Here is a 72,089-nt window from a genome sequence, read left to right on the forward strand (position 1 = left end):
TTAGGTCATGCTGCCATAGTCTTCAAATGAGCCCAGACTGCGAAGGCAAGAGACACACACACACACACACACACACACACACGCACTAGCACCCTGACACAATATTCCCTCATTCTTTGCCAATAATCTCTAACTCAGCAGTGAATGATATGTGGTTCAATAGCTCAATATCTCAATAGCAGCACGATTGTGTGTGTGTTGTAGTGCTGGGGTGCTTGGAACAAACATTTGCAGCGAATTTAGGAACTGAATTTACTAGACGGAGACGGTAGTGAAAACAGAGAGATATCCGAGAGGCTGTGAAGTGAAATTCTTGCGCCCGCTCTCGCACTATGCCTCCGTGCGTCTCTCAGTCGTTCTCCTCAAGAGACCTTTGTTAGCAGGGCTGCACCGAGGAGCCGCCTTTTCCTCCGCTATTGTGCGTGGGCTCGTGTTTTTATATCTTGCCGGGGACCGAATGTCCCACAACGACAGGAATATCTGACAGTTAGATCTTGTAGGGATGTTTGGATGGTCCCCAAGAGAAAAACTCCTTTAATAATAATAATAATAATAATAATAATAATTAATTGAAGTATTATTCATTTAGATCAGGATTAGGGTTCGATTCAGGTTTCGGCGTAATGTTAATTAGCTGCATTAGTAACTGTGTTAGTGGAAGGTTCTTACAAGAATATTAATGCTAACTATATTATGCGTAATGTACAGTTAATGTACAAAAAATGTCTTTCATTCTGATGTGCAGGTTTTTTTTTAAAGATCAAATTAATACTGTATATGATAAAAACTACTAGACGTATCACTTTTTTTTCCCTTTCTGAGACTGATACCGAAACCTTGAGTGTCAATAATCCGATACTGATACCATCTGATCGTTGTCCTTTAAAAACGACTCAATATTAAGCATTTAAGAATTACAGGGGGGATTATCCTTAGTGGAAAAACACAATATCGAGACCAAGCAAAACAAAAACAAAAACGATACAATGTCTTTATACAGTATGTAAACATTCCCAGCTCCGAATAAAGCTTTTTCCAAATCCAATTCCACTCTCACGCATTTGTTACAGGACTATTTTTTTCTTTTTCTTTCTTTGTTTTGTTTTTTTTATTTTACTGGTATTGGCTCTAAACCGACGCTGGGTATTGGATCTGAGCCATCTCTGTTAAAGACAAAACACAGAACGATGACACACACACACACACACGAAAGGACAGTATGTATATGCTCAGACATATGGACTAGGAATGTCGAAAGCACTAAAAGGCCATCAGAATGCTAAAGTCAGTGGCAGATGTGCAGGGCATCGTGTCTCTGCTGGACGTGAAGCGTGTTGCCTGAGCCAAGCATGACCACCACTCCCTGCTTCTCTCCTCAGCACGCACGGGTGAGAAACGGTCCCTCTCGTCTCTTCTGCTCTCCTCTCCTCCATCAGCAGCGCTCCAGCAGGCCATCTGTCAGTGCTAATGGATGCACGCTCATTTGCATGGCTGATGAGCGCTCCTCGTTTGGCAAGACTCGAGCGGAAGGTCGCATTCTGACGTACCGTAGAAGGAGAGTGTTGGCAGGGAGAGGAGAGAGAGTGAGAGAGAGAGAGAGAGAGAGAGAGGCAAGGACCTGTAGAGAGACTGTCGAAGGAGAGGATGTTTTTACAGATCAATTTGAGACACATTTAGCCATTTTTATAAAATATTTTAGTGTTTGAATAGATGTATGTATCTGTACAAATACCTCAGTGATAGAAAAAAATATATTGCTGGGGGAACATCATGCATCTTGCCCATAAACCCGGAGATAGAATTCAGCTTGTGCTTTTGTAAAAAAAAAAACCACCAACGTTTGATTACTAAATGATGTAAAGTGGGTGGTGGGGTGCAAAAAGATGTTGTACCACGCACGCCATATGATAGACGCCGAAGTCTGAGGAACCTTTCGAGCCGTTTATTTGGATCCGCTGCTTTACCACGTCATGCCTCATTTGCGTACAGTCGAGAAATTCTCACCTCACGTCATATGTTGCACTGTCGCTTCGTTGCTCGTCGTTATCCCCGGAACAGAGCACGCCGAAAACGAGCCATCGTCTGTTCGCTAGTCTGACCGCAGGCTTGCGGACGATCGGGAGATCCGTCGGGTCCACGCTCACATCCCTCGTATCCGTGACGATTTCCGTGTCCTGTTAGTTTAACGGTAGTTGTTGAATAATTCATGCGTTCAAATATGCTATGGAGTGATTAAATAAATATAATAGTCTTGGAGTTTAAAGCAGTGGATTCATATTCTTGTAGAGGAAAAAAGGTTTCTGAGATTGGAAGCCTATCAGAAAAGGAAAGCTTCTGTTATAGGGTTCTGCATAGAACCGTTAAGGGTCTATCGCTTAGATTAAGCTGTTTTTGTAGCTGTGTTTTGTTTTGTTTTTGTGTTGTTGTTTTTTTTTGGCCCGTTAATCTGCTTTGGTCATACAGACCTGACAACCCTGACAGAGATAAATAAGAAATCCTGTAAGGTTAGTAATACAAGTATGTGTGTGTGCGTGTGTGTGTCTATGTGTGGATGCACCTTTTGTGGAAGTAAATCAGGTCCTATGAGGCTCCTCCAACCTATCATTCTGCATTTGTCTTCTCTGCCTGGGAAAGCATGTCTGCCCCCACCACATCCACACACACATCCACACACCACTGCCTCAGCTCTTTCCCCATGCCTGTGTACGTCTGTGTCTCTTCTCTTCTGAAGCTCCCCAGCCTATCTCCTTTAATTACTGCTTATGGCTCCCTACACCCCCCCCCCCCCACACACACACCCCATCCACCACCACCACCACCACCCCTTCCCCCCGCTCCCCAAATCCCCACCTTCCGTAGCTGCTTCCAGCCACTCTGCTTCTTTGTGCCTGTCGCCTCTATCGCTGCCGTTTTCACCCCCGGCTTCTGATCTGAGATCAGTCCGCTGTTCCCGTTCGGAATCTCGAGGAAATAAAGAGTCGGGTTGATCTCGAACCGGTATTTACAGGTGCTTTCACAACCCCTGCAGCCTTTACAGAATAAAACCGAGAGCGGCTGAGATCACGGAAGCACCACACAGGCTTGCAGGCTTCTTCAAATGGCAGGCTTTGATGCTAGGGCTGTGAAAGAGCCTTGAGAGGGGTGTGATTGCTCTGTGTGTGTTAGTGTGTGTGTAATTGTGTAGTGTGGTGTCTATCGATCGCTCTGTTTTCCAGGCTGTGACAAGAAGGCTGTGCATCGAACACACACACACACACAAAGAATCGCATGTATGTACAATCTTGGAAGAATTTGTTTATACAGACCTTTCTTATTCCAGACTATAGTTATCCCTCAGAAGTAGTTAACCCTACTATGTAAATCCATCCCTGGTTTTTTTTGAGCTGGGACGATGAGGTAGAGTACCCTTCACGAGTGTCCTCGGTGTCAGGTGGCTTTTTTAGCCAGTCTCCCGTCCATTAATTAGCCTCTCTATTTTCTGCTAGCCACTGTGACATTTCCTCGCTGCTAATTCACTGATTAAGCCTATTATTGTGATTACAGAGGCATTTCTAAGACAGCTGCCATTATATACAGTACGGGGAAGACGGGCAGCCCGGTTGCTCTGTTCATCTGTTTGCTCAAACAGAATAGATATAGAGGAGAGATGGAGCAAAAATAAATAAAGTGTTTGTCTCCCAAACTGCCTTGTTTGGCTGCCGCGGTCTCGTGCTAAATCCGCACGTGGACACTCCGGAGTTTCAGCGCACATGCACGTCTTTTTTCGTTTTTGTCTCTGGATTGTACCCAGATCGATTAAATACTGGCAGTGGTGCCCAGACTTGTTATGAGAAAGGAAGAGTTTCTGATTCCAATAATAATACTGATTACTAGATCTGATCGGATGCTGATTCTTGAGATATTTGCTAGTAACGCTAATTCTTCCGAGACCGATTTGAAATTCTAATACTGATATCAGTTCTGATTACGATTCAGAACTGAATATTCACTTCGGTTCAATTCAATTTTTATCCGTATAGCGCTTTTAATAACCGACATCGTCGCGAAGCAGCTTTACAGAACCGTATCTATTCCGGATATCAGTTTGAAATGTATAAGTTGATCCCTAATGAGCAAGGCAGAGGCGACGGTGGCAGGGAAAGACTCCCTTTGAAAACACGAGGAAGAGGAACCGGGCTCAAAAAGGAACCCGTCCTCGTCTGGGTGACACCAGATAGTGCGATTATAAATAATTCCCTTCTATAACTGTGTGCCGTATGGTCAAAAAAACAAAAAGTGCAATTATGTAACCAGGGAATTCATTATAGCTTTAGAATAAAGTCTATTTTGTTGACGTCATGAACTATTCACTGACGGAGTACAAAACCGATCAGGGCAATTGCAGTTCTAAAGCTATCATCGTAAGTCCTACGCCGTCGTAGCAAAACTGTTCATATCAACTGCAATCTAAAGCCATCTTCATGGGTTCTAAATGTATCTTTAGGCTGTCCAGGTGGGGCCATCCTCAGCAGTAGCGAGTGGTTTCGAAGTGATGAGAACTCCAACCCGAAGTAGGACATCGGGAAGGATCAGGCAGATCCGGAGGTCAGAAGGGGTCAGGATCAACGATTCTTAAAAAACCGATTCCAGTTCTAATCCTGATTTTCTCTCTGATTCACATCGCGATTCCTGCTCTGATTCCGATTTCTAGACGTTCAGAGCTGCCCACTGTATTGGGGATGCAGCATTAGAGGATGCTGTCCATGCAGATCACAGTTCGCGATTGCAGACTTCTGAATAATAGGCATTATCGATAAACATAATGCATGACTCGCCAAGACCAATGTACACTGTACGGCCAAAAGGGACACCTGACCGTCACACCCGTATACTGTTGCCACAAAGTCTGAAGCACACAATTGTCTAGAATGTATCTGTATGTTGTAGCATTAAGAATTCTCCTTTACTGGAATTAAGCGGCCCAAACTGGTTCCAGCATGTCGGTGCAACTGCGCACAAAATGAGCTCCATGAAGATAAGGACATGGTTTGCCAAGGTTGGAATGGAAGAAGTCGAGTGGCAGATGAACTGGAATGCTGACGGTGTGCCAGGCCTCCTTACCCAACCTTATTAACCTCTTGTGGCTGAATGGATAAATCCTCACAGCCACACTCCGAATTCTAGTAGAAAGCCTTCCCAGAAGCGTGGAGGTTATTATAACAGCAAAGGGGGCCAAGATTTATAATGGAACGTAAAAAAAAACACACGGGTGTGATTAGTCGGGTGTCCACATACTTTTGGCCATATAGTGTGTGTGTGTATGCCTGTATATTCCATACCACTGATAGACAGTAAGTAGTTTCAGAATATGAGTCTGAGTCTGGTACTCATTTGTAAACAGTACCGAATCAGAACTAGTACCAAACCATTACCGGGTTATTTTCCCCAGCAGTGGTTTCTAATCTCAAGAAGGCATCTATGACAAAGAAGCCGTACTGCTCTCTTACCATACAGTGTTGAAAGTGGTCTTAGTATTTGGATTGTATTTGTTGTGTTTACTGTACCGCATTGAATGTCTGCACTGTTATAGATCTGTACGTCCGTCTGCCGCACATTACTTCGTATGTCCTTGCGCTGATTCCTGTGTATAAAGTGGCTTTGAATCTGATTCTGACTCTGACTCTGACTCTGATTCAGATTCAGCAGGCACTCTTCAGTGTTTTCCTCAGACAGGGCTGTCCACCCGGGTTGGGATTTCAGCACCGGGAGCTGTCCAATCGCCAACTCCACGCATACACTTTATAAAGAGAACGTTTGATTCCAGGAGTGGTTTGGATAGAAATTCTAAATCAAAATAAACTTAATCTATAGATAGTTTAACATATTATAATGCTATACAATCTTTATTATTATTATTATTATTTTAAATAAAATCTAACTAAACAGTCCGACTAGGACAATGTGTAATCAGAGTGGACACTGTCTCTATAGAGTATGCTCTAATATATGATATATAATAGCAAACTCTATGGCGATGAATTAAGAAAAAAACGACCTGTTTGGAACGAATTCAGGCAAACCAACGTCCCACCCCCTCCGCCTCCCACCCCCCACCTCACCTCTCTCTCTCTCTCTCTCTCTCTCTCTATGTCTTTCTCTCATGCTGTGGTCTAAAAACAACTCTACAGTTCTACAGCAGAAAGAGAGAGAGAGCGAGAGACTGAGAAACTGATCGACGTCTTCATCCTGCCCTCAAGAGAAGAGGAGAGAAGAGAAGAGGTAGGCTAGGTCTAGCTTTGCATGCTCCATCCGTCCTCCACACTCTCACTCTTCTGCTGCTGCTGCAGAGTAGCGTCGCTTCTGGAGGCTTCACTCGCGCTAACGCTCTCTCCCTCCTGCCTCGTACATTCTGCTTCCAGCTCCCTCCCCTCCATCTCTCGCTCCCCTCCTTCCTGTCTGTCTGTCTCTTTCTCGCTCTTCCTCCCACCCTCTCTCTCTCTCTCTCTATCTCTCTCTCTCCTCTAGAGCGGCTGCAGCTCCCCCGCTCCTCCACTCCCTCTCCCTCCATCTCTCCAAGTGCTGGCGGAATACAGTGAGCTCAAACAAAGAAAGATTGATAGAACAAGGGAAGAGAGGAGCTTACGAGTGAACAATAAGGGAGAATAGAGAGAGAGAGAGAGAGAGAGAGAGAGAGAGAGAGACGATCGCAGCATTTGAGGCTTCAGGAGAGAGGAGGCAGACAGACAGAGTGTGTGAGAGAGTCGCCATTCCAGTAGGTTTCGTTTTGTTCACTTCTTCTCTTGTTTGGACCGAACGTTCTTACGATCCAGACGAAACGACCGAGTGTGTACGTGTGTCTAGATGTTACGGTCGAAACGCTTGCATGTGTGTGTGTGCGTGTGTGTGTGTGTGTATGCGTGCGTGTTTGTGTGTAAGCAAGGGACTCGTTAGATTCACCAAGAACTCACTTGTGCATTCCAGCACACTGAGCCGCAGACTACTCGTCTAACAAAGTGATCACGACCGTTCCGACGCGTGTGTGAGACCGATGCTGGCTTGTTGACACCATGCTTTATTTGTAACTCTTGTGACTTTTTTTTCTTTCTCCCCCCCCCCCACCGTCAGCATTTTCTCCGCCCGACGGTCGGTTTACGGAAACTAATCTCGACCGTGCACGCGTTCACGCGATCGTTTCATAACGGAGCGACCGGGCTCGCGTCGCGTTCCGAAGATAAAAGTATCTGTTAAAGAACTTTACTTTTAAAGTTGACTCGCCTGAAGTTGCGAACAAACGGGCGACTACGAACACGATCTACTCGCGTAAGTAAAGGTAGGACATGCCATGTGAACTACACATCACACCGGCTGCGTATTTTATCGCTTTTGCTTAAGGTATTTTTATTACACGTGCGGGTTTATTTAGCTGTGCGTAAACAGGAGCAGATTTCTCAACCTTAAGTTTTACGTTTCAGATGGAGTCACAGGTGATGCGTCTTTGTGCCGACGTTTACGTAGCGGAGACTTGTCCTGCATTATTCACGCGGAAATGCCTCGAATCGTTTGTTCGTGCGTGGTCGTATAAGCGAGAAAAGTTTTTGTGATTCCCAGAGCTGAATTTTAAGAGTGCGTCCTTGTATCGGTGTCGTTCTCCATCCAGCCGTACGCAGCCTTAAAAATGAACAGGATGTTGATTTATACCGTGCAGAAACGTGTACAAACGACAATATCTGACTTCCCCAGGACTCTCTCTGTATCGTCCGTGCTCTTTCGCGAATCACAGTCTGAAAACTAACATGAAATATTCCAGTTTGGACTTTTACACAGTGTTTGAGAAAGCTCAAAATGTACGTACGTATGTATGTATTTGTTTGTTTGTTTTTTTGCCTGTGTAGAAAGTAGTTTGCACGCGTTGAGCGCCATCCGGAGATCTCGTCCGAAGGACGGAGTCAATCTCTTAAGGTCCTAGCTCATGATGTCAGTTATAAAGTAAACTACTACTCTTCAGTAAGCATTATGAATCTCTTCTGGTTTAGTCGTGTATGAGGAATGAAGTCACGAGCGTAGGGAATGTACTGCACGTCTTGAAGTTTTAAAAATAAATAAATAAATAAATCAAATCTTGACTTCGGTGTCCGGAATCGATCTCTGTATTCGTTTGTTTGTGTGTTTGTTGAAGCATATGAAGCGAGTTACACGGTTACGCTACACGCTCGCTATTGAGGCTTGCTGAGTGCAGAGTTTTGGGATTTCATGGTAGGGTCTGCAACTTTGAAGAGTTTGATTGTGCGTTTGACGGTCGATTTTCGAGGTAGATGCTTTAAAATAAGACTAATTACGGTATGAGCCAATTTGAATGATCTGTCTGTGAGCTGTATGACCCCAGAGGGTTTTCCTGCCTCAGTGAGCCAGACTCAGTGAGTCATTAATAAGATAGCTGGCTGAGAGAGAGAGAGAGAGAGAGAGAGAGAGAGAGAGAGACGCCCTGCCTGTTTCACAATGTTACAAGCTTAATGAACACCCCCACCCCAACATTCACACCCCACACACACCCCCACACACACACACACACAGTCTGATGTGTGCTGATAAAAATAATCCGGCGAACGCGGCTTGGAGACGGGCCGTATGAAGCGGTTATGCTTTCACCACACGTGTGACATCATTCCGACATTGATTTTCTGACCTGTCGTATCCACGCACGGTCCCGGGAAATTCCTCATTCCTCGTGTTTTCGTCGGTTTTTCCTCCGGGCGTACGGAGCTACAGCGGTCCCACTTAGTGCTATGAGTGACACACTAGCTGCAGTGTTTCCACAGCTATTTAGTTCTGCATAAACACGCAGAAAGAGAACGCCGCCTTAGTCTCTGAATGCCAGTATATTATACCGATTCGTTAAAACTACTCAGAAAGCTCATAAAAACCCCCATAATGCCGCATTCCAGAGAAATGTACTCTACACGTACAGGTGTGTTTACATTTAGTGAGCATTCGGGCGAGGCGAATTTAGCAGCTTAAGAATTCAGTGTGACAGACAGTTGTACACGTTTAAAATACACAGAGCATGGGGCTCATGAGGACGGTTTTATTTTGAGACTATTTTATTTTACTACTGATTATGTAGCATCAGGCTAACGCATTAGAGGATCCGTTGTCTTCGCCGGTCCTTGATTGTGATTGTGGTTCTGCACAGGTCAGAGTCTCGGCTCTGAACGAACCTCGTGCGTAATATAAGCAGGTCCGAGCCAGACGGCGGGAGGAAGAAATTTCGCTGACTAGAAGAGGGTCGGAAGGAGACTCGTACGTCCTTCTCGACCTGTCACACTTTCCGAAGCTGTATCGTCTGAGAGCGTCGTACCTGTGCCGTCAGGACCACATTTATAACGACGATCAAATCAGCGCAGCACATCTGACCGTCCATTTAATGGAATAAGATGCGTTCTCGCTGGTCCGTCAGACATCTGATCAAGGCCGTAGCGGGAGGAATCGGATTACCATATGGCGGACCGGGAGGAGTTATATCTGAAGGACGTAAGAAAGAAACGAACGTAGAGCTAGCTAGAAGTTTCCGTCAGTCGAGCGCGGAATCTAATAGCGGGTGATAAGACGCTCTCGTCGGGTTTTCAGAGGGAGCTCTCGTCGGTGTATATGACACGCCGCTGTGACCCGGTCGATGAGCCGACGAGAAAGAGAGGTGATGTTGAAAAGACAGGGGTGACGCCGCTTCTATTCCAGACACGTACGCGAATGTAAACAAATTCAGTCTCGCCGTTCAGTCTCGGTAAAGACGTACGGCTTCGCGCTGACCTCGGCGACAACAGTGTGCGACATTAATTGATCAGTCGTCGATAAAAGCTCGATCTTTTTTATTTTATTTATTTTTTTTGAGTTTTGGATATTAAACCCTACGTCAGATTAAGGAATAACTCACGGCGGCCTGCGCTCGTACGGGGAAATGATCCGTCCCGGGTGTTGTGTAATTACGTTTGCGTAACAGCACAGCCTGAAGTATGTTATTCCAGCAACACTCTAGCATAACACCACCTGAATAATCATGCACTGATACCCGGATTAATACGTCCTTAAATATGAACTGATGATGAGTTAAGCCGTGTACTAATCACGGACTAATGAAGCGCTAACCTTAATAACGACGCGAGTCTTACGAATCCGTGCGCGAATAACGACCACCTTAAGCACGTCGGTACGTTTGTTAGTTAATGTATTAATTAACACCTAGGTGTAAACTAAATCAGGCATGCTCTATGAGAACGAATAGGAATATTAAACGCGCATCATTTCAAGTCGTCTATATAATTTGCCATATGCGGCTGTGCACAGAAACATCACTGGGTGGTGCTGGATTACTTGCAGAATTTACACCGATCCTCCTTATCGAACTAATAATAAACGCACTAACGATAAACACCAATCGTTCGATCTCGACGCCGTCCCGTGACGTCTATGTACGCAGCTGTACATGGCAAAATATGTCGACGATTTGAAGCGGCGCGCGTTTAATATTCATGTTCTTTCTTACAGAGCGTGTGGGATTTTTTTAATTAACACATCAGCTAACGAATATGTATTAACGTACTTAAGGCGGTCGTCATCGACGGACGGATTCATAAGCCTCGCGTCGTAGTTAAGGTTAGCGCTATGCTAGTTCGCGATTAGGACACGAACTTAACTCATCGTAAGTGAGTATTAGCGCGTTGTTATTCGTGTCCTGTCATTATTCCTATCTGTCCTGAAGTCCGTCACGTAATGGAAACGTACCGAATGTTACCGAGCGCCGACACCCGAGACTCCTCCCCTAAACGTCACGTAAACGTCTTCTTGAAATCTACAGTTATACGTTGTTTCCCTGCTGCGTAACGACCCGTTTATTGTTTAGGTTGAGATGGCGTGCGGTTACACCGCGTATAAATCGGAATTACCGCGCTAACTCTTCGCCCCGTTCTTACTCTTTCCGTCCGTTATCGAAACTCGATCTAGCTGGCGGTTTGCGCACGCCATTTTAGAGCGGCCGCGAACGCGTGGCCGTGGTGAGTGGTTCTAATAACGAACCGCGATCTTCAATAGTCTCCACGATGGCTCCACCCAGTGTGGCGGTATAATTAATTAGCCCGGACCAACCACGGTGCCATCCGTGCGAACAGCGGGCGGTCCTATTTGAACGCAATTAAGTGCTAACTATGACACCGTGTACCACGTTAACCGAGTGGCTCAACAGCGTCAGTCAAGCGCACAGAAAGTTTCCCCATGAACAAAGTTTCCCCACTCGTGCGGTGTTGCACCACTTCCGAAGTCAAAACCGCGACGTGATTCTCTTTCGTGGTGCGACCGCGCCCGTGGATGTCACCGCGGAAGCCACCGGTGTCGTTTTAGCCGTCCGATGGATGTTTACTTTGTTTGTATAAAAGAGTTAAACCATTAGCCTCCGTCAGTAGCTACCGTATGCTCGGTGTCAATATTTCCCAGTTGCTTAGCAACCGTATTTCCATGACTTTCAACCACTTGAAAGTGTTCAGTGTTTGCTGTCCCACACGGAATGCACAACCGATTAAACACAACATTTACTATAACCGACGCTTGATATTCCAGAACTTCCAGAATTCATCTGTCTTGCTGGTTGCTTTTAATTATTTATTTATTTATTTATTTATTTATTCTGCAGTCTGATAGAACAAACAATCAGAGGAACAACACTGGAAGATTAGAAGCCGGGGTGGGTGGGGGGGAAGAAGCGAAAAAGCAATAGCATAGCGCTTCTCATGCATATGGACCCCTGCAAGTTCACATTCAATTCACATCACTTTAACTGGATCCGTACCGGATCTCCGGTTGTTACAACGCACGTACAGTGCGTTGCCAGGCAGCACACACCCCTCGCTCGCGCTGACGATCCTATCTGAGCAGGCAACGTGTGTGCAGTAAGCCGGACAGATATCGCAGCGGGTGCATTAAAAGCGAACTTCTCTGATGATGATTCAGACGTGTCTCGGAGAGGCTCTTCTCTACCTGAGCCTGAGTAGCGTGATGAGGCCACTATCCCGCTAGTGAAGCTGAAAATGGGTGGGTGAAGGGTGGGGGGCAGAGGGAAAGCCGTCATCATCACCGTGCTCTTTGAAGGCAAAAAGGACTCTTTGTGTGTGGGTTTGCAAGATGGGGCATTTTTCCTAATTACACATCTCAGGTGATTGTATGAGTCCTGTCTGGTTTCTATCGCCACTCTGCACTCCTCCAAAGAAAAAAGGATATAGAGTACATTAGAAAGCCTAAATTGGGACAAGTGGCTACTTTGCAATAACACACACGGAGACAGGTTACAGGGTTTTTGTCATAGTGTACCGCCAGGAAAAAAGAGGGGTAGTGGAACAAGACGAGTTTTTTTTTTTTTTTTCTTCTTTTTCTTTCCATACCCTGTAGCAAACGAGAGCTAGCTAGAAGTAGATGGCTTTCATTTTATGCCACGTCGTGATAACTAGCTATACGGTCTACTGCAGCATGAGTTGGCTGTACAAACGATATACGTCGTGTATTATCGCTGCACGCGATGTACGTCGGAAGTGAGACGTCGGCGCTCTGAATGACGTTATTTTCGATCTCGCGTTACAAAGTGGGGGAATAAAAACAAATGCCGAATGCCTCCGTGTCCGTCTTTTAACTGGCCAGCAAACTATAATGAGTGATATTACTAGAAACTTAATTACAATATACTTAAGTGGCAGTTGTAATAAGACTTCTGAGACGCGTGTGGTACGATCGTTTTTATTCAATTCGAAAGAATGAGTAGATTTACAGTATGCGGGGTTATAATCATGTATCTGTATATGTACATGTGTGGAAGCTCCTGCTGGTTCCGGAAGCTATCCTGAGAACAGCGAGCGTGATGCAGGAATGAATACACCCTGCATGGGACAACAGTGTATCCGAGAACACCAAAGTTACACACTCCGAATATTATTGGTCTCATTTCTAAATCTACTTTTTAAATCGCTTCATCCATCCATTTTCCTAACCGCGTATCCTACGCAGGGTCGTGGGGAAGCCTGGAGTCTATCCCAGGGGACGCCGGGGACAAGGCGCAATCACTCACAGGGCGCAATCACATATTACAAACAATCTGGAAATGCCAATCAGCCTACAGAACGTGTCTTTTCGACTGAGGGTAATTCCAGTAATCCCAATTCAGCCTAAAGGATTCAGTCCTGCCTGAATCGAGTTTCTTCTGCTATCGTCACGTGCGCAGGAAAAACCTCTGCTGTTACATAATCACTGCGTTTAACGGGGCGTCCGTGAAGGGTTGATAAAGAACCACGTTCACATTCAACTCTCCCGTCAAAGAAGCCAGATAGATTGATATATTGTCAGCACGGCACTCATGCACACACACACACACACACACAGATACACACGTATGCAGATTAATGAACGATCAGCCTGTAAATCAAGGAGTTGGCTGCAGGGTTTTTTTCCAGACGTTGTTTGGGAGAGTCGGACAAGCGGGCCCACAGAATGAGTCACGAAGTGGGAGAGTGGTTATTTTTACCACATGCACACGCACACACATACACATGCAGAAAGGAAAAAAAAGAAAAGAAGAAGAAGAAGAAGCCACGCTTCACCCAAGCCGCCGTGCAACTGGCTCGCTGGAGACGGATTTGTAATGGCCGTTACGAGGCAACATCTCCATTAGAGTCCAGTGCGGGCCCTCGAGCATGATGACTCAGCAAAAACACACTGCTAATTATTCATTAAAGCCAAATGTCTCTACAGAACACGACCGCGCAAGCCTCCGAACACGTTCTAGAACATATTCCACCCATAGCGCAAGTAGGTACGGTGCTGCAAATGGAATTTTAACAAGATGAGTAGTTTTGGTTATTCTTGCGTAAATGGGAGAAGTTGGACAAAAATGACAAATTATTACGTATAATTATGCCAAAGCCTCTAGCCTTCTCTCTGAGCATGAGGAGAGAACGTGAGATAGATAGATAGATAGATAGGTGGAGAGAGTGAGAGAGAGAGAGAGAGAGAGAGAGAGAGAGAAATCCTGTCTTAGCTGGTGGTAATTAAAGCATGTTCTTCTCGGTGGGATGCAGTGGAGGTCTAGCTGATTGCTCCATGCCATCGCCATTTCTAAATGTGCTGTGAACGAGACAGACAGGAGCGCGAGAGAGAGAGAGAGAGAGAGAGAGAGAGAGAGAGAGCGCAGGGAGCAGCACGCTGATTAAAATCATATTTCCGCTCCGTCTTGGCCCAATCTGCCCTGATTTGCCTTGCTGATTAGCACTCACTCACGGCAAACCAGGAGATCTAATCAAGAGCAGGAAACTGGCCACTACTGTACATTCCAGCGGAAGGGTTTATTCAAACAAATTGTTTAATATGTTTTTAATGTTCAAGATTACAATGGCTTAAGAATCAGTCCGTACAGGATTTCAGGAGGTTTTTTTTTTTTTTGCGATCGTTGCAGCTAAAAATATCCGATCTTGCTGCGGCTTTTTTCAAAATTTGCGATGCGACTCGCGGGGTTTTTTTTTTCTCTTTTCGGTGGAAAACTACTCGAATTCGCATGAAATCGCTTCGCACAGCGATGTCTGGCGGTCAATGAGACCTTTTAGCCGTACTCACGTTCGACGCACGCGACCGAATACTCGTCGCGATGGCGTCACGGGCCTCGTTCTAACGATGTCACGTGACATGTCATGGCTCAAATCCGTGGAAGATCTGCGGAGATCTCGTAAACTCGCGAGCTCCCGATATCGCGGAGATTCCTCGATCTAGCGTTCGTTTCCGCCACCGCAAAACCCAAGAACACGTACGTCTACACTTTTCTCACGTGACGAACGACGCCCGAGTCTGTGAATATACGTGATGTCCGACCCGAAAACGGCCATAAAGCCTTCGTAACTCTTCCGAATTATTTTCGAAACCTTAATTTTTATTATTATTATTATTATTATTATTATTTTCAACATCTAATAAACAATGTCCCGACACGCGTCGACCCTTCCCAGGCAGCGATATCACGATGTACAAAGTTTACTCACGAGTACGTCTGATCGAAAGTAACTGGATTTATTTATTTATTTATTTATTTATTTATTTATTTAAATGTGTAGCTATAGTGGAACGGGTCCGTTCCAAAATGTTGTTTTTTTTATTAAGCGCAATGGGTTTTGTTTCATGTTTTACGGTTACATTTACATGTACTGAAACGCGCAGAGAACTTGTTAGCGCCTAAAACGTCGTTTAAGTTTACACGCGCGTGTTTGTAACTGTAATGTCGACGGAACGCAAATGACACCTCAGTCGTTGAATCAGCCAGATTAGCTCACCACGAGCCAGCCGTAAATGGAAATAAATAAATAAATCAACCTTAACGCTCTGGTACACCAGTGTACATGAACAGAATTAGCCTTCGGAGCATTTTTTGAAACGATTTGTTTGTGTTACGCGTTGAAGAGGAGAAACCCGCTGTATCTGTATCTGTGCTTCTGTACTTTTGCGTTTGTACTAAAAATAGAGAAAATAGTTGCTTGTTCAAGGTATACACAGCATGTCAATCATTTACAGACACACACATGCGTGCACACACACACACACACACAGGATGTGGAGAGCAGGCTTGGTGAGCCCCCGAGGCTGCTATGGTGCAGCGAATGTGCTGTAATTGGCAGGTGTGGTGTGAAAGAAGGCAGACGGGCAGAGCTGCAAGGAGGCCTGCGCTGTGAATATGCTACGATCTTCAGACGAGGTTCATCGTGATATTTTCACCGCTGTCATCACATGGTCATTTTTCAAGTTCATTTAGAGTGTGTTTCATCATTTAAAAAAAATATATATATATATATATATATATATATATATATATATATATATATATATATATATATATATATATATATATATATATATATATATGTTTCTCCCCCTCAAACATTCATTTATGTTTAGTCTGCTTAATTGCTTGTTGACAGGGTCGGTCATGGCCTGGCGTCTCCCAACAACAGGGATCGCTGGGCTAGAAGCTTTTCTTTGTCCGTGAAATGACGTCCCTCTGCCTCCCTTGGAGGACACAACGTCTCGGGGAGGTTTTTGCCTCTTCAGTCTTTGTCAGAGAGGACTTCTAGCACCTCGGTTGCCATTGACAACGTGTTGGTCAGATCTCCTGCCGTTGCCAGGCATCATTAAGACTTGCTGGCATGAGCTTCTCTGTCTCCACGAGTAGGCCTTGTACAAGGAAATGGCAATTAAAGATCCTCTCAGCCCGATGGAGGAGAATGATGCCTGGATATGGGGGGAGTCGAAAGGAGAGAGGGATGGAATGGAAGGAGAAGGAGGTGGCGAGAATGTGACTTTGTATAGAACGTGACTTTTTTTTTAGGGTGGATGAAGTGCTTGTCTGTTTAATGGAGGGTGACTGATTCATGCTGTGGATGAAGACATCATCATGGATAATGTTCATGCCATGTGCAGTGTCTCGTTAGCTCTAATAGTCCTACGGATACATTATAAACATTTTTTATTTGGATCATATTTCAGGACTGTTCTCGTCCCCGAATCTCGTTGAATTAACTCAAAGCGTTATATTAGAACGATGCACTTGGACATCATGCAAGCTGAAATTGGGTTCTGGACCACAAGCAAAACATTCAGATCTCATTATTGTCAAATTGCTAATCTTACCTACAGCCTAATTTCAGACAGGGCTGTTTTTCATGCTCTCTGTCTCTCCAGGAGGCTCAGGGTAAAGTCACTGGAGCCTGTGTTCTTGTTGCAAGACGCGGTTACATGGCCAGTCATGCGGCTAATCACGAAGAGCTCTGGTGTTTGTGCTCAGAGAGCAGATGAAAGTGAGAAAACACCATTAGCTTCAACTCACAGCTCTCAAGGCTGATTGGAATTCTTCCTGATGATTCTGCAAGCATCTCCGTATTACTGCAGGCACACAACCGCACAAACACATCCATTCCGCAGTCACCGAGAGTGAGTCAGGCCATTTGACGTAGGCAGTGATAAAGTCTGAAGCCCTTGTCAAGCTTCTAATTGAGCCATGTTCCAGACATCAGTCGCCACCAATCAGATGCCGTCTTTATTATTCGTTCGTCCTGATGCGCTAAGGACGCTAGAACACCGACTTCATAAGAAAGCGTATGTTTATCAATCTGACACGAGGAAAAGAAAGAAAAAAAAAACACGAAACGAGTAATGTCTCATGACACATGACGGATGTTTAAGGGCTCTAGACAAGGAACAACCATCAAAACAAATCAAATGAGTCACATCACATTAGTGTTAACTAGTTTGACGAACAGTCATGTGAGTGGAGGTTTGAATACATGTTGTAAGTTTTGAAATTTCTACTGCGATTACTGATCAAAGGGTTGGGGGTTCAAGCCCCGGCACCGCCCTTGAGCAAGACCATTAACCCTATCTGTTCCAGGAGTGCTGTATCATGGCTGACCCTGAGAAGAAAAAAAAAGAAAGGGTAACCCTAAACCCTATTATTACACTCTTGGAATAAAGGTAAAATAAATAAATAAATAAATAAATAAATGACCGTCTTCAGTTTGTCCGTGAAGACGGACGCAAGGAACCCTTAACTCTCGAAAGAACCCTTTTTTGCAACGACAGTACCATCGATCTTTTATCATTTAGAGCGTTTCACACGAGTTGGCTTGTGTAGACTCTTTTGACTTGTGGAGAAACCAGCACGTGATGCTTGGAAGAATTCGTACAACCAGTGGCGGCGCTATAAGGAGACAAGGCGTGGCATTCGTGGTGACTGCCATGCACATTGCCACCCTATGTATGCAGCTTCTAAGATGCATCATGATGCGATTAACAGTCCGATGTGACCGTACTGACAAACTCCCGCGATGGATCCATGCCTCGTAGACATGCACAAGTGCTAAAAAAGGAAGGATTTGTATCGGCTGTACAGAAGCCCCGGCAGAGAAATCTGTCGAAATATAAGAATATAAAATTTTTAAAAAATGATGACTGGGATATAACAGTAAATTCTACTCCGTGTATAATCAATTCATGTGAAAAGTTATGAAGGGTGAGCTTGGCATTAGGGATGCGGTTAGTGGTCTTTTCACGCTTGCATTGGTATGAAATCAACCAAACTCCAATCACATCACCCTCACTTGTTTTGAATCCTTATGAATTGTGCATGAGACGGACAGGGCGTATCCGTGTTTGGGTATCACCGGGCATAAAATAATAGATAAATAAATAAATAAATAAAACCACACAATCGCCGATGATCAGCATTTGTCTCAGAGTCAGACTGACTCACGACGGGAATCCGACGTCTGGTGGAGCGAGACGTGTCGTGCGACGGGGCTGAAGGTGCACTCGTGGCAAGACTGTCTTTCGAGACAGCAGGCATAAAGGTTTAAAACTGCAGTCACTGTCTCGACCATCCGCCAAATAATGAGCGAGAGAGAGAGAGGGAATGAGCAAGGGGGAAGAGCAGAAAGCCTGCACAGGCTGCTTTGGGACTGTGAAGCTGCATGGCCCACTTTATGCAGGGGAGCACTGTATCATATTATATGAGACAGATGGGAGCTTGGCAAGAATACTAAGCAGTGTTTTCCCCATTTATGGCCAGACTGAGTTCGCTAGCAGTGGCTGGGGCAAAACTTTGGCTCGGGTGCATTGATCCGACCGACCGAAGAAAGGACGGGCACTTTCTACCTCGTGCAACGTCCTAGAATGAGTGATGTGTCAGTGGAAAGAGGCTGAGCGTGTACGTGTTAGGAGGTGACATGGCATTTATGAAGGACTGTCTTTTCTATAGAAATAAATTTTGTCGTTGTTGTTGTTGTTGTTTTTCTTTCTGGACATGTCCTCTGGCCTTGCAGCACACACGCAACACACACAAATCGATACGGACATCAGACACACACAGACAGCAGTTATTTCGATAACTAGATTTGTTGTGAAACACACGATATGTCTTCGCTTGCACATTGGGGGAAGTGAGACGGTGTGCATTGCTGGATATATATACATATATGGATATATATATGCATGCTTTATCCTATAAACAGATTTCATATGTGAAAAAACAAACTATTCGCAGTGATATATGGTCTTTGTTTATTTATTTATTTATTTATTTATTTATTTATTTATTTTTCAGAACATGGTTTTTGAGGGAGATCACTATCACTGAAAACAACATAAGGGACATTTCAGCCGAAACCCAGGAACGCAGGAGGAGAGAGAGCTTCAGACACCGCTAACCCCACCCTCACTCAGCTAATCTCAGGTAGCACCGCTTGAAATGCACAGGCTTCACTATTTGCTTAAATTTAGTGCTTGGGCAAGTCAAAATATTACTTTGTAGAAGTTCTTCCTTCATCCCGAGATATACACATACTCCTAACGGCAGCCGTAATGAGAAATAGTGAGAAAGCAAGAGTGCATGATCCAGTCTGGTCTAGACTGCTGCATGCTGATGGTTCGCTCTGTTCTGCAGATGGAGGTGGATGCAGCTGAGAAGCGCCATCGAACACGTTCCAAAGGTGTGAGAGGTATAATGCTGGAACCGGACTCACTCACTCACTCACTCACTCACTCAGTCGACTACTTCGCACCCATAGCTGATTTCTATTCGGCCTTTTATAAAGATAACTCCGCATTCCGCAGCGCTGCAGCTCCGCCATTGACACTGATACGACTGGACAAAATATTATTACTATGATGGATTCGGTATTGACGTTTGTTTCCTCTAATTGTCTTTTTCTTTCTCTTTTAGTTGCCGTGGAGACTGCAGCACAGGAGCTGTTCAGGTTAGTTTGGATGCCGCGAAAGATGCGTTAGAATTTCTTAAAGGCAAAATATACACCGACTGTATCCAAGCCCCTGGATATCCCAAGTGGACCTTGTATTTCCTAGCTTCGGTAAAAATACAGACAGCTGAGTACTTTTAATACCGTTCGACGTGATTCACTCAATATGGCGAGTACAATAGGTGCAGCCTATAAATAATCCGTCTACATTTATAGCCTTTCGTGAGAACATATGAATCTCCCAATTAGTATTGGTAAATATCCCCGCACTCTTAATGAAATCAGGCGTAATAACAAGAACGAATGGATTAGTTTTCCTCAAGGGTGGGAAGGAGATTTTATCAGGCCTGTGCTCTCCTCACTTCAGAAGCTATAATGCCACTCTTGGCACGCTTTACAAGCCTTTGTAATGGCAGCATCTCCATCATTAAGAAGTGTTTAACACCTATGGACCTGTAAAAGGAGCTGTAAAAAAGGTTTATTTTTATATCGTCTGGTTACTCTAAGACGTGTTCGGTTAAAATGACAACAGCGAGGACGGCATGGTGTATAGCATACGGTGGAAGAGGACACCGAGTGGCCGTCCTCTCGTCCTCTTTGTCACGCCTCTTTCTGTTTATTTGGTATACGAGAGTGCGAATGAATAATCCATGCTTTCTCGGTAATGCCACTGATATGACCTGCCTGAGCAGGTTGGTTCAGCGTAATGCCCACGTGGGTCACCGGTCTGGATCCGACACAGATACGAGGCAAGGATCATCTTGCGGGTGAGAGATAAAATGCTAGGACGGACATATTATTATTATCGATGACCAGCTGCCATACCAATGAGCGCATTGTGTGCTCTTGAGGCATTCGATATTTTCATACGTACAGTAAGACCAAGAACTTGATCTTCAATTGGTACATTGCCAATCAGAGGGAGAGATATATTAGTTTGGCTAAAAATAGAAAGTGGAGCATTTGCTGAAGGCTCTGAAGGTGCTGCGTGGTGGTGGTGCGCTCTATGCAGTGTGCGGTGGTAGAACGAGGAGGATTAGGGTAACATTTCTGAGTGACCGCACATTCGAGCAGGTCAGAGAATCCAAATCTGGCAGCGTTTCAGTGTTGCTTTTAGTTGGCTGGTGGTCTAAATAGAGCAGCCAGAGAGTGAAGTATGAAATATGAAATATGCAGCCTAGTGAGTCACCAACCGGGAGGTCACTGACAGCTCCGTAAATTTGCAATGAAGGCTGATGTGCCTTGGCTGAAGTGCTGAGTGTGTGAGTGGGTATGCTCATGTGTGTCTGAGTGAGAGAGTGGAAGTGTGTGCCAGCTTTTAAAATGAATTCCTTCCTCCTCTTGTCTACAGCTGTCCCACACCGGGGTGTGACGGGAGCGGACACGTGAGGGGCAAATATGCCAGGCACAGGAGGTAAGAGTCGTAGCATCACAAGAAACACTGTGAAAGAGTGAAAGGATCGCCGATTTCTGGTAGAAAGACTTCGTGTCTCTGTCAACATGTCACAACATTCACGATAAACCGCTGACTCGGGAAAACGTTGATACTATGAACTCACGAAATAGACTTTGCAGCATGGAAACAGTCTAGAGTGGTGCTGGAAAGTTTGTGAACCCTTTAGAATTTTCCAGATTTCGGAATAAATATGACCGAAAACATCATCAGGTCTTCACACAAGTCCTAAAAGTAGATAAAGAGAACCCACGTAAACAAATGTGACAAAAATATTACACTCTGTCATTTATTTATTGAGGGAAATGATCCGATATTACACATCTGTGAGAGGCAAAAGTATGTGAACCTTTGTTTTCAGTATCTGGTGTGACCCCCTTGTGCAGCAATAACTGCAACTAAACGTTTGGGGTAAGTGTCGATCGGTCCTGCGCATCGGCTCGGAGGAATTTTAACCCGTTCCTCAGTACAGAACGGCTTCAACTCTGAGATGTTGGTGTGTTTCATCACATGACCTGCTCGCTTCAGGTCCTTCCATAACATTTCTATTGGATTACGGTCAGGGCTTTTGACTTGTCCGTTCCAAAACATTACCTCTATTCTTCTTTCACCGTTCTTTGGTAGAACGACTCGTGTGCTTAGGATCGTCGTCTCGCTGCATGACTCACTTTCTCTTGAGATTCAGTTTACGGACAGATGTCCTGATATTTTCCTTTACAAATCGCTGGTATACTTCAGAATTCATTGTTCTATCAATGATGGCGAGTCGTCCTGGTCCAGATGCAGCAAAACAGCCCCAAACCACGATACTACCACCACCGTGTGTTACCGATGGGATAAGGTTCTTATGCTGGAATGCCGTGTTTTCCTTTCTCCAGACATAACGCTTCTCGTTTAAACCAAAACATTCTATTTTGATCTCATCTATAAACAAAACATTTTGGCTATAAACCAAAAGCCTTCTGGCTCGTCCATGTGATCTTTAGCAAACTTCAGAAGGGCAGCAGTGTTCTTTCTGGAGAGCAGTGGCTTTCTCCTTGAAACCCTGCTATGCACATTATCGTTGTTCAGTGTTCTCCTGATGATGGATTCATGAACATTAACATTAGCCAGTGTGAGAGAGTTCCTTTTGTTGCATAGAAGTTACCCAGTGTTCCTTTTCGACCTCGCGGACTATTACACCTTGCTCTTGGAGTGATCTTGGTTGGTCTTCACTCCTCGGGAAGGGAACGATGGTCTTGAATAACCTCCATTTGTACACAATCGGTCTGACTGTAGGTCGGTGGAGTCCAAACTCTTTAGAGATGGTTTCGTGACCTTTTCCAGCCTGATGAGCGTCAACAACTCTTTTCCTGAGGTCCTCAGAAATCTCCTTTGTTCATACCATGATACACTTCCACAAACACATGTTGTGAGGATCAGACTCTGATAGATCCCTGTTCTTTAAATAAAACACGGCCCTCACTCACACCGGATTACCGTCCCATTGATTGAAATCACCCGACTCTTAATTTCACTTTCAGATTAAACTGCTAATCCTAGAGGTTCAGATATCTAACAGAGATGTAATATTGGATCATTTCCCTCAATAAATACATGATAGAGTATAATATCTGTGTCTCGTTTGTTTAATTGGGCTGTCTTTATCATCTTTTAGGACATCTAATGATGTTTTACGTCATATTTATGCAGATGTGTAGAAAATTCTAAAGGGTTCACAAGCCTTCGAGCACCACTGTATTTAGAAGTACGTTTTTAAAAGTCTTTTTGGAGATGGAGGAGAAGCTGGGCTCAGCCTCGGATGATCATCAGTCTGGCCAAGCTGTAACGGTCCTAAATCTTTCTTTCTGTGTAACTCTGTACTCGAAATCTGAAGGATGTTGCGAAAGAAATACTGAATGATTAAGGTCAAAGCACGAAAACGGTTAACGTCACTGTGGCCTTCTGGGTTGTTTTTTTTTGTTTGTATTTATTCAGTCAGTGTTTGTCAGTGTTATAATAGTATGTCTTTGTGGTGTGGTGCAGCCTTTAGGTCTGAGACAAAACAGTGTCTGACATGAGGATGATGAAATTGATGGATGATGCATTTCCATTTGAGTCAAATATCTCTTTAAGAGTTTTTACATTGAATTATATTGAAGAGGTCCTAAACAATGAAAGCATGAGCCCGATGACGGTCGTTAGGATCAACGATAATACTGACTAGTGTTAGTTACGTGAAAAAACAAGACTATTCTTAATTTGGATCGACTTGTCACAAAAATCTACAAAAGGGAACATATTCAAAATTCCCAAGGGAGTTCCATCCATCCATCCATCCATCCATCTACTATACCGCTTTACCCTTGTCAGGGTCACGGGGAACCTGGAGCCTATCCAGGAGTCTATCACAGGGAGCATGGGGCACAAGGCGGGGTACACCCTGGACAGGGTGTCAATCCATCGCAGGGCACAATCACATACACACTCACACACCCATTCATACACTACGGACACTTTGGAAACGCCAATCATGTCCATACCATGCATGTCTTGGGACTGGGGGAGGAAACCGGAGTACCCGGAGGAAACCCCCGCAGCACGGGGAGAACAAAACGGCAAAAAGTTCGGCGAAAATTTCTCAGTCCTGAAGACTTTTGTGTGCTGAAAACCATATGAAGTGCCTTGGATTGTGCAGCGTTATCCGACGTGTTGACATGATTTTCGCTGAAACAGGAAGTCAGGGCAGGAAATAGTGTTTAGCTTAACTCACAGCCGCGCTACGCCGTACTTCGAACCTGGATGGATGTGAGCCCAAGCAATAACGATGCACTGGATTCATTTATGGAGGATTTCTCTTTCCCCACGTCCTTCGCCTGTTCCAGCGGACCTCGCGGAATCAGCCAAAAGACACGTTTACGACCCCACGCTTGCCGATATGATTTCCCTTGCTCAACGATGCCAACGTTGGCAAGGTGGTTTTTTATAATGTTTGTCGGCGGGACACGTCAGATTCTGGAGAGCTTTTGATCAGACGGGAAATCTGACGAGAAGCAGAATGAAGTCCAGAATGATGTCATCAAAACGGTTGATCCGTATTGGTGGTAGAGAGAGAGAGAGAGAGAGAGAGAGAGAGAGAGACTGTAAATTTTGAACGCATATACAGTGTGTTCTAAATGCGAATGTTGTCATTGTTTTGGAGCGCACCAGCTTATCGATAACCGCGAGGCTAACATATTCATACTAAAAGCTACAAAACTCGGGGACGTTAAAGTTACAGCTTTACCTCGGACTGTGACAAAATCCGTGTCTTTATTAACTTCAAACGAGAGAATAAAGAAAGAATGCCTGTTTATAAGTGCAAACAGGGACCGATGTTAAATGTAATGTTAAATGTTCGTTAATTTAAAGCATTTCAACTGTTGGTAAATTGCTGTTATGTAAGAGGTATAACACGCATTGGACCCCAGCATGGATTCTTTTCCTATACCGGCACAGCATGAAGTGTGTTATTCCTTACTTAGTCATCAGAAGAACATCACCGATGTCTGTGGTGTTAAAACTGGATGGTTGGGTAAGTGGATATGAAACACAGCTACTATTACTTTATTACTCTATTGTGGTGTTTAAAAAGTTTCAATTGAATAAATCTGATTTTACCTTCGTGCCACAATTTCCCCCGAAACAAATCCTACGCTACTCTATTTAAAGTAGCACTTGACATGCCTGAACAACTGCAATTGTTTGTTTGTTTGTTTGTTGTTGTTTTTTGCAGATGTTATAATCAAAATTCCAACGTTGTGCTGCATTTTCGAAATAAATATCTGTGGGAATTCGAAAGAATTTCTCTAATTATTTTGGAGCCAATCTAGAAATTTCTTGGAGGTTGTGCTACAGCGATCACTGGACATGAATTTATAATAATTTGCCTTATTGACTCAGCTCTTGAGCCAACGATGAAAAGCCACCATCCAATTAGCCTGTTAGCCTGCACGCTCCGTATGAAGCAACACAGCCTTGCCGTTCGGTGAAAATAAGAGCTGTAGATAAATAAAAGTGATGTTAAAGCATAAAAGCGCCGGTATTGTCTGGCTAACCGCTATGCTCGGATGCTCTCACGCGCCTCTTATTAGCATGTTTCAGGAACATGTGTGAGTCTTGCACCATTAATATGCTAATCAGCTTGAAGAGGGCTCTTGCAGGAAGTGTGCTGGTTGTTTCAGCTTGTTTTTCTTTTGTTTCTCGCCTTTGCGAGTGTGCTTAAATAAACAGCGACTCAGACAGACTGCTAGACCATGACCCACGACTTTTACCAGAGCACTTTGAAATTTCTTCTTTGTAGGAAAAGATTTCCATTCGCCTGTTCAAAGTTATTCATTTACTGACATATCTTGACATAAGAACGAGGAGTCTTCTTAATCGTGATGATGACGTGGCTTGCACCTCCAGGGTTGGCGGTGCAAAACACGGCTCCGCCCGGTGTGCGCTGAGCTCGCATGTTCTGCACGTGATTCGGGGGTTTCCTCTGGGTACGCCGGATTCCTCCCCAGTACAAAGATATGCATTCTAGGCTGATTGACAGTTCCAAATTGTACATAGTGTGTGAATGTGTGTGCGATGGTGCCCTGCAGTGGGTTGGCACCCCCGCCTTGTGCTGTGATTGGCTCGAGTCTTCCCTGTGACCCTGTCTAGAATAAGCGGTACAGAAAATGGATGGACAGTGAGCCCCCTAGTGTCCAGTGAGGGCTTGTGCTGAATGATGAAGGTCCAAGTGCTTGACAACTGTTGCCTCTTTTTCAGTCAGGGTCATTTCACAGCATTTGATGATGTTTACTCCGGCGAGAGAATAAGGGGGCGGGAGGCGGGGGGACAAGACTGATGGCTATGATTCTGATGTCAACCTAGCAGTGGGACCCCGTGAACCCCCAAGTGTGTGTGTATGTGTGTGTGTTCATACCTGCATGTGTGTGATGAATTAACAGCAGTAGGAGGGAAGGGAGTGCTGGTGTTTCTAGAGGCCAGGCCCATACTTCAGGGGCATCACAGGGATACCGTGGCGCGGCTGTAATGAGGACACTGTATCACCTGTGAAAAGTGTGCTGCATCTGCTTTGCCCTAGCCAGCCATTACGGAACCATGATGACAAAGCAATTGCTTTTTCTGGCCCTTGCTTTCTGTACATGAGGTTAGATCATGGCAAAGGTTCTCTCCCCTCTCTTGGTAGGCTAATGTATAATGTATTATGAACATATAATCTATAGGGCTGCATTAATCCATCTAATAGCCTTTCAGAGCCAGACATTTTCTAGCCATGCTGAGCGTTCACGCGTACGTATCTGAGGTCTTCTGCTTCTCTTCTCTGCTAAGAATTTTAACTAAATTTGTACTTATATGATTTCAGACAAGCAGACAGATATATAGAGACTAAAACATCACGCATACCGACCCATTATACCTGTCCAGTACGCATTGTCTGCATATCCGCTGAAATATTACTGCATTATTGCACATTAGTAATCCGAAGGGGATCGAGCAGGGATAATAGTGGAAAGAGGCAGTGAGGAAAATTGCAAGTTGCTTTCATACAGTGATTCGAGCTTGTATTTATTTCCTACATAGCCTACATGAGGAAGGCTGCTCGACTCCACGATAATTTAGCTTCTTTCTACAAAATAAACGCTTGCAACGAGCAAAGCTATACGTCACAAAGGACACAAAGCTTAATATCGGTTCTACTGTCTCATAATCAGTAATATTAAGTCATTTTGTTTATATTGAATATATTTTTACTTGCGGAGATATCTTTTTTTTTTGTAGTTTGAGTATGTAGATTGGTATTTTGTTGGGGGGGGGGGGGGGGCACAATTTCTCAATACTGCATAATGTATGAGATGTGATTTCACAAAATAGGATCGTTGGTTATCCGATGTATCGTGGGCGATAAACTAATGATTAGATGGTGACCAGCTAGCTTTTTAGCGACTGAACCGGCGTGCTAAATTAGCAAGGTCGGAATTGAACTCTTGCTCTTGAAACTCTTGCTACTGTCGAGTAAATAACTAAGAATAAGACGAGGCAAATCGGATATTAAAACCGCACCACTGTGTACCTTTTACAAATACGTTCAGGCTGGTGGGGGTGATGTAATGGTGTGGGGAATGTTTTCCTGGCAGACACTGCGCCCTTTAATACCAAATCGAGCATCGTTTTAATGCCACAGCGTATCTGAGGATTTTTACTGACCGTATGTTGTTATGTTAAGGCCATATGGCAGTATTGTTATGGATACAATTTTCCCATCTTATAATGATTACTGCCAGCATGATAATGTGCCGAGTCATCACAAACTGTTTCCACGAACCTAACAATGAGTTCAGTGTACTTCAGCGGCCTTTCCCAGTCACCAGATCTGAACGTGATAGATTACCTTTGGGATGTGGTAGAACGGGAGATTTGCAGCATGAATGTGCAGCTGACAAATCTGCAGCAATTATGTGAAGCCATCATGTCAGCATGGACCGGGATCTCAGAGGAATGTTTCCAAAACCCTAACAAGCTGACTGTACTCAAGTGATTGAGCAAGCTCGCTCCTTCAGTTTAATTGAGTAATGGGGTCTACCAAAATGTGGATATTTAAGTCCACTTAACTTGGTTGATCATGTAGACTGTGCTTAAATTGTTAAGTCCACTTAACTTGGTGTTCGCCGACACTTTTTATCGAAACGTAAACTAATTGACCAAACATCCGTGCCATTTCTTTATAAACACACATGGAGTCATCGCTCCTAATCATGATGAACTCTTGAATTGCATTACAACGGTATACCAACAACAGAAGACACAAAGAGGACCGCCTTTTGCAATTACCAACCAATCAGTGCATCAGTTTTCTTGTCGCCAGGCGGAATTCCTTGTATGGCCAATCGCATCAAAGAAAGGCCAGAGTCAGCTATTTTAATAAATCATGATTTTGAGTTCTTAACACTTGAAATCTTAAGTTTATGTATCCAAAACGCAACATTTTAAGTAATGTTTAAGTCCCGCTCGCGTGATTGTTGAAGTAAAGACACCATTAGGGTTTACGGTGTGTGGAATCCATCCCAGATCCGAGGCTGTTCTGAGTATCAGTTTAGTGTTCCTAATAAAGTGGACGGTGAGGGTTTGTTATTATACATGTTCAGGAGGACGTTAAAGGCTCGCGTCGAATTGATCTTACGAATGTGTCGAACGTTATCTCTGGTCGGATTGTGTGTGTTTTTTTTGTTTTTTTTAAAGTAACGTCGTTGGCGAGTTGTTAGTCACGAGAACACGTGAGTTGCTAGTTTTATTCCCCGTTCGCTCTTTCTCTTCAAACCCTCACACTCAATGCAGCTCTTTCTCTTTCTCTTTCTCTTCCCCTCTCTTCTCGATTCATTCCAGCTCATTATCTTTGTACCTCCTCACTCATTCATCCTTCTACAACCCTTTTATTCTACCTTCCCTTGTTTTCTTTCTTTCTCTCTCTCTCTCTCGTTCTCTCTCTATCGCTCTCTCTCTCTCTCGTTCTCTCTCACTCTCTCTGATGGATGATGACTCACATGAACCGGAGCTGGATAATTCAGAGCCTGACAGGTAGCACTCACTAAAAGGATTGTCACTGAGCCAAAAGCTAGTGGCAAGGTCCGGCAAGTTCTGGAGTTACGCTCCTTTCTTTCTCTTCCTCTCTCTCTCTCTCTCTTTCTTTTTCTCTTTCTACCTGTCTTTCTTTGCTGATATTCTTGACAGATGGAGGTACGTGCTCCACACAAATGCTCTCCTCCTATATGATGACTAATGGTTGCTGGGTTTTTTTTGTTTGGCTTGATTGCCTTTCTTCATACGTAGCACTGGAATTTGAAGGAGGTGTTATAGACTAATAAAGTCCATTAAAGCTTCCGTAGCTGTGATCAAAACGAGTTCCAGAAACTCAGGACCATGATGGACAGATATAGATATAGGCATCTAATTTACAGCATCAAGCTCTAATTCGCATCTTTCCCTGTAGCAGGGAGAGAAGCGTGCTCGTGCGGTAGTTCATTTCTAACCGACAGCACGCCAGCAGATGGGCTCTGGACTGTGTGGGAGGCATATGCCATCCTTTCCTCCTTTCTCTTGCTCTCGCTCTCCGTCTTTCTCTCAGCCTTGAAGATGGAGACTGTGCGGTCTGTTGACTTTGCCGCTTGTCAAGTCACTCTAAATTGCCATTGCTATACATGCAGAGGGCTTGTGAGGGCTTGTTTGTTATCTCTGACTGGTACGTAATTTCCCCAAACTGTTTATTCAGCTGAGAGGCTCAGCCAGATGTCACTTTTATTTGGTGTACGTTCATATTTAGTATATACAATGCACGTAGAGTATGAGCGTGCACGTGTGTAATCACTTGCTGTATAGATCGCAACAGCCCCGTGCTCGCTTGACCCCCTCCCATCGACCCACCTTCCATCTTCTCCTCATCTCTAGTTTCATTCTAATCTACCTGAGAAGATTGTGAACAGATGGGCTGGCTTTGGATCGCACTGAGAAGTTTCAGGAGACTTCATTGTCGACGAAATGCTTATGCACAATGTGACAATCTCCTCCTGCATGTTCGTGCTCGGTTGATTGAGGCTGAGAGAAGAAGGCCGAGCCTGTGAGACAGACTGAAATGCTCAGCGCCGGCGCCTCTTTTGTTCTCTCGCTGGAACGGCTGCAGAGGATGGGAGGGATGCCTGTCAGACTCGCAATCACCGCTCTCTCTCTCTCTCTTCTCTCTCTCTCTCCCTATAGCACACTCTCTTTCTCTCACTCTGTCTCTGTCTGTCTGCTCGAATGGCAAATCCCACTCCGGAGGGGGCAGATCACCATGGCGACGGTGCCTTGGCACGCATGCCTGTGGATGCTGCAGTGTGGAGACATTGAGACTATGCGCTCCTATAGCAACTCGTGCTGGGAGAGGCAGCGGCAGGCCCCCTGCACCGAACTCCCGGCTGCATGGGAGCCTGATATGAGGATGTATGCAATGTCATTGTGATAACGGAGAGACTAAGACTTCGAGAATGCTCTTGGCACTCAGACCAATTAAACTTGATGAAAAAGAAGATTTTTTTTTACTTGCTATTGTACTGCAACACATTTTTTTTTTTGTCCTCTTTGGATTTAGCAAAGAAAGGTGACTTTTTTCATAGCCTTGTATGAGCTCTGTATGAGACTATTCGTCTAGACTAATTTTATATATATATATATAATGGGTCTTATATATATATATATAAAAGACATAGAAAAAGGTGTTAAGATATCTATTATAATTCCTATAAATGGCTTTCAACAATATATAGTCTATGCAGTAATACTGTGTTGGTGGCTGTAGAAATTATGGAAAAGAACAGGCTCTGGCAAATAGTCATTTTTTGACATTAGTAGAGTTCATCAGAGCATTTGTCCGCCAGGAGTTGTCTGGGGCTGAAGTCATTATTTTTCTCAGCAGCACTGAAAGTCTCTCTCTCTCTCTCTCTCTCTCTCTCTCTCTCTCTCTGTCTCTCTCTCTCGCTCTGCATAATTACAGCAGCCGCACTCAAACCCTGCCTGTGCTGCTCTCTCATTCAAATGTGGTTTAATTACCTGTGGAATTTTAATTGGCGTGGCCTGCCAGTGGGAAACGCGAAGGTGTGCGAGGTCATAAATGGCTCATAAATGCCCCCCCCCCCAACCCCCACCCCCCACCCCCCACACACACACACGCTGCTGGCTGCTTGCCCACTAAACCCGTCACCACCACGGAGTGTTCTATGTTCTACACAAATGTTCAGCAAGCGCACAACTGCATAAAGGTGAAAATTGCAGCCGCTTGCTATGATACACATTTGCCATTTCGGTCCGTTTTATGAGGCATTCGAATGAGAAACGTCAGCAGTGGTTTGCAAGCAATCACAGACCTGGCTTTGCATTATTAATTGCAATAGGGCTCATTTAAATCAGAAATTCATCACAATGCATGATTCATCGGTATCAGTCGGTATTTAAAAAATGACAAAATAGCCATTTGCAAAAAATAATAATAATAAAAAATCAACCCCACCCCCCAAAATGCAGATACATCCATCCATCTTCTATACCGCTTTATCCTTTTCAGGGTCACGGGGGAAACCTGGAGTCTATCCCAGGGAGCATCGGGTACAAGGCGGGGTACACACTGGACAGGGTGCCAATCCATCGCAGGGCACACATTCATTCACATTCATACACTACGGACACTTTAGACACGCCAATCAGCCTACCATGCATGTGTTTGGACTGGAGGAGGAGACCGGAGTACCCGGAGGAAACCCCCGCAGCACGGGGAGAACATGCACACTCCGCACACACAGGGCCACGGTGGGAATCGAACCCCCGACCCTGGGGGTGTGAGGCGAATGTGCTAACCACTAAGCACTATAACAGTAAACTACTACTAAGTCATGGTATATTATAGCCATAGTACGAATATGTATTTTTATTATAAGATTTGAAGCGATACTCCTTAAACTCCAGTGAAAATAATTGGATCCTGTGAGTTTACAGGAGTTAAGTTATATTTTCTCCAGAGAAAAAGAAAAAATGCTTTGTACGGACTCCACTCTCATGTACAGTATATACTGTACTGGCTACTTTATGAATGTGGACAGACATATGGACCAAGGGTTCTCAAACTTTCTGCAGCCAGGGAAATAAAATATATTCCATGACACAACTCAACCTGTCAGACTATTAGTATAGAGCCTGTTATTACCACTGCTTTGAGGAGAGCTGTTCATTTTTGGGAGTGTCTCAGGAGCTCGTAGATTCACTCCAATCCTCACAAATCTTGCTTTTATATTCCCGGCTTGGTGCGGCTCGGGTCAGAGGGAGGGGTGTCGGGAATAAGCTACCAGCTGCATTTCAGTCAACTCATTCCCACAGGACATGAAGTCCCCGGATCACGGATACGGTGCTGATGTGGGACAGGGGCCCCGAGGCGGTGACGCAAATGTGTCACAGGCAGGGGGAAAAAAAATCATTACAGTAAAAATGTTCAAGAGGTTTTTTTTTTTGTACTCATTTCTAAGCCATATTTATTGTGATCCCTTTGGATTGTTGGTGTTCAATTCCAGAGAAAGCAATTCAGTATTTCATTAATTCCATGCTACTTTAAGGAAAAACCTTTATTGGCAATTCAAGTATCCAGGTACAAGTAATTAAAAATAAGTAAATGATTAAAGTATATGCTTAGGCAAATGGGTTCTTAATGGGTTTATTGGTTAATTACATTCTTAGCTTCTGAAACAAGGGTTCTACTTGTTTTAGAAACCCTTACTGATAGGAAAATACTCTGTCGTAGGTTTTGCACAGAACCTTTAAAGCATTCCCCTGAAAGGACGAGAGCAGTAACAAGATCAATAAATTAGTCTTACTTTGGTATTAACCCAAGAAATCCACACATATAAAGAATTCCAAATCTTAAAGTCCATAAATAAAGTTATGTGTAATAATGAGGAATGACACGGGGAAAAAAGTATTAAACACGCTAAGTGAAATGTATTTAATACTTAGTGGAGAGGCTTTTGTTTGTAATGAAGCTTCAAGACGCTTCCTGTATGAAGAGATTAATGTTCCGCAGTATTCAGGTGTGATTTTGACCCGTTCTTCTAAACATATCGTCTTTAAATCTTCTTCAATCGGATTCGAGTCAGGTGATTGACTGGCCCGTTCTATTTTTTTCTCTGAAACCAATTGAGAGTTTCCTTTGCTGTATGTGTGGATCGTTGTCCTGCTGGAAGTCCACCCACGTCTCATCTTCATCATCCTGGTGGATGGCGGCAGATTCTTCTCAAGAATCTCCCGGTAAAGGGCTCCATTCATCATTCCTTCAATTATATGAAGTCAGCCAGTACCATGTGATGAAAAACAGACCCACACCATGATGCTTCGATGTCCAAACTTCACTGTTGGTCTAGTGTTTTTAGGGTGATGTGCAGTGCCATTTCTTCTCCGAACATGGTGTGTAGTAAGACGGCCAAAAAGTTCAATTTTGCTCTCCCAGTATTTCATAGGCTTGCCCAAATGAGTCGTAGCAAACTTTAAACGAGCTTCGACATGCCTTTTCTTTAGTAATGGAGTCTTGCGGGTGAGCGTGAGCAGTGGAGTGCATTGCCTATTGTTTTTCCCTGTGACGATAGCACCTGTTGCCTCCAAGTGTTTCTGGAGCTCTTTCCGAGTGGTCCTTGGCTCTTGGGCTACTCTTCTGACAATTCTTCCGACTCCCTGGTCAGAAACCTTGCGAGGAGCTCCTGTCCGTGGCCGGACGATGACGGAGGGATGTCGCGTCCACTTGTAGATAATCGATAATCGGCCCTAATCGTGCTTACTGGAAGATTCCGAAGTTTTGAAATACATTTGAAATCCGATTCCATCAATATGTTTCGCAACAATAAGGTTGCGAAGGTCTTGGGAGAGCTCTTTGCTTAGACCCATCATGAGATGTTTCTTGTGTGACACCTTGGTAACCAAAATCCTTTAAATAGACCATCAAGTTACTAACCCAGCTGATATTAATTTGCACAGATATTGGGTATAATTACTTACGGATTTCAGCTAGTTCCTTGCCTTGGAGAACTGCTTTTTCTTAGCAGGTTCAATACATTTTTCCCGTGTCATTCCACCTTATTACACATAACTTTATTCACGGACTTTAATGTTGTGAATTCCTTATATTTGCGGATTTCTTGAGCTAACGCCGATGTCCGGTGAAAATTTCATGTGAATAGTTTCACCGGAAATATATTTACTGAAAAAAATGTTGACACATTCAATACTTATTTCCCCAACTGTAGGTTAAAAATAATCTTTTTAATTCTTAGTATTTAATAACCTAGGTAGGACACTGAAGTGGAGTTTAGATGATTAGGTGGTTTTCACCTATTTTAATTCAAGTGATCAGTTAAATTGGCTAATAACTATAAGCCAATACAAACTATAATAACTATCTCAATAATCAATGTAATAACTTTGATCAATTTTTTTTTTTTTTTTTTTTTTTTTAAAAGAGTTACCTGGTTTGCATGATGGCCTCCATGTTGAGAACCCCTGTGGACTATGGCTTTAAATTGGAAAAGATGGACCTAGCGTTTAAACCCTCCCCGTTCAGAGTCTTAGTCGATTGCTCATTCACTACTGAGAGAGCAGAACCTTCAACCCTCTTGGCAACCCACAAACAAGTCCTCTCAGACAGAAATGGGATAATTAATTTCATGAATTCCACTTTTAAGTCACACATAATTGTGCATGCTGTTTTGGGGCAATTAAAGTGTAATTTCTCAACAGTTAATGATAATTAAGGGATTTGTGTAATTGAGGGCTGCTTGGATGACTTTAGCATCCTCCATTTTGGTTTTGCAAATGTGGACGGACAGATTCAGGAAAGTAGCGTCCTGGGGCAAGACAGTTAACGCAGCATTCGTGTTTTTATGAATGAATGAATGCCTGCGGTTAACTTCAGGCCAGACAGTTGCGATATGTCTTGCATTAAAATGAATTGTGTTTTGTTTTTATGATGACTCAATATAAAAACGTCTTCTCCACCCTCATTTTTGCATGTCCACTGCAGTGTTTACGGATGCCCTCTGGCTAAGAAGAGGAAAGGCCAGGAGAAACCTCCGCAGGAGCCAGCTACTAAACGACGGCCGTTTTTAACCATGGCTGATGGAGAACCGGTGATATACGACAACTACGAAGCTATGGAAGAGAGCGAGGAGAGAGAACAGGACGAGTTGGACGAAGACGTGGAAGAAGAGGAGGAGGAAGGCGAAGACGGAGACGACGAAGAAGAGGAGTGCTCTGAGGACAATGACGAGGCCGGTGAGGAGGAAGACGAGGAAGACGAGGAGGAGGAAGATGAAGGAGAGCCTGAAAGGGAGGAGGGAGACGAGGTAGAGCAGATGGAGGAAGAGGTGGAGGAAGATGAGGAGGCGGTGGAACAGGATGGAGATGATGAACAAGAGGAGGAGGGAGAACAGGATGAGGAAGAGGAGGAATACGAAGAGCAGGCTCATCACCAAGGTGAGGCATTTCAGTTCGTGTGAAATTTTTTTTTGACGTTTTTTATCTATTTTTTTATTATTTTGTTTGAACTCTGCATTTCAACATGAGATTTTAAATGAAACAACGTCTATGAGGTTAAACTCAGCTTTAATTTGAGAATATTTTTACGTCTTGGAATAACAGAGTCGGGAACTTGTTTGCTGCTTGCTTGGTTCTCGGCTGGCTTCTGTGCGTAATTATGTCACGCAGAATCGAGAAAACGAAAGGTCCAGGGTTGATAGAATATTTACATCTGGAATCGCGTTGCTACTGTCTCTCAACATGTCTATCAAAGACGTGTCAATGCCAGTAAACTCGAAACCCTCAGTCACACCTGCTCGTCACCCTGCTCGTTTCAACATGCTATCAATTGACATTTTATTCAAGAAATCCTAAACCACCAGCTAAATTCATTCAATATTGAATCTTTTATAATTAATTTTCCTGAATGAGAAAGTTTTCATTTCAAGCCACATAACTGACTGAAGTACAATCGAATCGTTCCGCAGTCTGCTCTGGTTGAGCAGCACTTAGTATTCTGACTACAGCGCGGCTGAGAGCAGGGAACATCCCTCTGGTCCCCTCTTGAACTCGTGAAGCCGCTGATTGCTTAGTATGCATCTCGGCCTCATACTCCGAATTCCTCGATTGTTTTTGACAGTGTCTTCCCAAGCAGCGGAGAGAGGGAAGCTCTCTGAGTTATTAACTTTGTCCCCTTTCACATGCACACTGCCATTTTACAGGTGTCAGATACATTCAGCTCCCCCTCGCCCGTGGAAACGGGCTCCTCCTGAGGTTATTTCTGGCTCTAGAAGCAGAGCATCGCATCCTCCACTTATCCCTGCTTTCTCATCCTCCCGTGTCCCAAATACAAGCAATACTAAAATTGCTATAGGAGAAAATGGGAGATTTCTGGCACTACTGTCCTCACAGTTTCTTTAGCAATGGATGTGTTTTGGAGGGTTTTTTTGTCTTTTTAACTTACATCTCAATCTGATTTAAGGTCAAACTGCAGTCAATTCTGATATTGCATTTCTGTTATACTTGGTAGTACGTGCAACGTAATGATAACGGTAATTACAATTCAGATATATTTGGATTTTGGAGATGTTTAAGACCTCATCTCTCTTATGTATGCGACACACTCAGGCATTGGCATAGGAAGAGTCTTGACATTCGATTGTGAAACTCCAGAGAGAAAAGGCGTTCTGTTCCGATTTTAGAGGAACATCCCTCTCAATCTGTCTGAATTTATGTGAAACATACACAAAGCATGCCCTATATGCTGGTAAATTGTTTATACTCTCACTTTAGAGAATAGTTATTCCAGTTGTGGACAATCAAAGCCCAGCCAGATGTTTGAGAAAGACAACAACAACAATAACAACCCAACCAGTGAAGAATATGAGAACTATGATGAGCTTGTAGCCAAGTCCCTGCTGAACCTGGGCAAAATAGCGGAGGACGCCGCGTACCAGGCTATGACGGAGTCCGAGATGAACAGCAGCTCGTCCAACAGTGCCGGTGAGGACGACGACGAGGATGAGGAGGATGGTCACGAGCACGGAGGACGGAAGGGTGAGTTAAGTGTGGACCTGGACAGTGACGTGGTACGGGAGACAGTGGACTCACTGAAGCTGCTGGCACAGGGTCACGGAGCTGTGCTGCCAGACGATGGCTACCCTGAGTCTGGTCCTGGCCAGGAACACCATAACGGCCAGCCCGAAGAGAGCGAGGAAGGCGTGTGCCTTAGCAGTCTGGAATGTCTGAGGAACCAATGCTTCGATCTGGCACGCAAGCTAAGCGAAACGCAGCCGCTCGAGCAGACTATGTTGCAGCACCAGGCTGAGCAGCAGCACCTACACCTCCAGATGCACCACCACCTGTCTCGCTATGAGAGTTGCCATCAAGCCCAAATGGAGCCTCAGAGACCAATGGAAAGGAGCTACTCAGACATGGTGAACCTGATGAAGCTCGAAGAGCAGCTCAGCCCAGCGTCCAGGGGTTACCCCTCAAGCTGCGCCCAAGAAGGGGATGAAGACACAACATCTGTGGCGTCAGAGCATTCAGACGAGGCCTTTGACATCACCAAGGGTAACCTGTCCCTGCTGGAGAAGGCCATCGCTTTGGAATCAGAGCGTGCCAAGGTCATGCGTGATAGGATGGCGTCGGAGCAGGCAGTGGCTCGGAGGGATCATCAGCGGCTACATGGGGAGCACAGCCCCAGGCAGAGTAGTGGAGCTGAGGAGCGTAAAGCCCGACTACACCATGATGGGGCAAGAAGAGCCTATTACCCTAAAGGTAATAAAAAAATGCTGACGCCAGAACGAAATACATCACTCAGTTCTATGTCACTGTTATATGGGCTAGGAAAATTTTCTCCTGTAAAATGTATTGGGCTAGCCTTTTGTGAAACGTTGTATCACTCAGAAAGCGCTACAACACAGTAATTTAACATCGCAATAAAATAATAATAATAATAATAATAACAATAATAACGAAAAATGGCATAAAGTAATATAAACACCATGAAATACAAGCACAAACTTAGCCATAACACCAAAAACCAAACCACAAATAACACCATCAGGCAAACTGGGGTCACAGCTAATAAAAATAGGTCTTATGACAGTTCTTAAAACCGTGCACTGCCGGAAATGTATATGTAAAACATTCCAGATTTATTGTGAATTTGCAACGAAAAAGTACATCCTTCCATGGAAGCGTGAGACCGTGCTGAAGATCAGTTAAAATGATTTGCTTCTTAAAAATTTGAGTACACTTGAGTGTGGACACTTTAAAAGCTTCACTCGAGTATAATTTGCACCAGCTATTTCCACTTTTAAGATTGAGAGTGAAATTTTGACACAGTAGCCATAATGGCACTTTTCATGACATGGGGACAAAGTTCTACTTGGTTTGATTGGCTACTGGTTAGTCTCTAACAACCAATTACAAGCAATCAGTACGCATTTCGGCGAATTAAAAATCCCTCCATCAGGGTCTAAAGGGGCTACGGAGTAGCATATTTTTATACCTCAGAGGTGTTTGAGTAACTGTCTTTGCATTAAGTCTTAGCTACATTACCCCAGTGGTGTCTGTACTAGCTGCAGGACTCCTTTAATGAGACGGACACATTATTCTGGTCGATCTCCGACGCTCAGATTGCAGTGGCAGTGACAGCAGTAGCAGCAGCAGCTTACATTGTTAAAATAGGCCTGCACAGTAACATCAGAGGCTTGCCTTGTCAGGCATGAGTAATGGCAATCTGCACGGCCCGTTAGGACAGCAATTCTGTCCATGGCCTATTTCTCCAAAACTACTTTGATTCACACCCACCTCCTCTGGGAGAGACACAGCTATGCTATGTGCTCTTATTATTATCCGTAAGAATCTGCCAGACCGTATCAGCATAACGTTTTGCAAAGGGTCGTTATGGTGTTCTCATCCTCTGCTCACCTCTGGATACTGCCCGTTGTAATATATGTCATGACTTTACCTCCATCGCTCAGTCTATGAAGCTTGCAGCAATATCTAAACACTATATATTTCAGTCAGATTGCAGCAGTTCGTTGCTAATAACCAACTAGCTTTAGCTATTGCACATGCATGACCAGAGCAGCTAATGAAGCGCTATGAAACTGGGATTGTACGATAAGTCCTTCTTCATATCAAGGCTGATAATGTTAAAGAGAAAACCTTGACTAGTGTTTGCGATGCTCGGACCGACAGCAGCCAGTTATTACCGTGTTTAGAGATAAAGCGTGACATCGGACTCATTTCAATCATTTTTTCACTACTGTTAGGGTTTTTGGTAACAATGTACTTGAAGGTTTGGAAACATTCTATTTATAAGCAAGTAATACATTGTTTACTAATTAAAGATTGATTGTAAATCGTTGCTAATAGAATAGTAAGCATCAGTAAATATAATAATAAAGCCATTTTAAAATAAATACTTAAAGAGGACCTATTATGCCCTTTTTTTTTTTTACAAGATGTAAAGTCTCAGGTGTCCCCAGAATGTGTCTGTGAAGTTTCAGCTCAAAATACCCCACGGATCATTTTTATACCATGCTAAAAAATGCCCCTTTTTGGGTGGAAGCAAAAACGCGCCGTTTTCGTGCACGTCTCTTTAAATTCAAATGAGCTGCTGCTCCCCGCCCCCTTTCCGGAAGAGGGCTGTGCCCTTACAGCTCGTGTTTCGGATACTACGGTAACAACAAATGCGGGTCAAAGTACACGTTGTTCGTGAGCAGGTAATGAAGATCAGGGGCGGGGGTTTTTTTTGGTTACAAACCTACGTAGGTTTGCGCAGGAAGTAAGTCCGGAGTCACTGACCACTTTGATTTTTGAAACTTTGCAGACTTTTTACATTCACAAACAGCTCTTTAAGACACTACATGAAAGGTGATATGTGAAAACGCTTAATAGGGGCACTTTAAAAAGTTAGCAAAACTCATTTTTCTCTGCCCCCAGCATACTCGATCTAGGACTCCGAGGTCTGCTGGTTGAAAAATTCATTTCTTAATAAATAAAAATGAAATAAAATGTGAAATCTTCATTTATGAAGGTTTTATTGCTAAGTATTATATAAGTTAAACATTTCTAAAAACATTATATATATATATACATGCGTAAGTTATATAAAATGTATTTTAAATCCATGCAATACTGACATTAATTAATCATTAACTAATCATTAGTAAATCATGAATTACTTGCTCATATATTTATTACCAAATTTTAGATGAAATTGTTACAAGTTTCGCTGATTCTTTTTGGCCGATTAAAAAAGAATCGCTCTGTGTACAAGGCCGAATTTATTATTGAATTTCATTAGTTGGGGGTGGGGTGTGTGTGTGTGGGGGGGGTGGTTGCAGTGTAAATATGGAACTCAAAGACTTTCAATAGCTGAAAGTTGCATTTTCTATCAACTTTAATACAGGCCCAGTTCTTGGTGCGATACATCCAGTGCGGGATTACGATGGCGCCAGTGACGTTGTAAATAAAGCGACCGTCGATCAGTCGCAGTCTGGATGGTCAGGAAGCATTTCTAGGCGATATTGTAACAAAACAAACCAAACACTATTAACATCCAGTGAAATACGGATGGTTCCACGCTCATAAACCTTATATTAGCTTCATTATTTTTGCACTGTTTTCCATGTATTGTAGTTATCGGACAATAAGCATTTGATTTCATATAGGATAAGAAGTGAATGATTCAGAAAACGGTTGTTCATGCTAAAAACTCTCACAAAGTATTTGCTTTTACTTTTAAGAGAGTGCTGTGCCCGTACAGTAACTGATTTCGTATGAGACAACCTCTATTGTCTGACAGATACTGAAGGAATGACACGTTTCTGGATTTCCACAGTTCTTGCGAGATAAATGTCAAGGTGATGACGATTTTTCAAGAAGGACGTAAAATTTCTTTCCACTTACATTTTTAAGCTCGCATTTTGAATTCCGTCCTTGTATATCTGCATACTTGAGGATGGGACTGAATGCTGCAAGGTTACAAGTGGTATAACTTGGAGTAGCCTTTGGCTGAGAAACAAAATCCATACATGGGTAGAACGTTAGCCAGCCTAGCTAACGAGAGCGCTTTACACAAGATAATAATAATAATAATAATAATAATAATAATAATAATAATAATAAAATAATGAATCTGGATTAAGAACAACTTTGTTTTTTTTGTTTTTTTAGATGATTAATTGAAACAGCAATCAGCAGATTAGATGATCATCAAAACAGTTGTTAGTATCAAAGTGAGAGAGCACTCATGAGACTAACCATAATTAATCATGAAAAAGCAATTAGCAAAACTTTTTAATAAATAATAATTCAAAAAAAAAAAAAAAAAAAGGATCAGAGTGATTATGATGCGAAACACAAAACAACAGAAAATTCTATTTCTTCTACATTTCAAAGCTTCCTTAAAACATCTATTTATTTATTTATTTTTGCAAATACTCAAGTCATTACGATCAGGACGTACTAAGATCTCTGATATGTTTGAGGAAACTGGGCTTATGGCGTTTTAAGCACCATTCACACTGGCCTATATAAAATAAGATAAAAAAAAAAAACATTGACTTTCATTAGACTTAACTTTAAACATTTAGGAAAGTATTACAAGAATACATGCTTTCTCTTTCATCCATACCACCAGGTTTCTTGATAAATATTTACGAATGTGGGATTGTTCATTTAATTAGGTTATAAGTATTTCAACCGTATCAGTTACCAGTCTAATGAACGTGGATCTGATACCTGTAACACACACGTGCTGTATAACCAAAACTGATTATAGTCTAATGATAGATCTGATTAATGATGTTTGTGTGGTGGCCTGGAAAAACCTGTCACGTAGTGAACGTTTGACATTTGACTATACTCCATATATAGTTCCGGAAACTACAGGCTTGAAAGTGGTATCATTGACCTGAAATTCTTATTTATATCCTTTTCGATGCTAATCTCGTTCAAAGATTTCATTCCAGTTCCACTGAAAGACCTCCCACCTACCGCTACGTCTCCATCATTACTGTCGAATTGTAACGAATTGCGAAGTATTGAGTGTTATCACCGTACCGAGCGTTTATACCGGTTTCCTCGTTGTGTTTCATGTTCATCGCTCTTGTTTCTCGTTCTCCGTTCTTGCCTTGCCTAGTTCATGCCCGTTTACAGATCGCCTGTTTCTTGACCATGCAATTGTCTCATGATTTGGATTTGTCTGCCTGCCTCTCTTGATTAATAAGCGCTCATCTGCACTTGCATCCGTCCTGACCTACATTACGTGGACCTCGCGACAGAATTGCAGTCCATGGCGGCCATGTTTGTAGGCCGCAGTGCAGTTTGGGAAACGTAGTCACTGGTTTGCTATGAACTGACAATCATGAGCATTTTGAGACTCTGTATTATTTCGCTATGGCATGTACGTACAACAACCTGATTGAAACCTGGCATTCTTTGTGTGAGAACTTAACTCGCAAGGTTATAGATACCTTTAAGCAGACTGTCTGCGTTTACTGCTGCATCTGTTGAACTGGCGCATTAGCAGACAGAAAGGTATGAATATAGTCTAAATAAAATCAATGTCAGACATAACAAGATGTTTTCCCAGACCACCACACATAAATTGTTGTTCCAACGTACCGAACATGGGCAAATGTTTTGGTTCATATTACAGATATGATTTGGTAAGTGCCTTCGTGAACCATAATACCAATCAGGACTCGCAAACTCGGTTTTAAGAGCATCCTTGGAGGCTTTTTAGAGTATAGAAGACGGTACATTCTTAAGAAGAAAAGCCTTATTAGCTGCTTTGACACAGGTCTAGTTATTATGCGTTATATCCATGCATTTTTTATGAAATATGAAATTCCTTGGGTAGTATGAGCTAACAAATGTGGAGCTTTTATTCTAAGGAGTGCAACAAAAACAGCGTATTCACTGAGTATGCTACCAATTTAGCCTCTTCTCTTGACGCGATCCCGTTCGGAGAGTTAATCCGCGTCACGTAAAAGCCGATCTCATAAAGTTGAAAAGCGTTTCCGAAAAGAGATCTTCTCATCTCTAATGATTTCGAGGGGAGTTAGGAATGTAACGGTATGTTAAAATGCTCTCTTTATTCTGCAGATCCTTCAAGAGGTGAGAAAAAAGAGAGCAAGTGCCCCACCCCAGGGTGTGACGGCACGGGCCACGTCACAGGCCTGTACCCACACCACAGAAGTCTGTCCGGCTGCCCTCACAAAGACCGCGTACCACCAGAAAGTAAGAACAATAAAGACATGCTGTGGCTCATTCATGGACCTTTTTCACACTTCTGTGTTTATGAATGCAGAAGCTTAAGTAGTAGCGTTTCAACAACAAAAAAAGAAAAGTCCGGTGGGATAGTGGAAAAATGGCAGTAAATAGAGCTGTAATCGCTGCCGCATCGTTCAGCGCACAAATAATTCAAGGAAACAGCTGTACTTGACCTTTCGCTCATTCCCACTGATGTGCTTGTGAGGAAAAAAATGGCTTTGTGCAATTTGCTAGGATGAGAGTGACCATTTTAAGAGGCACGTAAGTCTGTAAAATCCGACTGCTTGAAAAAGCACTGGCCAATTGGAATGGTCAGATCAAAGCTAGCAGTGTGTGTGTGTGTGTGTGTGTGTGGGATGAAAGTACAAAAGCTAGCCGTGTGAGGGATATCACAATTAGCGACTGTGCTAGGTAAGCTAGCTAGTCAGGTGTGAAAAAAAAAAATCGTAGCTAGCTATTTACTGTTTAATCTGGAATATACCGTTCGCCGTTGTTCATGCATTTCACTAACTAAACCATGTTCAAAGCGGCAACCGGAACGCTATTGCTCATTAAACGGCACATTTGTTGTGAAAAAGGTCCTGCCATGCTGTAATGGTCCCGGGTGTAGTTACACCTCCGGCTGGTACGGGGGTGCTCCTTTCTTTGACGTGCTTGTTGCCTGAAATGGTCAGTGTATGTGCTGCTGTTCAGTTCCTGTCCATGCCTCTTCACAAATGAGTGTGTGACCGCTAAGAAAGCAGCTTGTTTGTGTGTTTTACTGTGCGTTGGATACCTCTGCATGTCTTGGTGTTGCCGATGAGAGGGAATCGAGGGATTTCATTTACTTATTTATTTATTTCATTTATTTTCGCAGGACACATCACAAGCCACCTACAGACTAGATTTAGATTCTGCACTGTAAAAGAAACGGTTGCTACGAGCGCGTGACTGGCTTTCATTTCCGCGAATCGGCTCAAGTGTGCAATTGTGGAAATGACCGGTGAAGTGCGACGAATTCTTCGAAACTTGATCAAACGAACACAGCCACGTCCGTGCTAATGCTGTCACGTGAAAACCGCTCAGTGAGCGAAATCGTCACGCATTAGCGCTTCCGAATTAGCGTACGCTTTCCTACGGGGCGGTAAGTTCATGCGGACTGGGTCGTGCGAATTCGCAAGTGAACAGACTTATATATTTCGTACAGTATTATATTTAGTACTTATATTAGTCAGTTTAGTACAGTGTATTTCCTATAGCGAATATCAAATCTCCATCCTGACCCAGATAACTACCGCTATAAATGATGCTGGACATCCTTAGCCAGATTTGAGTAATAGACCTCACCGCGGACGTTCGCGTACACGGTGGGTGAGTTTTTCTTTTGAAAAATTGCTGAACTTCCACTTCAGAAGGTAAAAACCCATCTGTTCTGGTCGTGACTGGAAAATGACTTCTTTATTAGCATGCACCGAGTGAACCGTACCGTCGCCTGCTACTAACACGTCTCTGCGTATGGCTGCATGATCTCTTTTCTGCATGCCCTGACTTATTTATCTTTCACTGTTCTCACCCTGAACACATTATGCCACATGTTTTCAAACAGCTAACTCAAACTCATTCAGTCTAATTTAAAAGCAAAGGTCTTTTGTTCCACCTTGAGTGCTCCTAACCTTCACTGTCTCTGGCCTTCTCCTGTCTTCTCCTGTCTTTCCAAAGTTCTTGCAATGCATGAGAATGTTCTAAAGTGCCCGACGCCTGGCTGCTCGGGACGCGGCCACGTTAATAGCAACAGGAACTCGCACCGCAGGTGAGTCAGTGCACCTGAAGAGCTGAAGGGGGCTGGAAGCGCTGTTGGTTAAGTGCTCTTGCAGGCTCGGGGTTTTTTTTAAAAAACGGTTTGTCTGGACATTAGGAAAGAGCGGCGTTTGAGCAGAGAGGCGTGAATGAACGGATAGATCTGTGCGTCGTTGTCACGGCGTCTGAGACTCGCCGAGAGACGTGACAACCCTTTAGTCGTTGTTTAAAATCCAGTTATTAATGATCAAACATTGCACTGGGTAACTACTATGAATTATTTAGTAACCGCAATGTCCTGTACAAACTCTAGTATCATTGTAAAGCGTGTATTTATTTATTTTTTTTAAATAACGATATTCTTTAACGGAGCGACGTAACTATCGTACACGCTGCCACGATTCGACGTTTAAGATTGTTTTAGGATTTATTAAGCTGTATTAATGGACACAACGCAGAATGAGACACAATTATACCATTTCCTCGGCGTGCTGGCCCACACACCCACACACACAGCTTAGGTGCATGTCTCCTCATCATGCTGTGATCTCTTGATCTCGCAGACACAGGCTCACACTCACAGCCGCTGCAGGCCGTGTTATATGGAACAGGTCCTGTGGGACAAGCTCACACCCACAGTGCCGGCATTAAACAGGTTGAGATAAGGGGGGTTGGGGGGGGGGGGATAAAACGTGAAAAAAAAAACCCATATATACATGGTATAGTATACGATATGTACGTGTCTGTATATATGGCTTCTGTGCGCGCGCTCTCAGTTGTCATAGCAACTCGGCATACTGACGGCGGTCCTTCTGTCTGCCACTCAACTTTTTTTTAAAAATCATAACGTGTGCAGAACTGTATAGTTTATACAGCATGTCTTCATCTCTTCCACAGATGCTTAGTTTTAAGAATGGTTGATGTGTGTGTGTGTGTGTGTGTGTGTGTGTTGTGCAGACATTGTGCTATAAATAAAAATAAAAAGGAAGAACACACAGGCGATGGGATGTAAGGAGAGAAACGAAGAAGTGAGGTGGGGAAACAGAGTGAGAGAGAAGGATCGTTGTCCATTTTGTAGCTCTGTATGGCAGCGCTGCAGTTGGCACGATCTCACTGAAGACAGACAACCAGATAATTGTATAAAAGCCCGGATATCTGTAACACTGAGCCTTCATGCTATAGATAGAACATGCATAATTCATATTTTTGTATTGTTCCCCCACACACACAGTGTTTGTGCATACAGTGGAAGCGATTGAATATACTGACTGGCACAAGCCTTGTAGTCATGTGGCGGTTTATGTGGATGTGCATTCAGTGTGTGTGTGTGTGTGCGTGTGCTACCAATGAAACGGTTGTCTTCCTGGTCTTTCAGTCTCTCAGGATGTCCTATAGCAGCCGCTGAGAAGATTGCAAAAGTTCAGGAGAAGCATCAATCGAGTGACGGAACCAAGTCCAATCAGGCATCTGACCGCGTGCTGAGGTATGGCTGCACACACACAACACACAAGAGCACAACACAGCAGAGAAAAACGGTTATCGAGCTGCATATATCAGTTATATATATATATAGATATATATATTAAAATACACTGGCAAGTAAAATATCATTAACGCTGCAGTAGTAAACTTTTGCCTCTCTATCGCCATCTCTGTTTGAAACGAAAATCACACACGTGATATGGTAGCTGTTCTTCTTTCTGTTTACGGACATCACGTAACCACGCAAAGGCGAATGACATCAAACTGATGTTTCCCATGAAATCTGAGCTGGCAGAACAAATTACAAATCATTATTATAAGCTTACTGTCGCGAATTGGGGGTAATGTTAGGAGACAGCTGTGAATACTGATTTTTTTTAATGTACTTGCTCAATAGTTGATTTTTGTTCATTTTTAACCCCAAAAAAGTTTGGTATTACAGCTTTAAGCATAATCAGGTTGAACTAAAATAATAATAACAATAATAATAATAATAATAATAATTTCCAAGTAATAGGAATGCATGAACATGCAGAGAGTAAATAATGGTAAGGAAGACAAAGAAGATCAGAGGGGCCAATACATTTCTTGCAAAAAAAAAAAAAAAAAAAAACTGGACTACTTGACAAGGCATTTTATGCTTGAGATTGTGTTTGAATAATCTACATGGTTGTCAAAATATGAAATATATTTCAATATGTCATCTTAAATATCCATTTTTACGAAGGGGGACGAATAAATATGGAGATGGCAGTTTATATACATACAGATTAAGATACACAAACGTTTGTAGGTGTATACGCTCTGAAAATGATCCAGAAATAAGTACAGTGGTGCTTGAAAGTTTGTGAACCCTTTAGAATTTTCTATATTTCTGCATGAATATTGACCTAAAATATATTTTAGTGTCATTTATTTGTTGAGGGAAATGATCCGATATTACATATTCGTGAGGGGTAAAAGTATGTGAACCTTTGCTGTCAGTAGCTGGTGAGACAGATAAACGTTTGGGGTAAGTGTCGATCGGTCCTGCGCATCGGCTCGGAGGAGTTTTAACCCGTTCCTCAGTACAGAACGGCTTCAACTCTGAGATGTCGGTGGGTTTCATCACATGACCTGCTCGCTTCAGGTCCTTCCATAACATTTCTATAGGATTACGGTCAGGGCTTTTGACTTGTCCGTTCCAAAACATTACCTCTATTCTTCTTTCACCGTTCTTTGGTAGAACGACTCGTGTGCTTAGGATCGTCGTCTCGCTGCATGACTCACTTTCTCTTGAGATTCAGTTTACGGACAGATGTCCTGATATTTTCCTTTACAAATCGCTGGTATACTTCAGAATTCATTGTTCTATCAATGATAGCGAGTCGTCCTGGTCCAGATGCAGCAAAACAGCCCCAAACCACGATACTACCACCACCGTGTGTTACCGATGGGATAAGGTTCTTATGCTGGAATGCCGTGTTTTCCTTTCTCCAGACATAACGCTTCTCGTTTAAACCAAAACATTCTATTTTGATCTCATCCATCCACAAAACGTTTTCCAGTAGCCTTCTGGCTTCTCCATGTGATCTTTAGCAAACTTCAGATGGGCGGCAGTGTTTTTTTTTAAGTGTAGTGGCTTTCTCCTTGCAGCCCTGACATGCACATTATCGTTGTTCAGTGTTCTCCTGATGATGGATTCATGAACATTAACATTAGCCAGTGTGAGAGAGTTCCTTTAGTTACGTAGAATTTACCCTGCGTTCCTTTTTGACCTCAATAACTATTAAACATCTTGCTCTTGGAGGGATCTTTGTTGGTCGACTACTCCTTGGGAGGGTCTTGAATTTCCTCCGTCTGTCTGACTGTGGATGGGTGGAGTCCGAACACTTTAGAGATGGTTTTGCAATCTTTTCCAGCCTGATCAAGAACTCTTTTTCTGAAGTGCCCATAAATCTCCTTTGTTCACGCGACGATACACTTCCACAAACATGTTGTGAGGATCAGACTCTGATAGATCCCTGTTCTTTAAACAAAACACGGCCCTCACTCACACCGGATTACCGTCCCATTGATTGAAATCACCTGACTCTTAATTTCACCTTCAGATTAAACTGCTAATCCTAGAGCGTCGCATACTTTTGCCTCTCACAGATGTGTAATATTGTAGTAATGTAGTATTTTCCTCAATAACTAAACGACCAAGCATAATATTTTTGTCTCATTTGTTTAATTGGGTTCTCTCGGTCTACTTTTAAGACTTGTGTGAAAATCATGATGTTTTAAGTCACATTCATGCCGATATATATATATATATAGAAAATTCTAAAGGGTTCGCATACTTTCAAGCACGTATTGTTTTGCAGTACTTCTTAAAATATGTTAATGTATACTATATTATATCCTCGGAAGTAATAATCACAGTTTTCTGCTGTAGAGATATTTACTGCAGGACAAACAACGCACAGAATCACCCAGTCGACATACTCTCAAATTCAGAGTAGGAGTACGACGCTGAAGTGTTATCATAAACTCATATCAGCGTCTCTGAGCTAATTAGACTTGTGCTAGTTCCGTTGATGCCCAGGCCGGGTTTTCCCCTCCCGCCTGTGTCGATGATTATCTTCCAGGCCTATGTGCTTTGTGAAACAGTTGGAGATCCCACAGTATGGTTACAAAAATAACGTCTCCACCAGCACGCCTCGCTCCAATCTAGCCAAGGAGCTGGAGAAGTACTCCAAGACCAGCTTCGACTATGGAGGCGGCTACGACGGCCAGCCTCACGCCTACAGCAAGCGTTCGCTTACACAGAAGGGCCACGGACGAGACACTTCACCAAGAGGATACGATGGTGAGCGCAACCCGATTAAACTTTGCCGTTTCTGGGAGTTTTGGTTAGGCAGCATCTTCTGGAGGTGACTGGGGTAACATCTGGGAGTGAAATAACCATCAGTATGCTGCAAACAAATGCTTTTCGATCGGAAAAAAAAAAAAAGACAAATTTCACCCATCAGCGCTGAGCAATATCAGCTTACTGTATGTAGATTCTTTTTTTTCACAAAAGCGTCTCCCTGTAGTGTTTGCTTTCTCAAGGATGAAAATATCCAAATATCTGGCAAGCTGCAGTGAAAGCATTATTCTAAAATAATCAGTGTAGGTCAGTCTTTTCTTTTCTTTTCTTTTTACACCAGTGTGACTTCTTATTGAATGAAAAGACGATGGAGGAGTTTGGGTCCATAAAATGCTTTCTGGCCTTCAGAAAATAAATAGCTTGCTCCTTCAGTCTCAATCAAGTCATGCAGCCTGCAAGTACAACACTTATATCAATATATATAAGTATATATAACCTGTGCTATAACCCTAGATCATCCGTTCCACCATCAGTGGAAATAATGAAAGTAAGCCTTCTTTTATTTACTGCAGACTGCTCCAAATTTTACATATATAGAGAGAAACGAAACAGTAGACATGCTAGACATTTTTCCATAGTTGGACAGATCCTTTTTGCTGAGCACCTTTCTCCGTTCGTCCAGTCAACAGATGGCTCATGAGTAAGAGCTGTTAGGCTTTTCCGATGCAGGAGGTGGGATTAGTCAAAATATGCTTGTCAAAAACATTGCAGAGTTTACCGAAGGTCCTTGTTTTAGATGTATACAACAACTAGTGTATAGTTGTCCTGAGCGGGAGGTATGGGTGAACGTTTCTCCGGGTACTCCGGTTTCATCCCCCAGTCCAGATACATGCGTTGTAGGCTGATTGGCATTTCCAAATTGTCTGTAGTGTGCGAATGGGTGTGTGAGTGAGGGACCCTGTCTAGAGTGTCCCCCGCCTCGTGCCCCTGGGAGAGTTCCCTGGGATAGGCTCCAGGCTCCCCGAGACCCTGTGTATGAGAAGTGGTATGGGAAATGGATGGAAGGATGGATGGATAGATGTCCTGAGTGAATCCATCTCATGCAGGGTTCAAATGTAGGAATCAGTCAGTGAGCAAATACACCACTCCCATTGGAGGTTTGGCCCATATGAGTAAAACTACTACACAGACTCACTTTTATATATATATAAAATTTTATATATATCTATAATGTCTAATTTGCAGTAAGTTAGTTTTCTCAGTCTAAATCTCGGTCTTACATCAAATGTTGTTTTGTTTTTACATTTGAAACTTGGCTCCTGATCTTGAACCTGTTTTTTTGTTGTTGTTGTTTCTTTTCATGGAAAAAGTTGAGTAAGAGAGACCATTAAAATAAGACTACAGGCAAGAACAAACGTAATGAATAAAAATCCACCAGAATGCATCTGCAACAAGAATATGGAGTATTTTGGATAAATGCACATTAATTGAAGAGCGTTAATATTAATATCAAGAGCATACCTTATTATTAATGAATGTTGTTTTTGTTAGACGAAGGAAATAGTATTACGCCAAAAGTCATGTTGAAAGTTGAACAATATATGGTTTTTTTTCCTGCTGTCTGTTTGCAAAATGTAAATGCACTATCATACTCTCTCTCTCTCTCTCTCTCTCTCTCTCTCTCTCAGACTCATTTGCTCTCAGCATTCATCATGGAACATCAGACCATCCACTAAGCGAGTCTTGTAGGTGTCTACCTCTCTACCCATCTACTCATCTGTTGTTCTATAATTTTCCAACTTTGTTTTAACTCTATTTACATGCACTTTATTTCATGTCATCTGTCATATCTCGTATGTTACTGTGCTTACTGTATATATGACAGTAAATGTGTGTGTGTGTGTGTGTGTGTGTGTGTTTGACAGCCAAGCGGTACTGTAAGACCTCGAGTCCGGCCAGCAGTACAACAAGCAGCTATGCTCCCAGCAGCAGCGGCAGTAGTCTGAGTTGTGGGGGAGGAAGAGGAGGGAGAGGAGGAGGAGGAGGAGGAGGAGGAGGAAGCAGCGCCAGCAGCACCTGCAGCAAGAGCAGCTTTGACTACACGCACGACATGGAGGCCGCTCACATGGCCGCCACGGCCATCCTCAACCTGTCCACACGCTGCCGAGAGATGCCCCAGAGCCTGAGCGCTAAAGGCCCCGAGCTCCTCGCACAGGTGAGCCTCCAGCACCTGTTCTCACATACACACACTCTCTCTCTCTCTCTCTCTCACACACACACACACAGGCTCCTCTACCCGTGGTTTGATTTTCTACTTCTGTGTTTCTATACTTCTCAGTACTTCTCAATTACACACCTTCTTGCTTTTTATCAATACTACCTTTCACTTCAGCGTCTCTGACCCCGGTCCGCTCTTTATTTCACACACAAGGACTTTTTCTGTGTTGCTCTGACTGCATGATAAATCGATTCCGAGTTATTCTGAGTTAGTCTTCTTTCTATGCAGTGTTAGTGTATAGCTGGAGTGGGTGTAAAAGGTGTGGTTTTTCATGCCACTGTGTGATGAACAGCTCCTGATTTCTTTAGTGACACACTGAATGCAGAGATAATGCAAACGGTGAGAAGCAGCATCCGACAGCTGAAACCGAATTGGTGCAGTATCAGCCTTCTTCCCTCTCTATCGTTTGCGTTTATTCCTCTGTCTCTTCCTCCTTTATCACCTGCCCATCCTTTCTCTCTCTCTCTCTCTCTCCAGTCTCTCAATCTTTATGTCTCTCACTCTTTCTCTGTATGAGACAGGTTGGATTGATGGTGTTTTCAGCCCTGGTCCGGGCTTGGCCTGTTTTCTCACCGGGCTCAGTACGAAGGGTGTGACCTCTCTGTTAGGACACTGGGGCTCACTGTAGTGTAGAGAAAGCGAAGAACAGGATGACTCAAATTGAGCACTAATGAGAGACTATAGATGGAGATGTAGGACAGTGAATGGTGCAAGATCATGCTCCTATTTTTTTTTTCTTTCTCTTCTCCTTTCTTTCTTTCTTTCTGCCCCACCCTTCCCTCTTCCATGTATATCACCTCTTTATCATTACTAATGTGTTTGGGTTTTTTTTTCTTCTCTTTTCGATTTGTTGATTTATTTCACCTTTTCATCGAATCTACTTTTCGGTCTTCTCTTTTTATTTCCTCTTCTCCACCACTCACTTTTTATTCATCTCTTCGCCATCTTCTGGCCATCGTACCTATATATGACCTCTTTACATTCCTTTCTTTTCATTTCGGTCATGTTATATGTACATTTCCTTTTCTCTTTTCTTCAAATCTGCTTTTCTATTGTCTCATCTTACTCTCCTCTCCTTTCATTCTCAGCTCTCTCCTCCATTTTCCAACTCAACATCACATCACTCCTCTCCTTTCTTATTCTCTCCTCCCACTCTCCTCTCCGCTTCTCTCCTTCCTTTCTTCTCCGGTTCTCTCGTGCTCGTTTCCTTTTCTTGCCTTCTTTCATGCTCCTATGCTCTTTGTCTCCTCCGGTCTCCTGTCCAGAGTCCAGAGGAGCAGGACGTGGAGGAGAACGGGACTCTGGACCTGAGCGTGGGTCGTGCAGGGGGCATGGGTGAGGGCACGGTGCTCACGCCGCTGCAGCCCATGTCCCCCCAGCGGCAAGCACTGCTCAATAGCCGCTGCTACCAGATGGGCCCAGACTGCTGGGACCTGCCAGTGGACTACACCAAGATTAAGAGCCTGGACGAGGACCATAAAGAGGTACAGCCTCCAGATCCCACCTGGGAGCAGTGCTGCTTTATTGGAGTTTATACAGATGGATGGTAGAGCAGGATCTGCTAGTGTTTAGTTGGCTGCCATATACCATGCACTTTAGTGGAAGAGAGTAATCTCTCAGGTTTTAATGGGGCAGCAGATAAAGCAGATACGAGATATATGTCATATTTTACATTTTGACATATGGTGTGTGTCGCGGAAATAAAATCCAGGGAGGAGAAGACAGAGAGTTGGGCACCATTCCACCAAAAGATCTTTAGAGACATCTAGTGGTTAAGACTAGAAGTGCTTGCTGAGTGTTTTTGCCGACTTGCTTTTATTTACAACTTTAATTACTTCAAATTTTGTTGAAGTCAATTGAAACTTTAGTACCAAAGACATTTCATCAAGCAAATTCAATCAAGTAAATTGTTCTTCATTGATATCCAGTCCTTGACTGAAAAGGATTTTGAATGAAAAATCCCAACTGAATGTAATTTAATACAGCACTAGGATTGATCCATATACATAAGCAACATTATTATTTATAAGTGCTTTATTGAGTTTTTCTGGCCCTGCTAGGATGAGTTGGACCCTTTCCAGGAGTTGCTGGAGAATCAGCAGTACCCGGGTGAGGTGTCCCTCCCCAGCCCTAAACACAAATATGCCCCCTGCAAAGAAAGCAAGAAAGAACTCCTCACGTAAGAAGACTAACTTTACACCCTTTTTCCTAATAAAGGGTTTATGAGTGAGTGAATGTGAGACTTGCTGTATAATTGCCATCTGGACTGTTGTTGTTGTTGTTGTTGTTTTTAAGTGTCCATTAACTCTAGTTGAATTTTCACCCCAGACTCTCTAGCTGCCAGTTAGCTGATAAAGGAATGCGTAGTATGATGACAGCAAACTCACAGGATTTAAAGTAAGTCTTTGTGATATCATGGTTAAGTCATTTTGTTTACGTCTGTGCTGAGTAGAAGTTCTCACTGTGTGCTCGTTCCTGCCTCTTTCAGGTGTCCTACTCCAGGTTGTGATGGCTCCGGGCACATTACAGGCAACTATGCCTCACACAGGAGGTAACCACACACACATAAACACACACACACACACACGGCCATAAACAATTTATTTATATCCACTCAGCAAAGTAGTAATGCGGGATATAAATAATAGAGATGCAGAATGCAGAAACATTCATCATCCTACAGTTAAAACATGGACTGTATCGAGATTATCAAGGCTATAAATAGCAGCCCCTTCTCTATATATGGCTGCTGCCATTTTGCTGGCTGTTTATCTCTCCTTGTCGCCAGCTGTGAACCCCTGAGCGGTTGGTACTTGATAACCTTAGTCATGAAGGCTTCCTCGAGGCTATTGTCAATGTGCAGCCTACCACTAGGACAAATATCTGTCTAAACTCTTCATTTACAACAACAGTACTGTCGTGATCAGACACATCTCCTTTCTGTTAATGCATAATTCAATTCTGCGTCTATTACATTAACGATGGTAGCTACAACGGGTGCGGATGCTTAGATTTTAAAAAGTGACAGGCTGGCGTTTAAGTGGCATTCACCTGCGACCTGCCACCTTCACACACACACACACTCACACACACACATAGTCATGATATCCATATAATTGTGTCTGCTATATACTGTAGCAGTATATACAGTATATAAGGATTGAGATCCACAAGTCTACAGTATATAAAAATTGATATCCACAAGTATACAGTATATAGGGATTGATATCCACAAGTATACAGTATATAGGGATTGATATTCACAAGTATACAGTATATAAGGATTGAGATCCACAAGTATACAGTATATAGGGATTGAGATCCAGAAGTATACAGTATATAGGGATTGATATCCACAAGTATACAGTATATAAGGATTGAGATCCACAAGTCTACAGTACATAAAGATTGATATCACAAGTATACAGTATATAGGGATTGATATCCACAAGTCTACAGTATATAAAGATTGATATCCACAAGTCTACAGTACATAAAGATTGATATCACAAGTATACAGTATATAGGGATTGATATCCACAAGTCTACGGTATATAGGGATTGATATCCACAAGTATACAGTATATAGGGATTGAGATCCACAAGTATACAGTATATAGGGATTGATATCCACAAGTATACAGTATATAGGGATTGAGATCCACAAGTATACAGTATATAGGGATTGAGATCCACAAGTATACAGTATATAAGGATTGAGATCCACAAGTATACAGTATATAGGGATTGAGATCCACAAGTTCAAGCTCAAGTTCAAGTGGCTTTATTGTCATTTCTACCATATACAGCTGGTACAGTACACAGTGAAAGGAAACAACGTTCCTCCAGGACCACGGTGCTACGTAAAAACAAGGCACTAACCACATGAAACGACACAGAACTAAATAAGACCTACAACATAGTATATATGAATATATGGATATCTGTTCAAGATTATGAGCTCAGATATACATATAAATCAACATATACATTGTTGTGAAAACCTCTGGTCCAAAGTGTAGAGGGGGGTGTACAAGCCTAAGAATACAAAGGAAATGTTCTGTTCTGTAAGGATGCCAGTGGTTTTTGAGCTGCTTGTATGTTCTTTTAGGGAATGTTCTAGAAATGTCAAACAGTAATGTAACTGGTTGTTAAGGATGTAAATGTAAAAAATTTCTGTGTCATAGTCTGTCAGGTTGTCCCAGAGCGAAGAAGAGTGGAATTAAAATAATTCATAACAAGGAAGACAAGGATGATCAGGAGCCAATTAAGTAGGTTTTCAATTAAGAGTTAATGTATTTCAAGAACATTTGTTGCCCTTTTGGTAATAAAAGTTCAACATGACGCTGGTGCCTAATCAGAGCCCTTTACTGCAGGTGTCCTGTACCTGGGTGTGACGGTCAGGGTCATGTGACAGGGAAGTACGCGTCTCATCGCAGTGCATCCGGCTGCCCACTGGCTGCCAAGCGTCAGAAGGATGGTTTTGTGAACGGAGCTCCATTTCCATGGAAGTCTGGAAAAACTGATGGTATGACATGCCCCACACCTGGATGTGATGGCTCAGGCCATGTCAGTGGCAGCTTTCTCACCCACCGGAGGTGTGTATGAAACGGGGACAGAATGTATTGTGTTGTTTCTTGGATTATGACGCATATAAATACATAAACGCATATACGTGTTTCTCTGTCCAGTCTCTCTGGCTGTCCCCGTGCCACTTCAGCCATGAAGAAAGCACGAATGACTGGCGTCGAAATGCTTACAATCAAGCAGCGTGCAAGCAAAGGTACATCATATGGAAATGAATTGTAACATTCTGCCTCCAAGGATTAGCGTCTTGGTTCATCCACAATGATAACATATAGCAGTGTTCACCATCAGACACGATGATAATGTCATCGGTGTGTTTAAATAATGTTGAGTCATGTGATCAAGTGCACTTGTGGTTTTAAGTCAGTCTCTGCTCTTGTCCAGGAATAGAGAACGATGAGGAAATCAAACAGCTGGATGAAGAAATCAAAGATCTTAATGAATCGAACAATCAAGTGGAGTCAGATATGATTAAACTTAGGACACAAGTAAGCTCATTTTTTTCTATTTCTCATCTTCTCAGCAATCAGTCATCTGTCTGTAGTCTTAGCAAGCCCTCCTGGTTCCTTGCCCAGATCACCACCATGGAGACCAACCTGAAGTCCATGGAGGAGGAGAACAAGGCCATTGAGCAGCAGAATGACTCACTGCTGCATGAGCTGGCTAACCTCAGCCAGTCGCTCATCAACAGCTTGGCCAACATCCAGCTCCCTCATATGGTACGAGACAGACAGGCAGCTTATCACCTACACACTACATCAATCACCTTATCAAAGGGTCCAGAAATAACTCAGATCCAAAATGTCAATGCGAGAGGATATAATAAGGAATACCTCGTGTATGGCTTGCGAAATTTAAACAGCATTCGGCAGTGAAAGTTGTTTGGGTTCCCATGTGTCTAATGGGCCACTAATACAGCTGACTTTCTGCCATCTGCTTCTTTATGTATGTTGTTGAGTTTGTCCCAGCTCCATATGCTTCTCTGCTGAGGTCACTTTTCTTACTGATCATTCTATGAAAACAAACTCACACCTCAAATGACTGTCTTTCAGTTGAGTAAAAACATGGCTTAATGCGCCTGCACATACTCATCTGCTCACGGCGCTCCATATTGTCCAAGACAGGGTGCGATTGGACAATCCCTGTTTTTAAACGCTAGCCATGTTGCTAAACAACTGAAACATGTCCTTTCTGAATATGGCTCCTCAGTTCTCCACCTCCACCTCCAGTGAAATGGGATACAATCCGATAAGTCTTGGCACTCCTCACATCTCACCTGCATTGGATGACTGTTGGCTGTTTCTGTGCTGTTTCTAATTCTCTACATTCTCCATTAGGAGTCCGAGGCAAACTTGGATACACAGGCCCTTATTCCTCAAAGTTGTGTGCGGTCAAATCGGATTCCTTATTCAGCCGTTTTGGTGGATCTGTTGGTCTGCTTTGGTGGGATCTGCTCGATCTCATCAAAACTCACATCTGGTCTGAATGCATGTCAATTTGAGTGTAACGTTTTAACGTTTATGGAAAATTTGCAGTTGATTTGCCGTTAAATCATCAAAACCAGTACAAAGATAGTTATAATACGTATCGTTAGTAGAGCGGTATGAGCAATAACAATTACAACCAAATAACGCAAACAAGTCGCAGTTGCAAGTGCGGTATCCTTTTCCTAAAAAGGTTAGTGTTAAGATATGTAATTCGTGAGTGTGAATCTGAGGAACAGACATAGATCTTTATCAGTTTCACTGAGTAATCGTTAAACTAGGTTCATACAGTCGCGATTACATATGTAACTAGCATTTTAACTCACCCCTCCTATCAATCACCGGTGGTGAAAATGACCTAATGTGTCGTATATGGCATGTAAATAAGCGGGCAGCAACTTGTGTCCACACAGCTGAAGCGGATTCATCGACTGCGCTCAGATCACCATTTGTTTCGATGTCGTACAATCTCTTTCATGCATCAGACTCAAATTTGTTTATGTCCTTCTGCACAAATCTGCACTCGTTTCTATGCACCTTTGATGGACGAGGGCCGCTGTGTTTCTCAAGTCCACATTCAACTTCTGGCTGTCCATTCTTGTCAACTATACAGACACCATTCGTTGAGATCTGCAGTATTTGGGGGGGAAAAAAAACAACAACTATATGTCTAGCTAATAGTATTCTCTCTACACCTCTCCCCTGTAGAAACCGGTGCCACTGAAAGAGGCCCCTGTTAAAAATTACTGCTGTTTACAGATGCCCCACAGAGTAAGACATTCATTTTCCACAGTCTAACTTTATCCTTTTATTGCTCCTATTGCTCCTTATTTGTTCCCTATAGCCCTCCTTTTCTCCGTTACACCCACTGTGGTGTGTATATACAGCATTTCAAAAAGGTCCATATGTGTTTCTTCATATGAGTTGAAAAAGCAATCATAAAGTAAAGTGTATACTGTAGATTATAGCTGACATAGTGTATGCAGCTGGAGTTACACTATGAGCCATATTTACTTGTTTTCTAATATGTTTTGAACCAGACATAATTACATTTAAATAGCTGGTGCTTGTTGATACTCTTGCCTTCCATGGCCCTGCAGTATGTGTTTTTATTTCACTAGTATCAGTGCTGATACACTCATATGCATGAGACTCACCGAAAGGCATGCAACTCATAATACATGCTTTCTTTCTTTCTTGTTTTTGTTTGTTTGTCTGTTTGTTTGTTAATTTGTCCACCTCATGATGTATGGAGTATGGAGGACAGTTTAGAAATCTCATCGTTTCTTTGTTAGATTTGCCTGCGCAGTTGTGATGCGAAATACAATCCTCCCCTAAGATTTACCACTTCCCTGTCTCTTGTTTGTTTCTACCACAAATACCTCAAGTTCTTCTCCTTTCTTTGGCTTTCATTGATTCCAATCTGTTCTACAGGAGCCGATGAACGAGCAAAATTTTGACAGTTACGTGAGCACTTTGACAGATATGTATACGCATCAGGACCAGTACCAGAGCCCTGAGAACAAAGCCCTGCTGGAGAACATCAAACAAGCTGTGCAGGGCATCCAAGTGTAGCTCCCTGAGCCACTGCCTCGTTTTTTTTTTTAAAGGGCTTGCATTAAGCAAGTACTGATAAGCAAAAAGAAAGAAAAACGAAACAAGGAAAAAAGAAAAAAAAACAACAACAACATGTAAAAAGTATGGATAATGATTATGATTTTTGCTGCTGTAATTAATTGTATTATCTTTCATTATTTATGATTCTGTTATGCTTTTGACGGGACGGGGCGGGACGTGGCGGGGCGGGGCGGGGGGGGGGGGGATAATGCATTAATTATTTGTTGCCTTGCTTTAACGATGATTACCAATGGCAAATGTTTTGAGGAACATTCATGTTTTGTACATTTTTCATATGACCTGACATAATGTGATGTACTGTTTATATAGCTGCTAATGTATGCACATTTTAGTGTATATGTATTTATTAATTGTAAACAACAACAACAAAAAACATTCATCGTTTTAAAAAGCTTAATGACAAGAAGGAAAAAAAAAAAAAACCATAGTGTTGAAAACGTGTTATGATGAAAACGTAAAGGGCAATCAGCTAACATAAGCTTTTCCTTTTATAAATAAGAGGAATTCAATGCGTACACTGTAGGTTGTTCAATGTATGTTAAACCGCAAATTTTTTTTATTATTATTATTATTTTTTTTAATAATATGACAGAATTTCATAGAGGTTTGTCATTGTGTTCAGAAAACATTTTGCAGCGGTCAGTGTGGGCACTCTAACGAAGTACACCTGTTGGTCTTTGAGCTTTTATTTGTATCGTTTTCAGAACGTAAAATGGACAGACGACAAAATTTTAGCATTCTTTTGTGAAACATCATGACACGGAAACCCACTGGTGCAAATCCCAAGCTTGTGAGAGAAATATTTCATAACGTCAACCATCCATCTTGTATATTCTCCACATGTGATTCCCATTTGGTTCATTCCGATCACTACGGAAAATATTAAGGAGACAATCCAGCAAAAATTATGAATTTATGAGCGTACAAATATTAGTAGGTAGAAAAAGAAAGAAAGAAAGAAAAAAAAAAACAGCATATCAGCAATATATGACAATGAATCAGTCATTTATTTAGATATGGGATGCAAACGTTCGGGTATATGCAATTTCTTATTGTAAACATCACAGAAAACTGATTAATGTTTTTACTAAATGTAAAGTATTGAGTTTTATATAAATCTTTTACTACAATCATGTTTTAGGGTTGAAACATGAGTCATCGAATCCAAATGGATGAAGGCATATGCATTATAGTTTTACATTTCCCATGTTCTGTTTTGCACAGGGACACCTTTGTTTCCATGTTTTGATGTTATATATATATATATATATATATATATATATATATATATATATATATATATATATATATATATATATATATATATACACACACACACACACAAATGGGGATGTGCCCAAAAGCTTGACTAGTGTGGAAAATGTTTTGCAGAGAGCTACTTTGTTTGTGAATGTTAGAATAAGTATCTGCTGGACGTACAGGGTTAATGTCACTGTCCAATTCATCACTATGTCAATCTAATGCATTATCATGTAAAAAACAAACAAACAAACAAAAAAAAAAACAACCACCTGTATATCAGCATCAGATGCAAAGCACGTGACATCTTTCTCTGTCAGTGTTGCCGACATAAGCATTATGGGTATATCATTTCAGAGTACCATGTATCAAGGGCAGTATTTATTACATTTGTGGAGATCTGTATTTTATTATCACATTCTTGATTTTTGGGTTTTGTCTATGGTGAATCCGAAGCACTTTAAAGTCTGAGAATCACGGAAACCTAAGTAAGGTTTTACAGAAGCTTTTTAATAACTTGGACAATGGCATGTTGTACAGGCCTAAAATCCTCAATTAACCGTTGATGGATGACTATAAGAGCAATCGGTTCCAGAACGAGCGGAAATGTTGACTGGCATGACCGGTTGAAATGACTTCATGATGCATAAGGAAATATATGTGCACTCAAGAGTTGTAGACAGAAATGCACTTGACCTCAACATATTAAACTCCCCAAGCATGTCCCCGTGTTTTTTTTTTTTTTTTTTGGTTTTTTGTTTTTTTTTTAAAAATATCGACAACACATGCTGGCATCAAGCAGTATCGTACTAATGCTTCAATTTAGTGGTTTAAGAGTCGGTTGTGTATACTAAGCATGATCTTCATAAAATACATCCGGTTACCATGCTGTCACCACTATTCTTAGCTATTTCCTTTCTTCGTTTTAGGCTAGCGCAGCAATTTTTTAAAGAAATCACGCCAAGGTGCTAATCATTCTCATGTACCACGCATTCAAACAGAATAACAGATCAGCTTCTTTCTCTTCTCTCCAAATGCTTTGTGTATGCAGCTGCCAGTGTAGTAATGCTTCTAATAGACTGATAGCAAAATTTCCTTTCCTAACCTCCCATTACTAATTCAGCAGGAAAAAGGACAATAAGCACAATTTTGCTGCTCACCTTTTGTTCGAACATATTGTAGTATCTAATTAAAAATGTTATCTGTAACTATTTAAATAGAAAACACTAAGTACAGTATCACATGCCTGAATGCAGAATACTTTTCTTATTATTAATTGTGAATTCATCAGGTTACAAGTTTCCATTTGAAGAGGACTTCAATGAATCATTTTAAAACAGGATTTTATATTCGAAAAGAAACATGGCTTTTTCTTATCTTGCTCTCTAACTCTAGTGCTTTCTTTTTTTTAACTACATGGCATGATTTTGGTTGATATGATACTTTTGGTTGATATGATACTGTAAATGTTTAAGATCACAAGTTGCAGTGATATTTCATTCTGAAATTGTGAACTTTGTACAATTTTTATTATGCTGGTGTTGACATCTCTTAATCAATAAAAACTTGTGTTGCCACATGGCATATCTCCTTGCCTTGGTGTTAAAATAGAAGTGAAATGCGAGTCGAATTAAACACCAACAGGGTCGACGAGGATGCGTCTGCCTCTAAAACGTCTAGTCCTCCTTGTTACTAATTTGCATGCCAGAAATCACTTTAAAATGCACTTCGAACACACCGTAAAGGAAGTCGATTAAAGAAAAACTATTTCTGACATTTGACCTTGCTGTGACCTTGTCCCTGTTTGGTCAGTTGTCATTATATTGACATCAATTGTCCCTGTTTGGTCACTTGTCATCAGCTGGTTATAATGATAATTCCATATAAATCCTACAAACGTGCAAACAAAGCACAACCACCTCTGTCCTAAAGATTTTCCCACGGTGGAAAATGTACAGTCTGTTAGAAAGTGATGATGCTGGAATCCGATTGCGGTAAGTTTTACAGGGATGACGACAGTATAAAATGTGCTTGATGAACACAAAATTATTTCTCGGATTCATACCCCGACTTCCAAACCCAACGATATGCCGTTATTTTTTCTTGTAATATATATATATAAAAAAAACACTCTAAATAAACACTATTACTTTTTAAAGTGAAAAATGTTTTCATTTATTAATTTTTTTTTTTTTAAAGAAAGAAGAAAGATGCTGCTGGTGCACGGTGACTTAGAGGTTAGGACGTTCGCCTCACACCTCCGGGGTCGGGGGTTCGATTCCCACCGTGGCCCTGTATGTGCGGAGTTTGCATGTTCTCCCCGTGCTGCGGGGGTTTCCTCCGGGTACTCCGGTTTCCTCCCCCAGTCCAAACACATGCATGGTAGGCTGATTGGGTGTCCAAAGTGTCCGTAGTGTATGAATGGGTGTGTGAGTGTGTATGTGATTGTGCCCTGTGATGGATTGGCACCCTGTCCAGGGTGTACCCCGCCTTGTGCCCGATGCTCCCTGGGATAGACTCCAAGGAGTCCCTGGAAGGACTTTCCCTGTCACCCTGAAGGAAGGATAAGCAGTATGGAAGAAGATGGAAGATGGTAGATGCTGAATTAGCTGCGTTTGTTATTATTATTAAATTGCGAGGGGAAAAGGAACTTTTCCACGATATTCTACATTTTTTGTTTTTAGATGCACCCGTACACAAACCGCTCTAAACGCAGCACCATGAGAAAACGCCATGACTTCGCGCATGCGCACTGATGAGGAACGCGGTGCGTTTAATTCTCCAGAATACCGGTAGAGGGCGTGAGGTGGTCACATGACCGGAATTAAAGATGTCTGCTACGGAAGAAGACACGGAGCTAAGAGACCTTCTGATTCAAAATTTGGAAAATAATGGCGTTCTTAACAAGATTAAGGTAATTTCATATTTGTTGTCTATAAGTATATAAGTTTAACACGCAGTGTTGTCTTTCGTATAGAGCCCAGCATGTAAATGCTACTGGTGTAGCTAACTGTGTTAGCTGACTAGACAGACTGAATGACAACAAACAGTAGCTATGGTCTCAGCTTACCTGACCATTTAACGGCTAGATTCTGAAGAACGCAGCTAGGTTTGATGACTATCATGGAAAACTCGCCTGTACAACACATTAAGTATGTTTATTTTAAAAATATTCATCATATGTTTAGTGCTAATGTGTTGGTCGGTGATGTATTCTTGTTATTCCCCCCAAAAAATGAGCAGTTCTGTGCCACGGTGACGTCACAAGGGGACACTGCTACTGCTGCAGTGTTTAACAGGAGGAGGGAAAGAAAAAAAAAAAATCAGTGATCACAAATATTGACCTAACACCTTAAAAACTTCAAGCGCAAGAGTGTCTTTTCTCTCAGCATTTTCTCATCACTATTGATGATGGTGTTAAGCTTTTTTTTTTTTTTAACCTGATCTGTTTGAGCTGGACAGAATAAAGGGCTAAAGCGCTGCTGCATCAGACTGGACTCTTCTTCCGCCTCTCTGGCCGTGGCTCTTACTCTAGTTCTGATTCCTGTGCAGAACGATGCATCCCTGCACTACTGTATGCATCCCTGCTCAGTGGTTAAGATGTTGGACTACTGATCAGAGGGTCGTGAATTCAAACCCCAGCACCGCCAAGCCGCCACCGTTGGGTCTTTGAGGCCCTTGACCCTTAACTGCTCAGATATATAAATTGAAGTCGCTCTGGATAAGGGTGTCTTCCAAGTGCCGTAAATGTCATTTTCACAATTGCTTCATTATATCTAGTCTTTAATTTATTTATTCATTTTCATATGGTTCATTTACATGTGATTCATTTACATGTGATTCATTTACGTATGATTCATATTCATGAGATTCATATTCATGAGATTCAAATTCAAGTGATCCATTATCATGTGATCCACTTACGTATGATTCATTTACATGATTCATTTTCATGTGATTCATTTACCTTTTCTCTTCTCTCCTCCCTTCCCTTTCCCAAATATTTCATTGAGAAGAAGAAGAAGAAGAAAAAAAAAACCCACCCCTCGCCCCCTCATCGTGGCTACTCAATAACTGTCGCTGGTTATATAAATATTATTAAACCCAAGAACAGGCACAAAAATTTAAGTGGGAAGTGTCTGTAACTCCATAAAGTATACGATAAAGGGATGCCATTTATAAAAAAACAAACAAACAAATAAATAAATAATAAATAAATAAATAATCATCTAAGTTAGGAGCGTATGCTTCATTATATCTAATCTGTAACTCCACTATTCTACAGGGTTTCCCAAAAGTCTCCATACACAGGGGAGATTAACACTGTGTCGAAAATGTTTATAAGGAGATTTTATTTCATATGGAGATTTTTGGGACGCTGAATTTTTATTTGGAAATTCCCCTTAGTCAGAAGTGTATTTTCTCGAATATTGTTAACAGACCGTGCACTTGTCACGTGTGTGCACCGACCATGACACCTCATATGTGTAAAGTACTTGGTAAAATAAAGAGATTCTGATAAGCAGGCAGTCAGACAGCACTGTGGATCAACCATTAACCATGGTGAAAATAGACCAACAAATCAATGTCAGCCCAGATTGAGTTTTTTTTTTTTTTTTAAATTCTAAAATCATTCTTGGAGGTTATTGAAGCACCCGTGTTCATTCTAAAGATTAATATGCACTTGGTTCAGGGTGGATTTGGTCTTTTTAGTGGGATTTTCACACTGGCATTTTAGTCTGAAACAGTGCACGGTTTGCATGAAAAATCGTCAATGTGAAAGCTGTCATGCGGACCGGGAAGCGCACCGTGGTACCGGACCCGAGACTACACCGTCGGAGGTAGTTTGCCCGCAGCAAACACGCCCGGTGTGAAAATCCACCTAAGTGCTGAGTTCCTACACTCACACTCTGAGAGCGTGAATGTTTCCTGTATGGAACGACGTTACTTAAAGTCTTTATATCCAGATGATTTAACACATCCGTGTCTGTTTGTCCGTTTACAGGCTGAGCTTCGAGCTGCGGTATTTCTGGCTTTAGAGGAGCAAGATAAAGTGGAGGTAACTAAAAGCAGTCCAAGCTTAAACATTTACATCTTCGTGACTGCGAAGATTCTGAATAACCGTCGTGTCTCGTTTGCCCTCACTAGAACAAAACTCCTCTTGTAAACGAGAATCTGAAAAAGTGTCTCAGCACTAAAGATGGTAAGTTATTATTATTATTATTATTATTATTTTTTAAATGATGATTGTGATCAGTTATTGGGATGAAGTATCCGCTAAACACCACCTGTCTTAACTGTCAACTAATTCTCTGCAGGGCGCCTTGTGGCCAGTTTAATCACAGACTTTCTGCAAGTGTTCAATCTCGACTTCACCCTCGCAGTTTTTCAGCCAGAAATTAACACGGTATTTCCATGTTCGTTACTTCTCCTCGAAATGTATGAACGGCATGTATGTGGTGAGGGAATGAAATGCGCCTCCTTGGGGAGGATAGTCGGACCATTTCGTTTCACAAACGGACGACGGCGTATATATGGTGCTGTTTTCTTTAGATATGTTTATCTTTCAAGGTCTCGAGGTTTATAAGTCGTGAAGCTTTTCGTAATAAACTCTTTCTCTTCACGTTCTGCCAGCTGTAAATGAAATATCCGCTCAGAGGAGAAGCTTGTATCTGCAGAGTAAACAAAAGATGTGCTACACCAGCATCCAGAAAGTCAGGACGAGGAGGTGTCGCCAGTGTTAGTCGTGTCCGTCTAATCGGGAAAGCTTTTACAACAGCATTCAAGTGATACGGTGTGTTCTCATGGAAGTAGTCATTAGAAGATATGTAAATTGTGACCATCGAGGGATGCACGTGGTGAGCAGTGATACTCAGTCAGGCTGCGGCTTTGGAGAAGGACGCTCGATTGGTATTGAAGGCCCCGGCGTGTGCCGAGAAAACATTCCTCACATCGTTACACTGCCTCCACCAGCCTCGGCTGTTGACGCAAGGCAGGTTGAAGCCAACGATTCATTCCGTTGAGGGCAAATTCTGACACCGTTATCTACATGTTGTGGTAGAAATTGATATTTGTCAGACCTGGTGATATTTTAGTGTCTAGAAACGATCTCAGTCTGGTGTCTTGCAATAAAATGTCTCTTCAATGACGCCACAATTACATCGATGTAGTCAATGAAAACTACAACGAATCAATGTACGCTATATTAGGAACACATGTATCCCTGCACATTCCTGCAGTTATGTATTCAGCCAATCACGTGACAGCGGCGCAGAGCAGAAAAATCATGCCGATACAGGTCAAGCGCTTCAGATGATATTCCCGTCAAGCATCGGAATGAAGAAAACGTGTGATCTCTGTGGACTTCGATCGTGCTATGGTCGCGGGTGGCTGGGCAAATGGGCTGGTTCGAGTATTTCAGAAACGTCTGATCTCCCGTGAACTTCACACACGACAGTCTCTAGAGTTTACTCAGGATGGTGTGAAACCCCCAAAAAAATTTCTGGAAAGTGGCCGGAAACGCCTTGTTGAGGAGAGAGATCAGAGGAGAATGGCCAGACCGGTTGGAGCGCACAGGAAGGATATAGGAACTCAAATAATCACTCTTTTACCTTCACGGTGAGCAGAAAAGCATCTCACAACCCATCAAACCTTGAGGTGTATGGGCTATAATAGAGGAAGACTACGCCAAGTTCCACTCCACAGCCAAGAACAAGAATCTTTGCTGTAAATTGTGACGTGGCTTACGCGACACTGCTCTCTAGTGGACACACCGACATTATGCGTGACCATGAAGACCTCACCCTACGCAGAAGTATAAATCCGTCTCGTGCTGATTTTTCGTTTCTGACCTGGCGAACCAGCACGAGGATGGATTTATTGATAGGGACTTCAGAGCGCTTGTGTAAGGCGCTCTAGATAAGAACATCTGCCAGATGATGTGAATGTAAATGTAATGTAAATAAATCATTCTGCCAGGCACCGGATCCGAACCGTATAATTTCACTAAGACGCTTCAATTTTCCACCTTGTTTTCTCTAGGTAAATGGACTGGACACCCGTGAAAGTTTGTCCAAGGAGCTCAGCTTCTCTGAATCCGAGGGGAATAAGAGCACACCTCTGCTGCTTGAGTTAATTAAGAGAGGCAGAAACAAGGAGAAGTTCTCCATCTTCTCTGAGGTGAGTGTCGTTTTGGACTTTCCGGAGAAGAATTATAACTGCTGAATGAACTCCGTGATTTAATAAGAATGCATTCACTCTCTCTATCTCTCTCTCTCTCTCTCTCTCACTTTCGCAGGCAGATCGGGCGACGCATATCCCCAAGGTCTATATACGCGTAACCTATTTAATACACCTACACTATACAGTAATCACAGGTGAACTACAGTACCGGGGATGGAATCCAGACGCGTAATTAAGCCTGCTCTTCAACCCTTATAAAATGTGGTCGATCTCTGGTTGATTCATCTCATGCTCTCACTTTACCCCCACATATTTGCGCCCCAGATATATTATTGAGGTCACACAAAGGAAGGAGGATGTAAATTAAGGTGTTTAGAATTTGTGTGAGAGAATTCTTTCCTGTTCAGCTACGTTTTGCAAAACAACCCTGTCCTACTTCTGTGCATCTGGTAACTTTGTTCTATAGTTCAGATCAGCGTGTCTTCACCCGTCTCCGTTACACTAAATCACCAAGCCGTCTTCCGTGCGACTGCGCCTCGTAGAAATACACTCCCCGCTCGTTTCGTGTTCATATTCCGGTTACGACCGGACTCTTTTTTTTTTTTTTTTTTAATCAATTAATTAATTAATTAATTTTTATAATGACAAAGTTGTATACAACTAGTTTTATGCCACAGCACAGTTCTCGAAGCTGATTGGTCTGGGGGTGTTGATGAGTTTTCTCTCGCAGCAGCTCTGATAGTAGTCCCAGCTGCGAGGCGAATCTCAGGTTTATATTAATGCGCTCACGTTCTTGTTTCTATAGTAACAACTTTAAAAAAAAAAAAAATTTTAAAAAGAGAGAGAGAGAGTCGTTTACAGCCTCTGTCGGGGCTTTTATAGGAAACTAATCTTTACATCACACCAGCCCGAGGATCTTTCTATAACAGCACGTCCGCAGTGTTTATAAGAAGGTCTGAATTGTGTATTTATCCGCCATTTTAGGAACCGTCCCCTCGTCAGATTTCTGAAGCACAAAGATGTTTCGACAGCAGGCGCAAGGTAACTCTACACAAAACTATAGCTTTCTTCACGTCGTATTTTTAACCGCTCTCTTACGTATTTTAGAAAGCTGTGTAATTCTTCTACTGTGATTTTTTTTTTTTTTTCTTTTCCTCCTGTATGCTTTTTCAGGTCTTATTCGTTCCATCATTCAGGCGAAGTGAAATCACCGGGCTTATTTGTTTAATACGTATGTACTCATGGGTTCGTTTTTTTTTTTTTGTACCCTAGGATAGGAGTGGTGGTTTGGTCAAAGAAGAAGTCCTTGGTGTTTTCTCAGAGCTTTTCCCCAGTTTTAGCAGGTAAGATGCTAGAGATACCGGCGCATACCGAGAAGCCACAAGAGGAATTAGTACAGCTTTTGCTCTGCTCTCTGATCTTATCGCTGACCCATATACAGTCTGTTCGCTTACGACACCTTTTGTGAACGATTATGAAAGAAAGGGTGAGGTTTCCACCGCAACCGTGGTCATGACCTTCTTTACGACTTTGACACGACCTTGACCTAAATGCCGAGCGAAATAGTAATAACTTTTCGACAGTTGTAATTAAATCCCCAACATCGTTGCATGCATCTAGGTGATAAAGACATGCATCTCCTACAGTATGAACGTCCTTTAAGATCAGATAATACTTTATTAATCGCCAGATGGAGAAATTAGGGTTAATTGATGACTCGTGTGTGTGTGTGTGTGTGTGTGTGTGTGTGTGTGTTGGTCCTGCTGTTAAATGAAGAGGCATGCTAGAACGATTCGTGGCCGATGAACTCGGAGCCAAAGATATAAGTAATTGTGAGTGCTCTTTTCAGTTTGTCTTTCTTCCTGCATGTATCTTGTGCGAGTGTGTGTTACATACCGTGGGTTGCAGTATGGTTACTGAGGTTTTCTCTCCCTTTTTTTTTTTTTTTTTTTTTCTTTTTTTTTCCCTAGCTGTAGACTTCCAGGAATTTTCGGCGCTGTTTAAACAACTTTATTTGCAGTGCAGAAGTGTGGTAAGTCCACCTGTACTTAAAACTAACACGGGACTAAAAGTTTTACGATCATCCCGTGTGTGGAAACGATATCCGTGTTTAAACTGCACACTGAATATACTGTTTGAATGCATCATATTAATAATAATAATAATAAGAAGAAGAAGAATAGAACTTTTCATTTCGAGTTTAAATCTCAAAGTGCGTCGCAAATAAAACACTGAAGTTTTTCGATCGATTTGTTTATTTGATAAACATCTGTATCATTGTGTAGGTTGCCAGTGACGTAAGTGTTGGAGTTCACCCTGCGAGTAAGGTTACCGAGGAGAAGATCAGTCCACCGCCTACCAGCAAGGTCACGACCTCACATTTAAATCGTCGTCCTTTACAACTGAATCATTACAACTGAATCATTACAACTGAATCATTACAACTGAATCATTACAACTGAACCATTACAACTGAATCATTACAACTGAATCATTACAACTGACACGTTGACCGTCCGTAATCCGATCAGGATCGGAGCGTTCTCCGTTTTCCCCCTTTCACGTATTCTTTTTGCACCGCCCGTAGTTTAGCGCTACGCTCCTACACGCGTTAAATATATATACGATTGATCTACGCCATGTTTAGAAAGGCGAAGAGTGGTTGCGTTTACTGTATTCAAAGCAAAAGTGTTTTTCTTTGTTTGCCTCATAAAGCACAAAGGGGCTTCCCCCGCGAAAGCTCGATTCCGATTTCTCCTTTTCTCAGCTCATCGTTTTCTTAACGAGCCTCTGATGAAACGCCCGACGACTAGAGGGTCGACAGTGTCTCTGAACGTACCGCGTAAACGCGGTGTTCCTGTTTCGTCGTGCGCGTACGCCGACGTGACGTATATGAACGGAGGGGAAAACGGACGAGCCCCTCCGTATCGTGGTTCAAGAGCGCACGGACTTTCTGAAACGGCCGGCGTGTTTTGAAAGAAACTTTTACGAAGTAGCTAGAGACGTTGCTTTTATTTTGCTCCGGCAGATATCCGGGTATCTTAGCCCGGATCAAAAAGCAGCCCCGATATCATCCCGAAATTCATCCTCGGTAGAATTGTATTTTAGTTGAACTCAGATTGTGCATATCTTTATGTAGATTTACACCATAGATCTTTTAGGTGAGGTAAAAAAAAAAAATTAACTACAGCTGAGTTTTAGCATTTGAGGAAATGGGGTTTTGTTTGTGTTTTTTTTTTTCTTTTTAAGTTTTTCTTCCATTTCCTCTTGTGCTTCTGTGCGTGCCGGTCTACGTCTTTGTCTGTCTGTGTGTGCGTGCCAGCCAATCTGTGCATGTGCCTGCTTTTTGTCTTTATCTGTGTCTGTGTGTGTCTGTCTGTGTCTTTGTGTGTGTCTTGGACTATCTGTGTCTTCGTCTATGTGTTTTTGTCTGTATGTCTGTCTGAGTGTCTGTGTTTTTTGTTTTTTTGTTTTTTTTATGTGTGTGTGCGCCCTTGTGTGAACCAATGCGAACACGTACACATTGGTACACATCGGTTCGTGTTGGTTCATTACTCATCCGATGACGGAGGTACGTCAGCTGTGGTTACTGATTGCTGATGCAGGTTGATGCTTGTGTTCTCATATTTAGATACCCAGGTATAAGGGATTTAGAAAGGCCAGTGCAGCGCAGGAAGAGCCGCCTGGGCCTCAGGTAAAACGCAGGTGTGGAAACGCTTAGCGCAAGCCGCTCGCAGCACCTCATCATGCAGCTTCAGAAAAGTAGCTCGGCTAGCGTCCGCCCGGCTGCAGAAACCCTGCCTTCCAGATCTTTTAAGCCTTTTCTGTCATCCTGTCCTGCTCAAATCACCCCGATGCTAAATTAATCCAGCCTTTCCATTAGCACAGGAAATGTCTAAGCACTTCACTCAGCGCCGTACCCAGCTGCTTCACTTACATTTAAGATCATCCGAAGCTTCCGCTAATCGGTGATTCATTTAACATGGATGTCCTTTCTATAAGACGTCAGCAGTGATGTTCGGGCGGTTTTAATAACGCGCACGCGGAAGCTTTTAAGGGTCGACACGGCGACGCCGTGGGAATCCCGTCCCGAGGTGTGTTTAGTTCAGAGTTCAGAGATCACTTTATCGTTTGCCTATATTACTCGTAATTTTTTGCTTACTCATAGCTGGATATTTTTTATCTGGGCCAGTTTCGGAAATGATTATCGTATTGCGTTCACAGGCGGCGTCTGACTACGGTGAACCGTCATGGATACGGTTCAAATGTCAGAATGCCATCGAATGTGGCGCCGACCTTTTCGTTTGAACTATTTCCTCTTTCAGCACGGGCCCTTTAATCTTTGAACTACATTTCATCCCATTTCACACGCAGCACCTCCCGCGTTCTTCGTAAGACGTTTAAAACTTAGGTCAGAACAGCTGAAAGACTGGTGTCT

The 72,089-nt window shown here is 42.6% G+C and overlaps 2 protein-coding genes across 26 annotated transcripts in view; both read left to right on the forward strand.

Annotated features, from left to right (window-relative positions):
* Positions 1–6,481: 6,481 nt before the first annotated feature.
* Positions 6,482–59,349, forward strand: myt1la (myelin transcription factor 1-like, a). Of its 2 annotated transcripts, XM_047150950.2 has the most exons (24): positions 6,483–6,751; positions 19,142–19,270; positions 19,481–19,535; positions 19,760–19,793; positions 21,145–21,207; positions 34,841–35,292; positions 36,628–37,614; positions 42,964–43,098; positions 44,830–44,920; positions 46,283–46,390; positions 49,002–49,222; positions 50,911–50,967; positions 51,148–51,437; positions 52,766–52,984; positions 53,561–53,679; positions 53,829–53,897; positions 53,989–54,051; positions 55,688–55,771; positions 55,877–56,098; positions 56,192–56,283; positions 56,472–56,575; positions 56,663–56,806; positions 58,280–58,342; positions 59,006–59,349. In XM_047150950.2, the coding sequence occupies exons 3-24, from the start codon at positions 19,481–19,483 to the stop codon at positions 59,144–59,146; spliced, it is 3,813 nt and encodes a 1,270-aa protein (XP_047006906.1). In that variant the 5' UTR covers positions 6,483–6,751; positions 19,142–19,270; the 3' UTR covers positions 59,147–59,349. The 2 variants fall into 2 exon arrangements, with proteins under 2 accessions (XP_047006910.1, XP_047006906.1); XM_047150954.2 differs by lacking the exon at positions 58,280–58,342 and having other exon boundaries at positions 6,482–6,751.
* Positions 59,350–63,287: 3,938 nt separating this feature from the next.
* The window catches only part of cep43 (centrosomal protein 43), a 14,722-nt gene continuing 5,920 nt past the window's right edge, over positions 63,288–72,089 (forward strand). For 20 of the 24 annotated variants that reach the window (XM_047150897.2, XM_047150899.2, XM_047150900.2 and 17 more), the window contains exons 1-12: positions 63,288–63,383; positions 65,475–65,528; positions 65,618–65,672; positions 65,788–65,876; positions 67,511–67,648; positions 67,767–67,793; positions 68,636–68,692; positions 68,924–68,994; positions 69,428–69,483; positions 69,622–69,683; positions 69,937–70,017; positions 71,283–71,345. In XM_047150897.2, coding sequence (XP_047006853.1) covers positions 63,300–63,383; positions 65,475–65,528; positions 65,618–65,672; positions 65,788–65,876; positions 67,511–67,648; positions 67,767–67,793; positions 68,636–68,692; positions 68,924–68,994; positions 69,428–69,483; positions 69,622–69,683; positions 69,937–70,017; positions 71,283–71,345 — 837 coding nt within the window. In that variant the 5' untranslated portion in view covers positions 63,288–63,299. The remainder of the gene's footprint in view (positions 63,384–65,474; positions 65,529–65,617; positions 65,673–65,787; positions 65,877–67,510; positions 67,649–67,766; positions 67,794–68,635; positions 68,693–68,923; positions 68,995–69,427; positions 69,484–69,621; positions 69,684–69,936; positions 70,018–71,282; positions 71,346–72,089) is intronic. The other 4 variants (XM_017455802.3, XM_053675582.1, XM_017455816.3 and 1 more) reach the window with 2 other exon arrangements.

Source organism: Ictalurus punctatus, chromosome 25 (genome assembly GCF_001660625.3).
Source record: "Ictalurus punctatus breed USDA103 chromosome 25, Coco_2.0, whole genome shotgun sequence".
NCBI lineage: Eukaryota > Metazoa > Chordata > Actinopteri > Siluriformes > Ictaluridae > Ictalurus > Ictalurus punctatus.

Excerpts from the sequence above, each read along its gene's own strand:
- myt1la (XM_047150950.2), top strand. The coding sequence starts at position 19,481 with ATGGAGGTGGATGCAGCTGAGAAGCGCCATCGAACACGTTCCAAAGGT. Across the intron at positions 43,099-44,829 it reads AGACCGCGTACCACCAGAAA|TTCTTGCAATGCATGAGAAT; the intron begins GTAAGAACAATA and ends GTCTTTCCAAAG. Across the intron at positions 56,807-58,279 it reads ACATCCAGCTCCCTCATATG|AAACCGGTGCCACTGAAAGA; the intron begins GTACGAGACAGA and ends TCTCCCCTGTAG.